At 43.5% G+C, this 72089-nt stretch overlaps 1 long non-coding RNA gene across 1 annotated transcript, besides 5 other annotated features; it reads right to left on the minus strand.

The window, feature by feature from the left end:
- Nucleotides 6603-7022: a silencer, noted in NCBI's record as "silent region_1227". NCBI's record gives its function as "represses an Ori minimal core promoter by ATAC-STARR-seq in GM12878 lymphoblastoid cells {active_cell/tissue: GM12878}" and the evidence as "EXISTENCE:reporter gene assay evidence [ECO:0000049][PMID:35858748]".
- LOC124904384 (uncharacterized) lies at nucleotides 16864-23356 on the minus strand. Its single transcript, XR_007066496.1, has 2 exons — nucleotides 23132-23356; nucleotides 16864-18815 (listed from the first exon to the last, which is right to left on the minus strand). It is a non-coding gene; the product is annotated as an uncharacterized LOC124904384 (long non-coding RNA).
- Nucleotides 22979-23088: a silencer, noted in NCBI's record as "silent region_1228". NCBI's record gives its function as "represses an Ori minimal core promoter by ATAC-STARR-seq in GM12878 lymphoblastoid cells {active_cell/tissue: GM12878}" and the evidence as "EXISTENCE:reporter gene assay evidence [ECO:0000049][PMID:35858748]".
- Nucleotides 23289-23378: an enhancer, noted in NCBI's record as "active region_1558". NCBI's record gives its function as "activates an Ori minimal core promoter by ATAC-STARR-seq in GM12878 lymphoblastoid cells {active_cell/tissue: GM12878}" and the evidence as "EXISTENCE:reporter gene assay evidence [ECO:0000049][PMID:35858748]".
- Nucleotides 24153-24336: a silencer, noted in NCBI's record as "fragment chr1:116712258-116712441 (GRCh37/hg19 assembly coordinates)". NCBI's record gives its function as "represses an EF-1alpha promoter that drives an FKBP-Casp9 reporter gene in an ReSE screen in K562 erythroleukemia cells {active_cell/tissue: K562}" and the evidence as "EXISTENCE:reporter gene assay evidence [ECO:0000049][PMID:32094911]".
- Nucleotides 25724-26018: a silencer, noted in NCBI's record as "tiled region #10090; HepG2 Repressive DNase matched - State 5:Enh, and K562 Repressive non-DNase unmatched - State 21:Repr". NCBI's record gives its function as "represses a minimal TATA promoter and a strong SV40 promoter by Sharpr-MPRA in HepG2 and K562 cells {active_cell/tissue: HepG2 | K562}" and the evidence as "EXISTENCE:reporter gene assay evidence [ECO:0000049][PMID:27701403]".

The following is a 72089-nucleotide window of genomic DNA, read 5'->3' on the forward strand; positions in this document are numbered from 1 at the left end:
ACTTCTTGCTTCTCATTTTATACAATTTCTCAGAAGCATTCAGCAGTCAACCCCTCCTCCTTGCACCCCTGTTTTCTCAGTCCCTGTGTGTCTGGAATTGGTGGGTTCTTGGTCTCACTGACTTCAAGAATGAAGCTGCGGACCCTCACGGTGAGTGTTACAGCTCTTAAGGTGGTGCCTCTGCAGTTTGTTCCTTCTGATGTTCAGATGTGTTTGGAGTTTCTTCCTTCTGGTGGGTTCGTGGTCTCGCTGGCTCAGGAGTGAAGCTGCAGACCTTCACAGTGAGTGTTACAGCTCTTAAGGCGGCGCGTCTGGAGTTGTTTGTTCCTCCCGGTGGGCTTGTGGTCTCGCTGGCTTCAGGAGTGAAGCTGTAGACCTTCGCGGTGAGTGTTACAGCTCATAAAAGCAGTGTGGACCCAAAGAGTGAGCAGTAGCAAGATTTATTGCAAAGAGCGAAAGAACAAAGCTTTCACAGTGTGGAAGGGGACCCTGGGGGGTTGCCACTGCTGGCTCAGGCAGCCTGCTTTTATTCTCTTATCTAGCCCCACCCACATCCTGCTGATTGGTAGAGCCAAGTGGTCTGTTTTGACAAGGTGCTGATTGGTGCGTTTACAATCCCTGAGCTAGATACAAAGGTGCTCCACGTCCCCATCAGATTATTTAGATACAGAGTATGGACACAAAGGTCCTCCAAGGCCCCACCAAAGCAGCTAGATACAGAGTGTTGATTGGTGCACTCACAAACCTTGAGCTAAACACAGGGTGCTGATTGGTGTGTTTACAAACCTTGAGCTAGATACAGAGTGCCAATTGGTGTATTTACAATCCCTGAGCTAGACATAAAGGTTCTCCAAGGCCCCACCAGAGCAGCTAGATACAGAGTGTCGATTGGTGAACTCACAAACCCTGAGCTAGACACAGGGTGCTGATTGGTGTGTTTACAATCCCTGAACTAGACATAAAGACTGTCCACGTCCCCACCAGACTCAGGAGCCCAGCTGGCTTCACCCAGTGGATCCCGCACTGGGGCTGCAGGTGGAGCAGTCTGCCAGTCCTGCGCCATGCGCTTGCACTTCTTAGCCCTTGGGCGGTCGATGGGACTAGGCGCCATGGAGCAGGGGGCGGCACTCGTCGGGGAGGCTCCCGGCCGCACAGGAACCCATGGAGGGGGTGGGAGGCTCAGGCATGGCGGGCTGCAGGTCCTGAGCCCTGCCCCGCGGTAAGGCAGCTAAGGCCCGGTGAGAAATCGAGCACAGCGCCAGTGGGCCGGCACTGCTGGGGGACCCAGTACACCCTCCGCAGCCACTGGCCCGGGTGCTAAGCCTCTCACTGCTGGGGGCCGGCAGGGCCAGCTGGCTGCTCCGAGTGCGGAGCCCGCCAAGCCCACGCCCACCCGGAACTCCAGCTGGCCCGCAAGTGCAGCACGCAGCCCCGGTTCCCGCTCACGCCTCTCCCTCCACACCTCCCTGCAAGCTGAGGGAGCCGGCTCTGGCCTTGGCCAGCCCAGAAAGGGGCTCCCACCGTGCAGCAGTGGGCTGAAGGGCTCCTCAAGTGCCGCCAAAGTGGGAGCCCAGGCAGAGGAGGTGCCGAGAGCAAGTGAGGGCTCTGAGGACTGCCAGCACGCTGTCACCTCTCACCTGTGACACCACTCCCTGCTTCTTCAGCTCCTTCTGAGTCTCTTTGGATTCCTTCTCTGCCCTCCCCTGAATCTTATCATCCTCCCCTTAAGGGCTTGGTCCTGGGCTCTCTTCTTTTCAGACTCTACTCACTCAGCCTAGCAATTTTAGCCACTCCTGTGGTTTCCAGTACTATCCACATTCCAAATATGCTCACATGTAGAGCTCCAGTCCGGCCTTCCTGTGCACTGCAGGCGGTTCCTATGAAATGCCACCACCTGATGCTTCACAAGCAGTTCCAACAAAACAAGGGTCAACCTGACCCCCAAGGGTGAGCACCCCTCACTTTGCTCGGACAGAATCATGTAGTTAAGAAAATTCCTCAAGCTGATACTCTACAGGCTGTCAGTAGCTTTAAAGGCAACATTTCTATCTTTTCTATCCCTAATTGTACAAAGGAAGCTCTTTTATTAGAATACCTAAGTACAACCTTCTCCACTGCCCACCATCTCCAAAGAGTGAAGACAGAAAGGAGGGAAATAGACTGGCTAAATGTGGAGTGGGAATAAAATGAAAGGAAAACTAAAAACCATTTCTTAATGTCTTTTTTACATAAAACATAAAATATGATGGTAAACATAGCCTAAAGAGAATTTTTTTCACCCACTGCAGACCTCCTTAAAGAAATTTTTTTAAAAGGTCAAATGTAACAAGTGGGTCTATGATATTTTTGTAACCTGAAAAAGGCCAGGGACATCACTGAGAGTCTATGTGAGGAGGTGGAGAGAATGTGTAGACTCTGTGATGTGCCACTCAGGTCCCTCCGGATGGAATGAAAGGCTTATTGCCCAGTGTGATCCCAGTGTCATTCTTCTTGGAGGATGACCTCACTGAAGAAAACTCTCTCAGCCAAAATTACTTCCCTTCTAGGGGCAGCCAGACACAAAGACTGATTAACGTGGGTGTGTAAAGGCCCAGGCCCCTCACCCCAACTCAGGACAACTCTGAAGGCCTGTTCTTAGCTGTAGAGCTTCTTCAGGATTGGTTGAGGCCTGTGTTGGGCTTGCATCACAGCTCAGCTATTTCCTCAGCTCAACTCTGCTTCCTTTCCCTGCCTTCACAGGTGTTGCTGTTGAGGGCGCTCCCTACTAAACATTCTGCTACGCATCTTTATCACCAAGCTGCCTTCCAGGGATTTCAATTTATGGCACCGTGGACAGACAGTCTACAGGCATCCCTTTAAAATCCAGCTCTGCCCTTTAGAGTGTGGCGATCTTGGGCAAGTCTCTTCATTTCTCGAAATGCTTTTCCTCATCTGGATATCCTGCAGGATTGCAAATGCTGGTTGCCCCATCTAGAGTCAAACGACCCAGGATTGGAATTCCAGCTCTGCCACTTCCTAGCCAATAACTCACTAAATTTGGCAAGACCTCAACATACTTGTCTGTAGAACAGGTAGAGATTATGTCTTTTATCTCATTGAATTTCCAGTGTGTAGCACATAACAGACAGCCAAAAACCCTTCAGCAGATAAACAGATGAAACTTCCAGCCAGCTGCACACCAAGGGCCAACAATTTTGTTTTAAGCATTTGCTGAAACAAATATCCCCAACTGCTTTAGAGCTTAATGCATCTTGACATGGCGTCTGATATCCCAGGGATTCTTTTGCCCCCACGTATCATTTGGAATTTGGGTCTTCCTTCAGTTTTTCAGGTCATGTTGCTCATCTGCTCGCAATCCTCCAGTCACTTCCTGCCTCACTCATACTACAGTCCCAAGGCCCGGGATGACCTGGAGCCCCAAACTCTCCAAACCCATCTTCTCCTTTCCCGGTTTCTCACACACATCCCTAAAAACACAGGCTTTCTCACTCTTCTCAGAATATCCCAAACATGGCCCTACCTCAAGACTTTTGTGCTTGCTGCTCCCTCCCTCTGGAGACCTTCCCTAAGTTTCCCACGTAAAATAGTATCCCTGGCTCCATCCCCACCCCACCTCAGTCTTGATAAGCTCTACTCATCGCCTGCTTTATTCTTCTCCATAGCACTCAGCACCACCTGGACTTCCAGCTCTCCAGCTACCATCTGTCTCCCACCACAGTGAAGGCTCCACGAGAAGGGGCTTTATCTGCATTTTCAGGGTTGTATCTTTAGAGCTGAGGACACAGCCTGGCACATTAGTAAGTACACAATTAATATGTGTTGAATAAAAATGTTTGCAATACTTCTTCAAAGCTATCATTTTAGATCTCCAAGTTCTTGGACTTTTCATTTATTAGTTATTTAAGGCAATAGAATCACAGAATTTTCTATCTTGAAGATACAGTAAAAGTGTTTAAAATTAAAAAAAAAATGTAGAGTAGATATGATGAGGTCCATACAGACTGAATGACTATCTTGGGCTTTAGAGAGTTAGTGATGACTACCAGGCCAGCTCTCTTTCCACTAAGCCACAAACTGAGGTAGTTTGTAATTGAAAGTCTAAAATAGTTTTCCTTTCAGATGCCCTTGAATCTTCTAAAATGCAAACCTAGGAAGTGTTGGAAATGAAGTTTAACTCAAATTGTTGCCAGTCACACATTTTGGGTCGTCCTTCCCTGCCTGTGTCCTCTGCCCTGACTGGCTCGCCTCGCCCTCCTCCCATGCTCTCTCCCTCATGGTTGTCAGGACATCGGCCTCTGTGGGACCCCTCATGGGACACACAGGCTTGTTTCATCTCTTCTTCTCACCCCCAAAGAGAATTAAAACAGTCCCATCATTTCTATTCTCTGAATTCAGAATATATTGGTAGATTTGAAAGAACACAGGAAATTAGAAAAAAAAATAGCTCTAATCACCACAGAAGAGATGCTGGTTATCAACTGGGCCAACCCCTTCATTTTACAGATGCGAAGGCAGAGGTCCAAAGAGAGGAGGGAAAATGATTTGCTCAAAGCAAATGCATTATGTCCCAGGCTGAACTCCTGATTTTCCCTCTCAAAGCTCCCATCGCCTCAGTAAACAGTGTCACTTCAGCCACATGCTTCAGCCAGAGTCCCAAGAGTTAGCCTTGAGGCCACCACCCACCATATTCAACCCACCAGCACATCCCTTGGCTCTCCTTTCTCCATGTAGTCCAGGTAGGCCTCATACCCTGCAGGTCAGCCCACCCCAGGCCAGGTCATGCCTCTCTCTTCCAGACTGCTGCAGACCTACTCTTGCCCCCCGACCTCACACCAGTCCTCCCCACACAAGAGCAAGGGGGGCAACCTGCAAACTCAATCATGCTTATTTTCCCTGCTCTCATCCTCCCAATAGCTTCTCATCTCTTAGGAAAAAAAAAGGGAAACTCCCCACCAAGGCCCACAAGGATTATGTGATCTGACTTGGGCCATTCTCTCTTTCCTCGCCAACTACCACGCTCCTTCACACTGTTCCAACCATACCACACTGGCTTCCTTGCTTTGCTTCAGACACCCAAGCTCCATCCTGCCCAGGGCCTCAGTACCTGTTTCCCCCTTTGCTCAGAAATCCCATGCTCCATGCTGACATGTCCCAACCCTCCCCGAACAGCCTAACACAGCTAGCCCCCAGCACTCTTGCCCTGCACCATACTTCACTCTCCCCATAGTGGTTTGCTGGTTCTCCTATTAGAATAAATATAAACTCTATGCCGGGAGAGGGCTTGTCTTATTCACTGTTGTATTATATCTCCGGCACTTGGAACAATGCTCAGTGGGTAAGAGCTCAATGAATAGTTGTTAAATAGATAATTGCATGAAGGAATGGATGAATACATGATTTTGCTCCATAATATGTATCTGCTTTGTGGCAGGGCTTGGATTTGAACCCGGGTCTTCTAATTCTCAGGCCAGGCTCTTTCCTCTACAAAGTAACATTTTGAGAGTCTGAAGAATCCCACATCTTTAGTTTTAGAGAAAGAAAAATTGCCTCTGGCTCCAGAAGCCTGTTTTCCCAGAAGGGCCTGGCTGTCCTCACTATGCAGAACACAGCTTGATGCAGCAGAGCTTGAGAATGCACACTCATGCTGCAGAGGGGCCAGCCTGGCAGCTCATCACAGCAGCCACTGACAACTGTGGGCACTGGTGGATACTTTGTAGCAGGTGTTTGCTGGACATGCCTAGCTTAACTGGGTTCCAACGTGCAACATGTAGACTGAACAACACACACACACACACACACACACACACACACACACACACACACACACACACTGCATTTAAACAAAGCACATCAGAAAAGAGTTCAGGCTTTCACCCTCCCTTCCTGCCAAGCACGGAGACAAACAGTACTGGTCTTGGTTCTCTTTGTCTCTGAGTCTAGACCATTCATTTCCTCTCATTCAACCAGCTTTATTTTTGGCGATGTAACTTTCTTTCGTGAGCATATATATTATGTTCTCAGACTTTGTAACCTATGAATCTCCTGTGAGGACCGACCTACGAATGCTCAGAATACAAAGGCCGGAGTGAGCAGTGCTCTCTGTGAGAGAGAATGTTACGGCAAATGAAAAAACCACCTTCACCACCTAAGCAGGATTCTTGCTTCTAATGCAAAATGTAACCTCCCTCTATAGGATGGATAGAGGGATATTAGGTTGAGCACTCAACACACTGGGGTGCTTACCACAGAGTACCCCAAAGTGTGGTTTAGGTCTGAGGGACCGGGTGAGCAAGGAAGGCTGCACCGGTGTAGGGACAGGCACAGTCTGGGTCCTTTGGTGGCCGGGGGTACAAAGGAAGCAGAGCCTGGGCTCCCATCCTCTCCTGCTGTCACAGCCCCTCCATGGAGGCCCTGGCCCTTCTCTCCTCCTCTCTCCTGCCTCTTTCCAGGATGTTCTTTGCCCCACAGTGAGATGTGAGGGGCATCAAGAAGGCTCCCTGCCATTGACTCTCTCTGTCCAGGGACCGCCATATGTGACTTGTGCTGTCTGTGACCAGGACGCGGGCTCTTGAAGGAGCAGCGAGGAGCAAGAGAGAGGGGAGCGGACGCCCCGACTCGCGCAGGGCTGAGGCTGGAGGGGAAGACTCACAGGGACTACGGTCTACGGGGAGGCCGCCTTGCGCGCCGCGGCTCGGAAGCGGCAGGGGGCGCCCGCGGCTCCTCGCGGCCCCGAGCCGTGAAGGGCTGGGGAAATTCCTCCCGCTGAAGGCAGAGAGCAGACTGGGACACTGCGGTTCCCGAGAGCCGCAGCCCCGCCGCCTCCGCCCACGCTGGCCCTCGGGAGGCGGAAGACTAGCTGACGGCGGCCCCCACACGCGCTCTGCAGCCTGGGGGTAACCCTCAGCCCACCCAGTGCCCAGCGAGGGGGCTCTGATCCACAGGCTCCGCCCAGCTCCCTGGGTCCTCTTTTCAGTGGGCCTCTTTTATTGCCTAGCACTGGGGATCGGGGTGGGGGGTGGACAGTTACCCCAGTATAGATACTGGCTCATCCGGACATATCTGTGCTGCTGCAGGGCACTCAGCCTCCTTCCCTGCAAGATTAGAGGGGCTGTGGAAGACAGAAGAAAGATGCTGTGCTCTTATGGACTCCTTTTCCTTAGACTAATGCCCACGGGGAAAGGAAAGGAAAGGGAAGGGAAGGGAGGGGAGGGAGTTAAGCGCTCCATCACCCCCAGGCCAGGCGTCATGGTAGGAAGGTCATAAAGAGGGTGGGTGGGTCAGAATGCTCCAGGAAAGGAAAGGATGGGACACCAAGATTTGCAGATACTGCCTATGTGCCTGGCACATATTTTAGGGGCTTTGTGCTTTATCTCATTTAATCCCCTCGGCACTCCTTTGGAGTAGGTAGGCAGCATAAACCCATTTTGCCAATGAACACTTGGAGGCTCACAGAGAAAAAAGAACTTGCCCAAGGTCATGGGCTGGAGTGGACAGAGCCATATTCTTTATGCGTTTGTCATAATGAGTTCCTTACAGTGCAGGTGACAGGAGAGACATGAAGGCACAGCCTACCAGGACCAGAAGTCCAGGAGGAAGACTCAGTCCTTCTGCTGGGCCCTGCAACCCTATGAGCCTCGCAGGAACCAAGAGAGAGGGAGTTGAGCAGAGAGGGACCCAGAGGCACCCTCTGTGGGTGCTGTTCCCTGACCTTGACATAGAGGACATTCCTCAACATGGATGTGGGTCAAGGTCCTTCCCTGATGGTGGAATGGGTGGAGCTCGTAGTGTGACAGATGGTAGAGAAAGGTGTTCTTACAATTGCCCCTGGGCTAACATTTTCCAGTTGTACCTTTGAACGCTCTAAAAAATCCTAAAAATCACTTTCACAAAAGTTAATCATTCACTCTGCAGGCCAGATGACCTTTGCTATGTAGTTGGGGTTTTGTTTGCTTTTTTTTTTTAAAGTCTTGTAGTTTGTAATTGGACACATATCCTTTAGGTGAAGAAGAAAATAATTTAGGGTCTAGTAAAAGGCTTGGTTTTCTTCTTGCCCTCCATCTCCCAGGAGTTTAGAAACATTTTCTCAGTGAGAGGCTATAAATTGAAGACTGAAAACAAATTAATCTTCCAAAGCTGTGGCCTTCATGGAGTACTATATACAGGAGACCCCAGGAGACAAAAACATACCAAAACCAAAAAATCAATAAAATCCAAGCCATCACCCACCCTGCACCTGATTCCTTAGGCCCCTGCTGTCATCTGGGTGGCAGCTAAGTTTACCAACAGAGAGGATTCTGGAAATTTCATTGGTACAGTACTCTAACCAGCTTTGCCCTTTGAGAAATGGACTTTGGAAATTGCATTGGTACAGTACTCTAACCAGCTTTGCCCTTTGAGAGATGGATTCTGGAAATTTCATTGGTACAGTACTGTAACCAGCTTTGCCCTTTGAGAGATGGATTTTGGAAATTTCATTGGTACAGTACTCTAAACAGCTTTGCTCTTAGAGAGATGCAAGTGTGGAGCTTTTCTATTTTAATATTTCAATCACCTAAAAGTTAATTGACCTCCTATAATAATTTGGGAGGTCAAATTGGCTATGTAAACTGGACAAGCCACCCAACTTCTTTAGGCCTCAGATTCCCCTTCTGTGCAGAGGCTGGGGAGTAAGCTCCAAGTTCTCTTCAAAGGCTAATGCTCTGCAGCCTGTAATCCTGCAGGTTGCCTTAACAGGCTCCCCAGCTCTGTTCCATTAACTATTTTTGGCTCAGTGATTAGAAGGCCTTGTTGGGCCACACCCTTACCTCTGACATTCTGACAACTGGCTGGACATTTTCACTAGGTATCCCACTGGGCACTCAAACTCAAGATGCACAAACCAAACACATCACCTCTCCTTTCTTCTCCTCCTCTCAGCCTAACTCTGACTTCCCTTTCTCTCCTTCAGGCATCTGAGCTGGGAACATCAATATCGTCTTTAATGTCTCGCTATCCAACAGCTTCCACATTCAGTGAGTTCCCGAGACCTGAATATCTGGCTGCGAAGAGCCCTCCTCTTCATAGTCCCACAGCTTCTGTCCAGCTCAGGCCCTTGACCCCCTCACATGGGCTCTTGCCACCACATCCAGCATGCCCAACAACCTCCCCTCCTTTTTCCTTTCTCTCCCCACTCTGACACATACAAAGTGTCACTACCAGATCATCGCACTCACCCACAGCTCCGGCAAGCCTCTCCCCTGCTACAGAAACTTGAATGGTTTTCTTTTGCCAGCTGAGCAAACAATTGCCATTCGGGACCTCCATGATATAGCCTTAACCTAACTTCCCTCCTGCACCCACTCCTTACACTTCAGCCAAACTCAGTGTCCTTCACACACAGGCCAGCTTTTCTCGTCTGTCTCCATACTCTTCACATTCTCTCTGGAACATGCACAGCTCCCATACCTGCCTATGAAAACTCTACTTCTTCATTAAGGCCGAGTTCAAATGATACTTTTACCTTGAAATTTCCCAGGAGATCCCACTTAAGATCAATTTCTCATTTATTTTTTCAGCCAACAAATATTTATTGAGCACCAACTATGTGCCAGGTTCTGTTCCAGGCCCTGAGAATTCAATGGCGAATAGGAAGGATGCATTCCTACTCACAGGGAGCTTGCTGTTGGTGGGTGACAGAACAAAAGGAAGCAAACAAACAAAGGGTAGATCCTAGTAAGGGCGATGGAGGCGCTCTTGGAGTGGTTGACCTTTATTACAGTCTACTTGTAGTATGCCTTTTTGCAATTAAATGCTACCTTGAACACCCTCTGAGGGAAGAATCTGAGTCTCATTTATCATTGTGACTTCCACAGTGCCTGACATCACCTCATCCGTGTAATACCCCCTCAGAGTGCATTTGTGGAAGGAAGGGAAGAAGAAAGGAAAGAAGGAAGGGATGGAGGGAGGGAAGCAAGAAAGAAAGAGAAGGATTTGAAAAACATTTAAACAAATACTCCAGGTCAGGAGTGGAGCACCTATTAATATCTTACTAATTAAAACACAAACGATATTCTCATTTTGCATTTGTCAAAGGTTGTCAACTTTGCAATCCCTAGAGGTGCCTAGAGGTGTTTTTCTGTGTAAGAGCCTCACTCGAGATAGGAGAGGCAACATGGGGCAGGGGAAGGGCACTGCATGGATCTGGGATTTAGTCCCTGCCCTGCCACATAATGGTTGGGAGGTTTTGACAAGTTCCTGAATCTCTCTGAGCCTTAATGTCCTCATCTGTAAAATGGGGATCATAAAACCTGCCTCACAGACTTGGAAAACTAAATGACAAATTCAGCACCCCAAAATCATAAAATTAATTCAGGAGTATCCTAAGTTCTTATACTGGCTTTGTTTGGAGGACACGAAAGTAGGCTATCTGCCTCCAAAAGCAGAAATCTTTGGATATAGGAATATTTAAAAATATTATTTTTAAATCTCTTGTTCTGGATTCTTAAGGAAGAAAGAATCCTGGGCTCTCAACCTCACGCTACCTGAGAAGCAACTGTGCCCTTTCTTACTCTCCCCTAAAAAATGTACTCCCAGAATTGCGCTCCTTCCAACCATTAGAATTTGTTGCTTCAAGCACAGGAGCCATACAATTGCCTTCCCTAAAAAGCATCCTCTATTGCCTCCTGCTCCCAGAAAATATGGCATAAGATGAAGTCATCTCTTGCCCTTGGCTATGATTTGCTAGTGCCAGTGTGTGAAATGTGGCTTACCCATACCTTCTACTCACCAAACACAGATTGCAAAGATCCTGCAAAGGTCTCCCTTAGCCCACTGCCCTATTCCAATACTGTCTCAGACCCAACTTCACATCTTCTGTGCTTTCTAGAATTCACTCATCTCTGTATTCCCTATGTCAGACAGATTCCCATGGGGTTAGAGTGGTAGCAAATGACTTAGCCTCCAGATGTTTCATCCAGAATTAAGCCTCTTGAAACACATTATCACTCCAACATGATGTGCTTTCAATAGGGTAAGGACTATGCTGGTGACCGCTAGGAAATAAATTTGCCCCTTGCTTGTCCAAAGTGTCCGGATGGGCTCTAGAGTTTTGGCAAAAGTTCCTTGCAGCATCTTGAGCTGTTATTCCGTTTTAAAATTAAGTCCCTTGAAAATGGCTCTTGGCCTTTAAAATCTGCTTCTTTGACAAAGACAGCATATACACAGTTTCTTGGACAGATAACCCACTGGATATTTGATGAGTGTTCACTGAACTAAAGAAGGGGGAGTTACTCAAATATAAGCAATCTTTCATCAGCACATTCCTCACTCGAGTATTCCTAGAATATCACCCCTAACCCCTCCTGACCAGCTCAATTAACCAGAACCCCAGTGGGTATGTTTCCCAGTTTCTTGGTTTCTCTTCCTTCCTTAACACATACATGATTTTTGTTTTAGTTGGTGGGATTCAGAGGAGTAGGGGGTCTCTGAGATAAACATTTTTTTAACCTTTCCTATGGTGCTGATATCAGACAAATGTTTTAATGAAGTTGCGGAGAATTGGAGAGAATAGAATGGAATACTCTGGCAACTTTCATTCTTGCCTGAGAGTCCCCTTGCCCCTCCACTCCCACCTTTCACCACTTACTTCAAACATGGTAGAATAGCTCACACTCATGGTAAGAGAGATAATCACAAAAGGAAAAGAAGCATCTGGAGAGCAGTTATCGAAGGAGTGGCGAAGACTTCTCTGCTGTGGGTGAACTGAACTCTTGATTTTGTGAAGGTTAACTGGAGCTGGAGCTGCAGAGCTGTGAGTTCCTGCTCCCACTGGAAACTTTCTCCAGTGAGGCCTGGAGCTGCTGTCCTTGGGTGAAATTGCTCGTGGGCTCACCTTCTATTCGGGGGACACAGAATTCCACTCTGTCACCATCTGGGGGCTTAAGGGCAGAGTCAGGGGAGAGTCAGTGGGAACTTCTGCTGGCAGGGGCCTTCCACTGAGGGCCTGGTCCTGTGGCATGGCTCTGCTCATTAGTACATATGAAGCCATCTCAATTCTCTAAGGCAGTTTTCCCATCTGTAAAAATGGGATCAATAATACACTTCATATGGTTGTGGTTCAGTGAACTATGTGAAATGTATTTGAAAGTACATTGTATTGAAAGTGTAGTACAAATGCTAGTTACTGTCATCACAGAGATGACACATACAAAAACATAATTTTTTTGAACTTTATATTAAAAATTAACATATAGTAAAACTGGTTTGTATGTGAACAGTTTTATGAAACATAATACATGTATAGATTTGCATAACCATCACCACAATAAAAACAGAGAAGAGTTTTGTTGCCCCATTCATTCACTGAATAACATTTATTCATGGTGTATTATTATTTTATATATTATTGTTGTATATGTTTTATATTGCTGGATTCAGTTTGCTGTGTGTGTGTGTGTTAACAACATTCAATATGAAACCTACCCTCTTAACAAATTTTAAGTATATAATACAGTATTATTAACTACAGGCACAATGTTGTATACTAGAGCTCTAGAATTTATTCACCCTGTATAACTAAAACTTTATACGCTTTGAATAGCAACTTTCTATTTCCCTTGAGGGATATTGTTTTAAAGTTTTCTTTTCTTGTACTGTGTTTGTCTGGTGTGAGGGTAATGCTGGTTTCATAAAATAAGCTGAGAAATATTCCTTTCTTTTTTCTGGGAAGATTGCTGTTATTTCTTGTTGAAACATTTGCCAGAATTCATCAGTGAGACCATCTGAACTTAGAGATTTCTTTTTCAAAGGATTTTCAACTATGAATTCAATGTCTTTAATAATTATAAAACTATTTATATTATCTATTTCATGATGGCTAGATTCTGGTAGATTGAAATTTTCAAGAACTTGGTGCATTTTTATCTAACTTGCAGGATTTGTATGTGTATAATTTTTTGTAATACTCTGTTATTATTATTTGTTTTAAATGTCTGTAGGGTCTGTAGTAATACTCCTTTCATTTCTGATACTGGTAATTTGTATCTTCTTTTTAAACTAGATGTTTACCAATTTTATTAATCTTTTCAAAGAACCATTTTTGGTTTTATTGATTTTCTCTATTGTTTTTCTATTTTTAATTTCATTGATATATATACTTATTTTGTTATGTCTTTCCTTTTGTTTACTTTGAATTTGCTCTGAATTGAATTTGATCTAGTCTTGTAAGATGGAAGCTAAAATGATTGATTAAACACCTTTCTTTTTTCCTAATATAAGCATCTATTCCTATAAATTTCCCTCTAAGAACTGCTTTAGATACATACCATAAATTTTAATATGTTATATTTTCATTTACAATCAGTTTAAAATATTTTCTAGTTTCCCTCAAGACTTCCACTATGATCAAAAAATTATTTAATAATAGTGTTTTGTCTCAAAGTGTTTTATGATTTCCCCACATGTGCTTTTAAAACCGTTAAACCTAGGAAAGTTGCAGAAATCTAATGAAGCCATTATTTTACAAACTAAATAATTTATTGAGCACGTTCTGTGTGCAAACCCCTAGGCTAAGTGCTGTTTAGGGTGTAAGGCTGCATGAGTTTTAGTTCCAGCCTTTGAGTAGTTGGAAGTCCAGGAGGGAAATCAAGATATCCATATAAACAAGTGGGGTGTATGGTGGTGGGTGAAACATGCTGTCGTGTGGTTCATGGTGCAGAGCAGCTCTGTAAGAGGGGTCTCTTCCAGCAGAGGTGCTCAAGGTCAAGGGTGTGAGGTAGGACTTTAGAATAGGTAGTATTTCCATAATGAAGGTTTTAGGGGAGGGCCTTTTCTAGTTAGTGAGAGCTTTGTCTGAAAGTGGCAGTAGCTCTTGCCCTTTGGGCACCTTTCCCTCCCAGTGCCCAGGCAAGCCTGCTGCTGCTTGGCACACTTGGCCTGCTCAATTACACACATCTTTGGAGTGAATTAATCAGTCTCACTAGACTGAGCTTTCCCAAAAGCCTTTAGAGAAACAGATATTTTTCACTGCTTTCTGGACCAGCAGAGGTGACGTTGGGAAAGGGGGACAAAAATAAAGCTAATATTGAAAGAGCATTCTACTTCCCACACATCCTGCAATTTCAGAGATAGAGTTTGTCCTTCTGCCTTGTCAGGAACAGAGCTAAGAATCAAGGATGCAAGATAATAAAGCAGCTCATTGGCAAAACCTGGAGCATGCTGCCACTTTGTGAAAGTAAATAAAATTAGCTTTAGAATTTTCCTTTGGCCTCTCTGGCCTCCAGAAACAAGAGGAATATTGGGGTCATTGAGGCCAAAGGAGAGTGGAGTGGCAAGGAGAGGAAGAGGAGGTATTTGCTTAATCTCTGACGGCACTGGCTCATTGCACAAGGGAACAGAGTGGGAAATAAGAGGTAAAATTAGCTCCCATCCCTTTGAGACACATGACAGATCAACCAACAAGAAAGAATTCTAGGGAAAGTAAGAATTGACAAGCCAGAAGTCCTTGTAACCAAGTCTTTTTCATCCTTCCTGATGATTTTGGTCATATTTTACCTTCTTCCCATTTTTCTTCAAAATTCGACTTGCAGGATTTGCTTTCAGCACCTGAGAAGAACTGACTAAAAGCAATGCTTCTGAAATTTTTGAAACTTACATTTTTGTTATTTTTTTGCACTTACATAATTTGATTTTTACTGAAGAATGATTTGTGTATATGTTGGTGACTTAACAAGAAAAAATACTTTTTAGGTCTTCTAGGAAAGATTTAATTTATAGAACACTAGAACTAGATTTAACTTTATAGAAAAGAAGATTTTTTAACGGTTACTTTCTCATGAAATTTTCTTGGACAAATTACTTGAACTCTCAAAGTCTCAGTTGTTTTTTTTTTTTTTTAAATCTGGAAAACAGAAATAATAATATCTACCTCATGGGGTTGGCGTGACACAGGAAAGATAGCAATTTAAGAGTGTTAGCTGCAACTGGGCAAATGTAGATCCCTTGATATAGATATGGCCTGCATGAATAAATCAACAACAGAATAAATTAACCTAATGCTTTATGAAATCTTACCATGGAACTTCCAAACAATGCTATGAAATCAGAACTAATCTTGGTACCTTAGTGTCTGGCCCCAAAATGAAAGGTCGATATATGACCTGTTTTCTCATGCAAGTAACTAATCTGTTCTAAAGAGGAATAATTCTAAAGCAGAAGGAAGTTTTGTGAAGAAACAGATTGTGATTTATGCAAAAACAAGACTTCCTAAGGGATTTTATATTTTTATGGTGCTTTATAGCTCATAAGTGACTTTAACCTTCCTCATCTCTTTTGGACCAAAATCACCCCCAGAAAAAAGCTGGAAAGGGGTCAATCACCTTGGTTTTACAAATGGAGAAATAAAGGCTTCAAAAGAGTAAAGAACTCATCCACAGGCCAGGTGCGGTGGCTTACACCTGTAATCCCAGCACTTTAGAAGCCTGAGGTGGGTGGGTTGCTTGAGTTCTGGAGCTCGGGACCAGCCTGGGCAACATGGTGAAACCCTGTACTTACCAAAAATACAAAAAATTATCCAGGCGTGGTGGTGTGCACCTGTAGTCCCAACTACTCAGGGGCCTGAGGTGGGAGGATTGCTTGAGCCTGGGAGGCAAAGGTTGCAGTGAACTAAGATCATGCTAATGCACTCTAACCTCAAGGCTAATAAAGGCTAGAAGTAGCCTCAAACTCAGTCTTCTATGTCCAGCTCTAACTAAGGTCACTTTGGTTTAGGAACTATAGTTAAAGATATTCCAAAGTACTATTGAACCCTTTTCTACCTATGGGTATATTTTTCTGTTTTCCTACATATAAAGTGGCTACAAGCACTTGAGTAAGGGTTTAGATGAATGTTTGATTAGTTTTTATGATGAAAGTATATAAAGTTTCACCAAAGTTCTTGAAGTACTCATGTGTGAATAAGCTCCCAATGTATAATGGGGTTGAACTAAATGAGAAAAAGATAGTCAAGTGGTCTATTCTGCAGGGTTGCTCTGAGTTATTGCATAGCATGCTGCTGTGATCTGAATGTTGGTGTCTCCCCGCCAATTAACATGTTGGGACTGAACACCCAACATAATAGTATTCAGAGGTGGGAAGTGATGACGTCATGGGGCCCCCCACCCTTATAAATGGGATTGCTTCCTTATAAAAGAAGTGAATCTGTTGTGCCCCTTCCACCATGTGAGGACACAGTAACCAGGCACCATCTGTGAGGGCCTTCACCACACACTGAACCTGCTGGTGTCTTGATCTTGAACTTCCCAGCCTCCAGAACTGTGAGCAATAAATTTCTATTGTTTATAAACTACCCAGTCAATACTATTTTGTTATAGTGGGCCAAATGAATGAAGACAATGCTAACCAAGCCTTTCCATTGCACCATTCCTGCTGTTTTGTCCTGCATTTTCAATGAAGCCTGCAGACATGCAGCTTTGTGCCTTTCAACATTCAGCATGGGACAGGACTTCCAGATGGCTCTGGCCTACCCAAGACTGATTTTGATCCATTTTAAGGGATCTCTATTTCAGTTCCAAGCCCTCAGGCTATCTTCCAGTTCCTCCCCTTCTGGCAACCCTACTGAGGCAACCCTACTGAGACCTCAGAACACACAATAAGCTACAGCAGGTCTTATGGCACTCCACTTTTCTGCCAGTCCTCAGCAGCACTGGTGGGCAAGATTCAGGGACATGGAGGCCTCTGTGTGTTTGGCACTGTGCCAGGGACTCAGGTAAGAACCTAAGAGGGTCCTTGCCTTGAAAGCCCAAGGATGAATCCTCATTTCTTTTTATCCTTGCTGCCTAAACAACTGGATCTGTGAAGGAATTGGTTCTCTAATGTATTTTCTTTCAGTGAGTTCCCAAAGCAGTTTATTGTTACCAGAAAGTAGCACAAGAAAACCAGCAAACAGCCAGCCCATTCTCTTCAGTGAGTTCCTGTGGCAGTTTTGGGGGACTCCGCTGCACACTGCTACTTGTGCTTCCTTGGGGCACAGCATCCTTGGTTCCTGGGCAGTAAGCATTGCTAGCCTCCACCCCATCCATTGTGATGACAAAAAACATACACCCATCTCCATACCCCTCAGTTTGAGAATCACTGAGTTAGTTTGACTAGGAATTGTTTTGTTTAGAAACATCTTACCCAATGACAGCAGAGTCAGCAAACTACTAACTGCAAGCAGAATTTGATCCAGAGCTGGTTTTATATGACTCTCAAGCTAAGACTGGTTTTTGTTGTTGCTGTTGTTGTTGCTTTTTTTTTTTTTAAAAAAAAAAAACATTTTTAAAGGGTTGGAAGAGTAGGAGGAGGAGAAGGAGAAGAAGAGTTTGCATGTGGTCTGCAAAGTCTAAAATATTCTCTGGTTCCTTATAGAAAAAGTTCCCAAGTCAACAAACAATGACCAAGTGCCAAACTAACTACCACATACTGGTGACAGTGTGATGGATAAGACATCATTGTGGTCCTTAGGAAACCATAGTCATGTGTGGGAGAAAATAAATGCCCTGGAATAACACATGCAATGTGTGCAATGATTGGGTTATACAAATGTTGCCATGGAAGCACAAAAGAGGGGCACCTAATTCAGCCTTGGGGACTTAGGGCATGCACATCAGGGAGGTCTTCCAAGAGGAGGTGGCAGGTCAAATGAATCTGGAAAGAGAAGTAGGTATTAGGCAGGAGAAGGGTGCAGTGAAGCTGAGGGAGGATGGTGAGGTGAAAAAGACAGTGGAGGGAGATGGAGAGAGGTGCAGAGCTGTTACTGGAACACACGATAGGGCATGTCAAGAATGGAGGCCAGGGAGGAAGCAGAGGCTGCTGAAAAAGACTTTGCACCTCACAACCAGATGCTTGGACTTCACCCATTTTCAAATGCTGGCACCACCACTTAGTAGCTGTGTGGCCTAACACAAAGTATTTAACCTTTCTGTGCCTCGATTTCCTTATCTGTCACATGTGGCTAGGGGTCTTCCTCACAAAGATGCCGAGAACATTAAATGAATAATACGTACAATGCATACAGAACTGTGCCAGCCCATAACTGTACTCAGCAAATGCTGGTGGCTGTTGCTGTCAGTGCTCTTACTATGCTATAAGCAACAGGAAGGTATTAAAAAGCTGTGAGCACCTACTATGTGCCTGTCTCTCCATTGGCACCAGGAATGTGATGGTCTTACTTGTCTTATGACATCTGTGTCAGACCTAGAGCTTGCAGGAATACAGACAAAAAGTGTTCTGACTATGGAGTTCCCTGGTGCCAGCTGCCACCATGTTCAGGAGGTAGTAATGGCCCATCTGCTCTTCTGCTGAAGCTGCTTAGGAGTCAGCCTTAGAGAAGACATTTGCATCTGAAAGCTCAAGAAGGCAGGAGCTCCAGCATAAGGGCATGAAGGACTCCTTAACTCAGGAGCCACATGCTTCTTTCTTTCTCCTAAAAGGAAAATATCAAACATGGCTTAACAGTGGAGAAAAGTATCACGTTGTCTTGTCACTAGTCTCATACTTCATCCTGGGCAGCATTTTTCTTTTTTTTTCCTCAATGACCCTATCAAGTCATCAACTCTCTGAAATGACTTAGGGCCCATGCAGTCCTTAAGTGGGTCTCTGCTTCTTCACATGAAGGAAAAAATATCTCTCCCTGAACATGAAGTCCAATCCCAGAGCAGAAGTCACCCTGGAAACAGAGTCCATAATGCAGTGAGGGCTTGTGTAGGACAGAAGAGGAATCACTTCCTGCTCTTTCCTGTGGGTTCTCCCTCTGGTTGCTTTGCCTCAGCTCCAGGGACTGCCTCAGACACAGACAGAGCCTGCAAAAGAGGCAGGAGAGTAAGCAGCGGTTTGGAACAGACAGGTCTGTGAAACCCCCCTCCCCATTTCTCCTGTTGACAGTGCAGTGAGCAGAGACAGCTGCCCTCCTTCTGTGAAGCCCCCCCAAGGCTTCTGAGTTGGCGGTGGCCCCCAGGGTGGGGGCTGTGAGGAAAGTGAAAGCAGCATCACTCTCTGGCATGCTGAGAGCCTCTCCTCTAGGTTTCTGGGGATTTCACTCATAGGTTCCACATTACCCTGCAAAGCTGGGAGAACTAGGGACTACGGTGGCCATTAAAACTTGTGAATGTTCGGGGTTTAATGGAGAATATTCTAAGCTGCTGGTGGGCTCTTAGGAGAGGAATGGCACATTCAAAGAGGCAGATCTGTGTGGACTGAGGATGCAGCACTTCACTGAGTGTGGCAGCTCCCGTCACACCCTTGGCTCAGGTTCTGCCTTCTCCACTGCAAAGCAGCCTGGCGCAGATAGCTGGCAGCCTCAGCCACCCAGCCTGGGGCCCCTGTGAGTTGGGCACTGAATATGCAATCTCTAAGTGCTCTGGGCTTCTTTGAGGAGGAGGACATTATCTTTCATATTATTATATAATAATGAGAAAATGTTCCTGCCTGCTGTGGCTTTCTGGCCAAGTACACTGTGCTCTGTGAGGAAATATGGTTACAGGAATTATGCTCTTATTTATCGTCCCTCCAGAATATCAAAGTTGACAGCACAGAGACACAGGCCTGTGGTCATTTCCAGATCATTTTCCTGTTCCCCACTTCCCCTGTCCCAGCCATCATCACTTACTCTGCCTCCAGCCCCTGGGCCTCAGGCCCCTCACTTTTTCACCCACTTCCTCTGAGGACAATTTCCTCATTTAATTCTTACTTAGTCCTAGGAGTTAGGTATATTATTGTTTTCATTTTACAATTGAGGAACCTGAGGCCCAGTTAAGTAATTTGCCCAGGGTCACACAGCTAGTAAGTGGCAGGGTACAGATTTAAACCCAGGCAGTCTGGTTCCATAATTTGTGCTTCTAATCCTGGCTATTCAGCCTTCAGGTCTGGTGCTTTTTCTATGTGGTTCTAGGAACAGAACAAACTGTGGGCACCATGGGACTTGGCATCCAGAGGTGGGGACACTGTGGAGACAAGGAGCACTGTGGATCTGCCCAGCCACCCAGCTGTGTGAGATGAGCCCTTGTGGAAGCTCCAGGCCATGCAAAGGGGACAAAGAATCCTTTCCCCTTGGGACGTTTCCAGAGCTTCTTGGATAATCCCATGGTTTGGGTGTCTGAAATCCCTATGGGAAGCCCAGCACTTCCAGAGTGACTGCTGGGATTCTCAGAGCTTCCCAGAACCAGCTTTGATTTGTGCGGCTAAGCTATGGGTGACCAGCTGCAGAACACCCCTGGTTCCGGGCCAGCTCTCTGGGCATGGCCAGCAATGGTCCATGGGGACCTCTCCAGGAACACTCAGTCCAAACGTGCTGGAGTCTGTTACTGTGCATCTCTGGGCATGAGCCTGTGTGTGGGTGTAAACGGACAAATGAGCGTCTCCCCACGGCGAACCTCACTGTGTTGTCATGTTGTGTCTTCACTTTTGTCCACTAGCATGTGTGTGTGGGAGGGGACTCACGTCTAGATATGGGTATATAATAATATGAGCATACGACATGTCAAAGCTCATGTGAAAGAGGGTAGGTTGGGGTATGTAGCTGTGTAGCCATGTGTGTGCATATGGATACACCCTCCTAGTGGTTCTCCACCCCGTTGTGGCTTACAGCTGCCTTAGAAATTTCCCCTTTTGCTGCCTCAGGATCCCTGGCATGTTCCAATGTAACCTGGGCCCTGCCTTGCAGAGACCGGCAGTTTGGTGCTCTGTTGGCCTGCCTTTGTTCCTGCAGGGTGCAGCTCCTGTCTGCTTTCCCTCGCCTCCCATTGGTTTCTGTTCACCTCTCTTGCACCACCCCAAGCCTTGCTGACGTGCCCCTGGCCACATTTGTAGGGAGCTAGCAACTATTCGGTTTGGAGGCAGTTTTTGAGCCAATGAAAGGTCAGTGCCCAGAAGTCCCTGGAGCTATGGCAGGCTTGGATCCACGAGTTTCTGCAACCCACATCACCATCTCCTTCTGACCCAAGCCTCTCCCTCCAGCCTAGGCAGGCACAGCTGGTGGTTGAGGGCCCTCCCTGTCTAGTCATTCTGCCTTAGATTGGTTCCCAGTTGAAAGCAGCAACACTCTCTGGCATGCTGAGAGCCTCTCCTCTAGGTTTCTGGGGATTTCACTCATAGGTTCCACATTACCCTGCAAAGCTGGGAGAACTAGGGACTACGGTGGCCATTAAAACTTGTGAATGTTTGGGGTTTAATGGAGAATATTCTAAGCTGCTGGTGGGCTCTTAGGAGAGGAATGGCACATTCAAAGAGGCAGATCTGGGAGATGTTTCTGCAGCCTGGCAGGGAGAAGCAGCTCTTGGCACCAGCTCTAAGAGGCCTGGTGCAATGCCACTCCCTCTGCAGCAGCACTCCTCCTGAGGCCTCGGGCTCCCCATCCTCAGCAACCCCTGCTCAGGTCTCCCCAGTGTGTGACTGGCCCTTAATGCTGCTCTTTGGCCAGAAGGGCTGAGGCAGAGTGCCTCCAGGTGGGGACTTTCTTATGATGAGGAAAATGATCAGAAAGTTCTATGACCTTGGACAAATTACTTAAGCTTTCCGTGCCTCGGTTTTTCAAACTGCAAAATGGGAATAGTAACCGTATGTACCTCACAGGGTTGTGGTGAGAACTGAGTTACTCTGTGTAAAGCACTTGGAACAATATCTGGCTTGTAAGCACTCAATAACTGTTTGCTACGATTAGACTATCCCACTGGTCAAGCTAGCCTTTTACCTGGGTCTGCTGGATGGGGGAAGAAGGGAGGGACAATGCCCTTCCATCCCAGGAAAGGATTCCCACTGACCTAGCATTACAGAGTACATGCAGGCTGCCTGGTGGACGCAGCCCTGAGCTGCCTTCCTGTCAAGGCAGGTGAGCACATCCTGCCTCTCCCTGCTTTAATATCTCTGAAGTCTTTTCTTAAAGGTCAGCAGAGCAGAGAGACCCCTCTAGAATTGGTCTCTTGTGATAAGGCCAGAAGACCTAGACTCTAAAAATAAACCTTAATAAGATTTTAAGTAAACACTTTCTCTACAACAATTCAGATCACGATTCCTTTCCTCTCCTAGAGCAATGTGACCTATAGCGAAGCCCATTCCCGTCGAGTTGAAAATGTCAAAGGCTTCCAGAGTGCGACGTGAACTCAGATAAGACTCGTTCTGCCTCTGGCCTGCCTTGCAGCCTTCGTGTATGAGCCCCGGTCTCACCCCAGGGTGCACCGGGCGCTCCTGTCCACCCCACCCCCGCAGCCCACTGGGCCGGGTGAACCCCTGAGCCCCGCTGCAGTGTGTCCGCACTAGAGCCAAGCAGGAGAGGGAAAGGCGTCTGCAGTCCGGGTTTGCCCCAACGTGCTGCTCTCAGAGGTGGTGTCTGGGGACCACCGAGTTTATCTGCGGGTGGGGGCCAGCCTGGATAGCCCAGTGCGGCGCAGGGCGGTGCTCAGGGCTGTGGAATGCCCCGAAGGGCGTAGGCTCGGGGTCTCCCAGCCAGGACACACAAGGCAGGCTGGGGAGCCAGGGTCAGCCAGGGCACGCCGCTGAGATGTCTTTCCTGCTCCTTCTCCCCGGGAAGCAAGGGAAGCAAAAGGCCAGAGGGGTGCTGGGATCGCTGTCCGCAGCACCAGCCTTCTCCTGGGACGTGTTCAGAAAGAGGGAGGCTACAGTGGGCGGGGAGAGAAGAAGGAAGAGAAGGTGGGCAGAAAGGGGGCAAGATGAAGCGGCAAGGAGGAGGGAAAGGAGAAGCTAAGGAGGGAGGATGGGGAGGCGGCGACAATGGCCGCGCTACCGGTCGCCCACTGTGCTGCGGTGGGTCGGGGCCCACTGCCCCTCGCTGGGGCACCTGGGGAGGGGGCGCTGGGGCACCTGGAGAGGGCGCGCAGGAGCAGCGGGCCGAGCCTTCTGCGGGGATGGGGTGGGAAGAGAAGAAATGAAGACACAGAGGAGTAGAACAAAGAGGCGGGAGCACCCCGCCAGGGGACCGGGAAGGGTCGAGGAAAACTGCTGCCGCGCCCCACTGGGTTTTAACAACGCCCGGGATGGGGGAAGGGCTCCCACTTGCGCCCCAAGCGCATGCGGAGAAGGTTCGGCAGCGCCTCCTGCCGGCCGCCCGGAGGGTCCGCGGTGGCGCCAGCCCCGATCGCAGCCGCGCAGGCCCGAGGGCCCCTACCCGCACGGTGAATTGTCTTCCACGCACTAGTATTTTCTCCTCGCTTTCAACTGAATGGCGGCATTGGTTTCACTATTTCCTTCCTGGAGCTGTGGTTGAGGCCGACTGTCCCAGCTAGAATGAAATATTATTGTACTCTAGCCTCTGTCTCTGGTTTGGGATTTGAAGATTTCAGAAAAGATGCATTCTCTCATAATTAATGCAGGTGGCTGTCACTGCGGCCACAGTTGGCCCCAGGCAAAAGAGCACAGACTGAGAAATTGAGGTGAGGGAAAGGAAGTAATAAACACAGCCTAGATAGACGGCAAATGAAACCTTGCTTAACCTACTGCTGAGTACAGGAGCCAGCGGGGCACTGCACCGTCCCCCCTCCACTACTCCACCAACCCTCTACCAAACGCTTTGTATATGTCTCCTCACTTAATCCCCAGAGTCACCCCGTATATTAGCTAGTATTAGCCCCGTTTTACGGATCAGAAGACTACAATTTCAAGAGGTTAAGTCACTTGCTCACAGTCACACTGCCAGCAATAAGAAAGGCTCACATTTGAACCTGGATCTGACTTTGCAGTGTTTTCCTGTCTCCCAGGGAACGCTTCCTTACACACCGCCCCTCTTGATTCCTTCCCTTGGGGACCCAGCATTCCCAGTTTTCTCCTCACCCTCGTTTCCCTACCTCATCCCTAGCCCAGCCTCAGGCACCCATCTGCCCTCTCTAGCTCCACGTCTGCATTGCAATATGTTCTATGAGGAGGATCTGGAACTAGTTCATACCGAGGTTTCAGTGACTGATAGGCACTTAAAGGACCTCCCACCCCCCAAAGAGTTATCTTTAAAGTAGAATCTAAGCCTCCAGTTAGACGAAGTTCTTAAGGACATTGATTCAAGCAAGAGCCAGGAAAGTGGAGCAGTGCTGTGGGTGCAGCAAACCCTACAGGTGCTCCCCAACCCCATAAGCAAGGTCCACTCCTTCTGTGAGCGTTAGCAGATGAGTCTGGAGGGGCGGTGTGATGGGCCCTTAGTTGAGAACCTACTGTGTGCCTGGTACATACTGCCACACACTTCACAAATGTTACCCCCTTTATTCCCCGGAACTATCCATGAGCTGGTTGCAACTTTTCTCTGTTTCACAGAGGAGGGAACCAGGGCCTGCTTAGAGATTCAATAACTTGCCCAAGGAAATGCTGCTAGTAAGTACCTAAATTGATATTTAAACCCATTCTTTCAATCAGTTATTCAGTAAGCATATTTTCTAAATTTTTCTTCTCAAAATTTTTTTTAGAGACGGCTTTTTCCTTTGCTTCCCAGCCTGGAATGCAGTGGCACAATGATAGCTCATGGTATCCTTGACTCCCTGCGCTCAAACGATCCTCCTGACTCAGCTTCCTGATTAGCTGAGGCTACGGGCATGTGCCACAAGGCCCACCTAATTTTTTTTTCTAGCATTGGGGTCTTGCTATGCTGCCCAGGCTGGTCTGGAACTCCCAGTCTCAAGCACTCCTCCAAGCACTCCTCCAACCTCGGCATCCCAAAGTGCTGGGATTACAGGTGTGAGCCACCGTGCCCGACCAAGCACATTTTTCAATCTTTAAGTACTATTTGGCTGTCTGAAGCCATGGAAATGAGATATAATTCTTCTCTCCCTCACTGCTTTTGCTCCCAAGGGACCAAATGGACATATCAACAAATCACTATAGTGAGGTGTTTCAGGCTAGATGTTGTTTGGAGTACCGTGGGTGGGCCATAAACACTAAATACACAGTTCTTCCTAAGGGCAGGAGGTAAGAGAACTATGGAACCAGGCCTGTCCCATCCCCTCCAGAAGTACTGTGGTGTGGGGGAGGGGGCCACAGTGGCTTCAGATGGGACCTCTTAAGAAGTCCCTTGACTCCCCTCCTGTGGGTCTTCTGGCTTCACTGTGGCATCCGGAGATTATTAGATCATTATAAAGTGCTTGCATTTCTTGGTATATTTGGGCAGCTTAATGTATAGGAATCATAATTTTTCTTTGCTTTTCCAGTTCAACAGAGGATGGTTTTAAAATATACTTGACTTGAAGAATAAGGATGAAAAATAAAATGTGGGAGCCTGAGGTAAAAATGGAAAATAGATGAAACTCAAAGTATTTTCAAGGTGTCTTTTTCTCTGTGTTTCTATTTTGCAGGTTTTAAAAGCAGAATTAAAGTGTAAAGTAGAGGGAAATTTCTCTGATGCAGCATTTACATAAGAAACACATTCAGAAAAAGAGGCTGTGATTCTGAACGCGTCCTTATTATACTGCACTAAAAATCTCCCTTGGGATGAGGGAGGTTTAAATTAGTTGGAGAGAGAAGGAAATAAAATCCTCTTTTTCAAAATGCAAATCTCTCCCAAACTAAAAATTCTACCTTAGGAAATGGCCACACAGGGTTCATGAGCAGACAAAGCCCTCATTGTATAAGGACCCCACCTTCTCAAGCCTTCAGCACAATTCACCGGCTTTTCCTACATCTCCTCCACAAGTCCCAACATAGAACTTGGTGCCACATCACAGACCTCAGTAAAATTCACAAGGAGGTTCTTGTTTTTAGTTGTTGTACATTTTGCTGTGGAAATGTATCCACAGGCCATTTTAGTTGACTTGAGAAATCAAAGTTAATGGGAATAGCACAGAATGTCATGCACCTCCACAAGCCCATATTATGTATGTGTGTATTTGCGTATATTTTCTCCAACATCTGTCAATATTTGCATGCTAAACTGCATAGAATTTCACAGACAAGTATAATGCCATTAACATCATGTGCTAGTTAGCTATTGCTACATAGCAAACAACCTCAAACTTAGTGGCTTAAACAGCAACTTTTTTTTTTTTTTGGGATGGAGTCTCACTCTGTTGTCAGGCTGGAGTGCAGTGGTGCGATCTCAGCTCACTGCAACCTCCGTCTCCTGGGTTCAAGTAATTCTCCTGTCTCAGCCTCCCAAGTATCTGGGACTACAGGCACATGCCACCATGCCCAGCTAATTTTTGTATTCTTAGTAGAGACGGGATTTCACCATGTTGGCCAGGATGGTCTCGATCTCTTGACCTTATGATCTGCCCTCCTCGACCTCCCAAAGTGCTGGGATTATAGGCATGAGCCACTGCACCTGTCCAAACAGCAACCATTTTATTATGTATCATGATTTTCTAGATCAGGAATTAGGGCAGGGCTGGGCTGGATGATTCTCCTGCTCCAGAGTGACACAGGTTGGGGTCACTTGGTGGTATTCAACTAGTGGTGAGGCGGGTCTGGAGGGCCCAAAACTGTTTGACTCACATATCTGGCACATTGGCTGGGATGGCTGCAAGGCTGGAGTCCATGGGTCCCTCTCTCCATGTAGACTCAAGGCCTCTCCTCGGAGTCTCTCACACACCAATTTACTGTGCCCGTAGCTGGCACATTGTCACTTCTTCTGCAGTTATTATTGGTCAAAGCAAGTCCCAGTGTAGCCCAGAATCATGGGGAGGGGAAATAAACCCCATATCTCTAAGGGACACCGATCAAATAATTTGTGACCATCTCTAATCCACAGTACCCAGTATCAATAAATTTTATGTTTAGACTTATTTTTCCATGGATATGAATAGGCTGGAGAGAATAGAAGAATCTGAGATCTGGAAGAGGCCTTGAAGATCATCCAGTTCACATTTACAGAGAAGGTAATTGGAGGCTTAGAGAGATCTAATAACCTGGGTCACAAAGCCACCAATTGCAAAGACAGATCTCAAACTCAAGTTTTCTGACCCCAGAGTCAATAAATACTTACTTACTAAGTGCCTACTAGGTTCACAGCCCAGCACTTACACCAAAACAAGAAAGGCAAAGTTAAGTATAATGTGGTTCTTGGTGTCCAAGAGTTTATAATCAAATAGAAGGGAAGAGTCAAGAAAAAACCTAAATGTATCGCATATAACATGCCATGGAATTCTATGGACAGATAAGTTTAATAGCTAGGGAGTTTAGCAAGAGATTTCTGGAAGACCTGGAGTTTGATATTGGCCTTTAAGGATGGGTGAAACTTTTGACTGATGACACTATAGCAGGGAGACATTTCAGCCACAGCACATCATGAGGATAGGCAGAGTGACTGGCTAGCCAGGGAAATGTGTGGTGGCAACCTGGGATATGTGTAGGGTGGCAGAGAGCAAGAAACCTGGGCCCCAATGTCAGGGAGAGGAGCCAGGACTTTGTTCTGTATTGTTTATCCTCTCAGACTTGCAGCCCCAGAGCCCCAGGGTGCACATTGTTCAGATACCTGTCCACATTCTACCACTAGCCTGTGGTGATTTACTGAGATGCTTTAGAGTTAAATCAACTTCATGAGTGGGATTGACTTTCTGCTCTAGCCCAGCTGTTCTCAAGGCTGACAACACATAAAAATCTCCATGGATGCCTTTAGATTCTCTGAGGTGGGACCCGTGTCCTGTTTTTGTTTGTTTCTAACTTCCAGGTGATTTTAATGTGATGGAATAGTTGGTCTCAAAACTCTAGTGCACCTCAGAATCATTCATAGAGCTTATCAAAATACAGATTACTGGGTCCCACTCCCACAGTTTCTGGTTTAGAAATTCTATGGAAGGTCCCAAGAATTCACATTTCCAACAAGTTCTCTGGTGATGCCTGTGCTGCTAGTCCTTGGACCACACTTTGAGAAGCAATGCTCACACTACTGACCTAATCAGTTATGTATCTAAATCTACCTCTTTGGCAATTCCATCATTGCAAAGAGAAATGAGGTTGCAGACTGTATAGTACTAACCCCTGCTACTCAAAGTGAGGTCCCTGGACCAGCATCATTGGCATCAACTTGTTAGACACATAGAATCCCAGGCTGCCCCTTAGACCTACTTCATGAGCATCTGCTTTTAAGAAAGATTGCCCAGGCAATTTGAGGGCATAGTTCAGTGTGAGAAGCACTGCTCTTGAGTGTGTTTAGTTCTCTCTGGACACATCCTGAGTCTTGATAGTATCCCCACATTCTCCAGATGAGCAGAGGTCCCCAGGCACAGCAGCAGCTCTAATGATTTAGCTGAGACAGGGCGCTCACTGAGAGGTCTGTAACACATACACTCCTTCACACTGCCCTGTTCATAACTAAATGCCCCCAATTTGTTCTTAGTGTCTTGATTAAGGGAATTTTTCCTCCTCTTTTCAATATGGAGAATTAATGACTCACTCAGTTAAGCTTTATCTACTGACTTGGAATTTGCCTGCTTTTCATATGGCTTGTTCCAAGCTAGCTACACCTTGCATCAGTTATATCATTGATGGTTCACCATAGTAAGATCATAAAAGTCTTTCTAACCCTTTCCAAAGCGCAAGACCCTTGCCTTAGCTTCTTAGCCAATTAGTTAAATTTAATCCCTTTGGTGGATGGGGTGCAGGAGAGGTCAGGCTGCTGCTACTATCTCATTTCCAGTTGGCTCCCCCATCTCCTTTTGCCAATCTCATGATCTATTGGATTGTCCCAAAACCTGAAGTGCAATCTTTCACAGAAGAGAAAAAAATCACCTGAAGAGGTCACTTCAGTTCTCTTAGCAGCACAGGCATATATTAGGTACCATGCAGGCAAGGTTCCAAGCAAGACAATTCCTCATGGAAATTCTTGCCATTTTCACAGGATGCTGTATTTTTCTATTTTTAACAAAAGAACACCATTGTCTGGGGATGGGAAAAGGTTTGACTTACATGAAAAAAGAAAGTTGCATCAATGCCAATAAGAGTGAAGTCTCCTGATATAATAATCAATTTTCTTGTCAAGGTACAGGTGGTTATACTGTGACTAGAAACAACCATCAAAATTATCCTACTCTGGCTGACCAAGTCGTTGTTTAATTGAGGGTGCTATCTTGTGGCAGGAAGCAGAGAGTGAACTATGCCAGTTAAGTGGTGTGTGTGTGTGTGTGTGTGTGTGTGTGTGTGTGTGTGTGTTTTGTGGGTGAATACCTGTGTGACCAGCTTTGAGAAAAACAGTGTTCAAAAGTTAATAGTTGGGAACTTAATCAGGGAGGGATTATGTGTATTTCAAAAAGAATTTGCCACAGTTTTCTTTAAATACCAAGGACCCAGGACTTAGAGAATCTGAGAGGAGATGGAGATGCTTTGAGGGAAGCTTGCTAGCCAGGGGTCTCAGAAAGACAGCACCTACAGGGAGATAACGTAGTCCAGAGTCTGTTTCTTGGCTTTGTAGATCCAGAAGCTCAGTCTGGAAATAACAGAGTTGATGGGGCTCTGTGGGGACTGACTATCACTAATCCAACTTGTAAGGGCCCAAGGTGCAATAACCTAGTTGCCTATCTGTTGGTTTACTGTGGAAACTCTCTTTCCATTAATTATTTAGCAAATTTTATTAAATGCCTGCTATGGGCTCAGATTCCCTGCTTCATACATTCCCTGTATGTACATGCTACATACATTCTAGAGGGGAAGAGATAAGATAAGTAAATAAGTATTTGATATATCAGATAATAATATGGGCTGCCAGAAAATCAAGGTAGAATGAGGGGAAGAGAAAGGGTTGAGGTGGAAGTGAGGGTAGGGGGTTGTTCCTACTTCATCTAGGAATGTCAGGTAAGATCTTTCTGATAAGGAGACATCTGAGCAGAAACCTGAAGGAGCTAGATGCAAAGATATGTGCAGGAGGGGTACTCCCAGCAGAGTGCCAGTAAGTGGAGAGGCAAGTATTTGCTTGATATGTTCAGGGAACTGCAAGGAGGTCAGCGTGGCTACAGAGAAGTGAGAGAGAGGCAGAGGGGATAAAGTCAGAATGGTAGTCCCGCAAATCCCTTTCAGGCCTTTGTAAGGATTTTGGCTTTGCTCTGAGTGAGATTTTGAGCTGCCAAGTCCATTTTAATGGACTCGCTCTGGCTGGCTGTGTTGAAAATCGGTAATGGGGGTCAAGGGAAGAAGCAGGGAGACCAGGTAAGATGCTTTTGTAACAATGGAGGCAGGAAATGAAGTTGGTTTGGACCAGAGGCAGCGGTGGAAGAAGCTGTGAGAAGGGGTCAGATTCTGGATACATTTTGAAAGTAGACCTAACAGGTTTTGCTGATGTTTTTGGTGTGGTATGTGAGAAAGAAGAGTACAGTCAATGATGACTCTAAGCTTTTTGGCCTGAGGAAGTAGAATGGAGTCTCTACTTGCTGAGAGTAGGAAGAGGAACTTGGCATGTGTGTGTGCTGTGTGGCTAGGAAAGAATCAAGAGATCAGTTTCGAAGATGTCAAGGCTGGCATGCCCATTATATACCTGAAGATGGCAGTTAGTACTATAGGATACATATGTCTGAAATTCAGTGGAGAGGTCTAGGCTGGAGATATCAATTTTGGAGTCACAGCATGCAGGCGGCATTTAAAGTCTGACACTGGATGAAACTACCTCAAGAGAGAATATTTAAATAGGTGTCAATGACATGAAGAAAACTCATTGAAGAAGATTGAGATGGAGCAGCCATGGAGGAGGGAGGAGAACCTAGAGGCCAACAGAGAAGTGACAAGCTGGGTCAGATGCTGCTAACGGTAGAGTAAGATGAGAACTGAGACTTAACTACTGGATTTAGAAACCAGGAGGTTATCACTAAAGAAAAGGGAATAAAAGTGTGACTGGACTAGACTCCAGAGACAATGAAAGGAAAGGAGATGAAGAGAGTGCGTATATACAGATCTCAAGTATTTTGCTCTAAAACAGAATTGAGGTCAGGGTTAACAAGGGTTTGGGGTCAAGGGAGGTTTTGGGGTTTTCATTTGTTTTGTTTCAGGATGGAAAATATCAGAGCATGTTTGCTGATGGAAATGGCTTGTGGAGCGGAAGAGTTTTTGGAGTCATGTCCTTGGATAGGTGAGAGGAGATAAGGTCCAAAGACAGATGGAAGAACTGGCCTTGAACAGGAGCATGGCAGTTCATTCATAGTAGCAGAAAGGACAGCGTGGTGGCTCACATCTGTAATCCCAGCTCTCTGGGAGACCTAGGCAGGCAGATAACTTCAGCTCAGGAGCTCAAGACCAGCCTGGGCAACATGGTGCAACCTTGTCTCCACACAAACAAAAAAATTAGCTGGACATGGTGGTGAGCCTGTAGTCTCAGCTACTCGAGAGGTAGAGGTGGGAGGAGTGCTTGAGCCTGGGAGGTCAAGGCTGCGGTGAGCTGTGATCATGCCACTGCACTCCAGCCTGGGCGACAGGGTGAGACTGTCTCAAAAAAAAAAAAAAAAAAAAAAAGTAGCAGAAAGGAAGTCAGTGTACAAGTACTTGGTAGATCTGATGGTGGGATCATGTTTTCTTCTGATTGTTTTTCTTTGTTCTCAATGAAATTAGCAACAAAATTATCAGTTGAGATTGAGAAATGTGTGAAGGGAGGTGTCAGAAGTTTGAGGAAAAAGCTTATGCAAATGGCTGTTGTCTTGGACAGTAGGGATAGTCAATGATCTGGAGCAGTGGCTCCCAAAGTGTGATCCCAGAACCTATAGCATCAGCATGAGCATCACCTGAGAACTTGTCAGAAATGCAGATTCTCAGGCCCCACTCTGGACCTACTGAATCAGAAGGTCTGTGGCCAAGCCCAGCAATCTGGGCTTTTACAAGTTCTCCAGGTGACTCTGATGCACACTTAAGTTTAAGACTCACTAGTCTAGGAAAATATGGTATGATTGCAAGGCAGCATTAAGAGAGTTCTTGAGGTTGGTAGTCATGAATTTATAGTGTAACCAGTCAACGTACTTTATCCAAGCCAATGCTGATCATTCATCCCTGCTTCCAGCAATTAGATTAAGACTGGACATATGACCCTATTCCAGCTAACATGGCAGGAGAAAAAGTCTGCAGGCAAGGGCTTCCAGTGAGGATTTCTTTAATCTTAAAAATGAACCCAAAGAAGACATGGTCCCTTTTTGCTACTGAGTTTTGTGGTATGAGGATGTGGTACCTGGAACCGTGGCCACCGAGGAAGTAAGCCTGCGGACAGAACTGAGTGGTGAGGAAGGCAGAGTGGGAAGATGAAAAGAACAGGGATCTCTGGGGACATTGTGGAGCCACTGGACTTACTAACTCAGAGCTTACTAGCCTCTGGAAGTTGTGCAAAGTAGCATGTTCACACAGTCTCACCACCTTTAGCTGTAAAATAGTGGTGATAATAGCCACCTCTCACGACTGTTACAAAGACTAGGGGAAAATCATGTATTTGAAAATAGCTTATAACATTGTGAAGCATGATACAAATGTAAATTGCAAATGTAATTTCCAATAGGGCATTGGTATTTTCATTCAAATTATACACATTTTGTTTATATACAACATTCCAGAAAGTGAGGTATCTTGGTGGTGGAGGTGATAATGCATGTGGAGCTTCCTTAGGGCTTAGGGCTCTCTAGGACCATGTGGCCTGTCCTGTGTTAATCCAACAGGACACCAGCCCAGCCTGGGACTTCACAGACCGAGGCGCTGATGTAGTAAACACAGACAAGTGTCACTCACTGGCTCAGCATGCTGGGGGCCATCTTCAGCCCAGCTGGGCAAAAATAGAACCTGAAAACAGGTGAGAAGAGTAAATTACACAACCTGTAGCACTGCCACCCCTCTACGCATTGACATCTTTTACTTATTTCTAAGTTTCACAGTCCCTTTCAACTCTCTCCCTAAGATCACAAAGTTCATTCTGCCGGCATGCCCCTTCCATAGCAGGCAATGCTACCTTTGCCGCAGCAATCCTCCCTCCTCAGCCAGGTGTGGATGCACCCCTCACCCTCCATATTGAGGCCCCAGATGCCCTGCTCAGAGTTTGTTTCCCCAGCAGGTCCCTCCATGTGACCTACCTCTCTCCTTGCCAATTAGTGCTTTTGGAGACTTTTCCTGGACCATCTCATGTTCCTGCCCATTCAGCAGCAAAAGGAGTTCATCTTATTCCCTTAGTTATGGATAAGGCTCACATTCAAAACCCCAGTTAGCCCCATCCATTATCTTTGAACCCAGCTCATAGATTCCATTATGCAAGTATTGTATATGCATTCGGCTTTGAGGAAAGTGGTGCCCTTTGATCTGTATAACCTTTAGGTTTAGCCTGGTCGAGTCACCCTTGGTAGAAGGATCCTTGGTAGAAGGTAGGTCTGCAACAAACAGGTCCACATTTAGGTATTGGCATGTTGAATGGTATTTTGTCATTTCACTGCTTTACTGATAACGCTTCATGCTTGGTGCTGAACGTCTTTGGCTCTGCCTTGACTCCTGTGAGAAGTCTCCCCAAAGGAGGCATCAGAAGACTTGGTGAGTCTACTCAGGGCAGGAGACATTATAAATCCATGTGAGGCCAGGAGAGACCAGATTGCATGCTGAACAGGCAATAAAAAGGTAACAGTGAAGCAATAAAACAATCCTCCAAGGGAACAGGGCACATGGCCATACACAGCAGACAGGTGACCCACGGACTGTTGGAGAGCTGCCTGAGGGACTTCAGCCTACCATGAGTGTGCCTCCCTACACCTGTTTGCAAAGCACCAGTCAGAACAGGTTGGCACAGGATGTCACCTGGATATGAGAGCCACCCTATATTCTGGGCACCTGCAGGGACCACTGGCTATGCTTCAAGGGACCAGCTTGCTCTTTTACAGAATTGAATTGTGCCCTCAGTGGAATCATGATTGCCTAGGATCCCTTGCAGGTTACCTCAAACTGGGATCTCTACACAAACTTGGTGAAGGGTATCCAAGAGTGGGCCTGGCATCTCTAGAAACATCCTGGATTAGGTGTTTGCACTCTGTGCTCTCTTTTTGTTTGAGATAAGATCTCACTCTCTTGCTCAGGTTGGAGTGCAGTGGTGCAATCATAGCTCACTGCAGTCTTGAATTCCTGGACTCAAGTGAGCCTCCTGTCTTGGCCTCCCAAAGTTCTGGGATTACCTGCATGAGTCACTGCACCCGGCCTCTGTGCTCCCCTACTAGACCCTGAGCCAGATGAGGACAAAGTCCACACTTTATTCATCAGTATTCCCAGTCACCAGGGGTGACCCAGAGCCTGACACGAGCCTATTCTCAGTGAAAGTTTGTTGAATGGAAGGCCTAGACCAGGAGTGGACAGGCTTTTTCTGTAAACAGCTCAAGAGTAAATACTTCAGACTTTCTGGGCCAGATGGTTTCTGTCACAGTCCTATTTTAACTGTAAAAGCAGCCACTGATAACATGTAAACAGAGGAGTGGGGCTATGTTCTGATAAAACTTTTAAAATAGACATTGACATTTGAATTTCATATAATTATACATGTCATGAAAGAGGCTTCTTTTGATTTTTTAACCATTTAAAAAAGTGAAAACCATTCTTTGCTTGAGAGCTATGCAAAAACAAGCAGATTTTGCCCATGGGGTGTAGCTTATTAACCCCGGGTCCAAAGCATCAAAAAGGTGCACTTTCTGTTTCCCATGGGTGATCAACATAAGTCTTCCATGCGCACTTTTTGATTACTTAATAGCCACTGGGGTGTGCAGTGGCCCTGAGTGCGTACACACACAAACACACACTTATCCAACACATGGCCATTGTTCTGGACACCAGGGTGTGAGATGTGCAGACTCCAGGTTGCCATGGTAATTGGGAATATGACTGCTTCTAGGTAAGAGAGCAGAAACTGTAGATTGTCAGCAATTTGAGGCTGATGTATCTTTCTACCTCCTCCCCCAACCATCACTCCAGTGCATATTAGACAAGGGTGGGAAACCATAAATTAGTAAAGCTGGCAGAGAGATGTGTAGCAAGGAGAGATAAGTGACAAGAAAAGGATTTCTAATGTTGGCAATGCTCCCTCTGAACTTTTACATTTTTTAGTGTATTTTAATTTGTCCGGCTCTTTCATACACTTTACCTCATATATTCTTCACAATCCTATAAGGTATAATTCACCTCTGAGGAAACTATAGTTGAGAGAGTTTGGGCATTGGCTTACTTAAGGCATGGTCTTTAAGTAGCAGAGCCAAGACTGAGATCCAGGTATTTTTAACCAAAGTGTCTGTCCATGTATTCAGTAAACAAGTTTTGAATGTACTGAATATCATGCACTGTGAAATAATATGAATAAAATGTGGTTTATGTCCTCTGGGTATCACCATCTAGTGCCATGGTTCCCATGCCTGTCTTATTGTTGGTTCCCTGCCAGAGATCTCTTTAATGCAGATTCTCAGGCCCAGGTGTGATGGATTGCATCGGATCTCTGGTGGGGGCAAACACTTTACGGGGCAAGGGCCATAGGCCAAGCTCCCTTCCTCACCTCTACCTGCTCTAACCCGGTTGGTCAACTGGGGAAAGGCCGACTCCAGACCCCAGAAGAAGCTCCTGAAGTCTTGTCCTGCAGGGGGGCAATTCTAGAATAGGATTTACAGTTTGGGCCTGTTAGGGAACCCCAGGTAGTCTCTAGATCCACTTTTGAACATCTGAATCTCTTGTTCCAGAAGCAGAATTCCTGCTGCAAATTTCTCACTCTGAGTTTGAATTTGGTATGGTGGAATAGGAAAATGAGAAAAGTTCGAGATTCCAAGGAAGAAGCTTCAGGTTTATGTAATAGTGAGCACATTACCTAACCTCTTTGAACTTTCATGTCGTCGTCTGAGGCAGACAATAATAGCCATGTTTCCCCCACCCCGCATTCCAAAAGAAGATTCATAGGAACCTGTGCAGCTGCCATCACACCAGGGAGTCCTGCCGCCCTCCCCATGCAGGTCTGCTTTGGTGTTGGGCAGTCATGGAGTGGCCTGCAGTGTGCTAGGTCAGGTAGACCAAGTTGTTGCCTGTGGATACTGGATTACCTTCTCAGAAAAACCAGCCTGTCCCAAAGCAAGTGCCCCGACATCTTGTAAGATGAAGACGAGCTTGCATTCTCTTCTGCAGTCAGTGTTGAAAGTGAACTCACTCTGCAGAGGAACACAACACGAAATTCACATTCAATCATTTAAACTCTCCTAGAGCTCAGTTTCCCAATGTATTTTGTTGACAAGTGATATTTGGGGGACAGTTTTAAGCTTGCAATCTGTCCTTATTTATGATTTCTTTGCTGTCCTCCCTTCAGAGTTTTGGTTTGGGTGACCCTCAGGTAAGTTCCCTGGAGTGTAATCTAAAGTCATCACCTCTTCTCCTCACCCAGGAGGGCAGAACCCCGCCCATCTCCTGTGGGCTCCCTCCATCCTCCTGAGCTCCGCGCACTCCCCTGCCAGACCACACCAATCTCAGGAGGTCACTTGGCTTTTTCTTTCTGGATAGGGGCTCGTCTCATTTCCATGGTTTCTTAACAGTTAGAAGTGCTTTCTATTTAATACTTAGATTTTAATTCCTTCAAATAGGCTTTGGAATTATTTATTTTGCTACTGATGAATCTTTCTTCTGGTCTAAAAGTATGAAACCCCTCCCTGTTTTGGGATTTACAGTCTGCCTGCTTTAGGTTCACAAACCTTTTCCATTAAAGGTTTTTCTCCTCTGCCAATATTTATTGCTGGAGTCACTGTTTGTCCAGAAGCTACTGTCTGCTGCATCTTCTGGGAAATGAAATTTATGTCTCCTGGCACTGATGGGGGTGACATCACCAAGTGGCATAAGCCCTGGGCCAAGCCTCCCAGTGGATGGCAAGCATGGGAGTGGGAGGGAATGGAGTGGGTTACATAAACAGACACCATCTACCTCTTCCTTTCCTGCCCCTCCCTGCACCATCCCACCCACCACTCATACTGATAGTATCATTATATGTTAATAGGATCTGTTAAAATTGACACCTGTCCTTAAAATTAGTACTAAGGGGCTGGGGTCAGTAGTGGAGAGGAGGGCAGGACCAAAGTGTCTGTTCAAAGGGCAATAGCTGTGCCTTCCTTTGTAGCAAGTCACCCTCATATGGGCCATGTGACACGTTTCCATAGCCTGTTGACAGCTGAGCTAACTAAGGCACAGTGATTCAGAATTTTGCTAGTTCATAGCAGAACCAAGTTGGAACCTAGCTCTTCAAACGCAGGTCTCTGCAGTGGCATGTGTCCTGAGAAGGTGTGATTGCAGCTCTCAGCCTCAGCCCCTCTCCCACCTGCCTTACATGAAAGTCGCCCCCAGGCTCCAACACAAGCTGGCCCACAATAGAGAGACAGAAAATGCCTGTGCAGCAGTTTGCTGGGTACATTTGGCCTCCGCCCACTCTCCTCTTTTCCCCTATTTTGCCAGCTTTCTCCTGGTTCTATTTTTTCCAAGGAGTCTTACTTAGTGCCATCTCTATATCCTCACCTCCCATTTGCTTCTCAACCTACTGCACTCTCCTCTGCTTTTGTCCTCCACACCCCACCTGAATTAACCAAGAATCTCCAACTGCCCAGCTCAATAGATAGCCTTGGGTCTAGGGCCAACGTGAGGAGTGTGGTATCCATGTAGTCGCACAGGACCCTGGACTCAGAAGAGCCCCATGTTTGGTTTAATGTTCCACCGTTGCTGCCTGAAATTCTTAGTAATTTTTGAACAAGAGATTTTGCATTCTCATATTGCACGGGACCTCACAAATTATGCAGTTGATCTTATTTGAGTCTTTAAAACATGAAACTTCTGTAACAGAAACCCAAGTTTTTTCAGTCACCCTTAGGGACCCCTTGATCTCAGGGAGAAGCCCTTCCTTAGCCTCAGAAGATGAATCTAAGTGACTAAAACAGTGATGGAATCTCAAGATTTCTGATCAGAAATTGATCTAGAGGTGATGATATGGTCTAGATCTCATAGAAGAAAGGAAAGCAAAACTTATTCTGGGTAAACCTTTGCATTTCTGTAGAAAATGGACTGACTCAGTTGGACTGCTCCTTACTCTTTTGCCTCTCCCCACTTTTCTTACTGTGGATGTGGGCACAATACCTGGAGGTGCAGCAGCCATTTCATGACACGAGGAAGAATCCAACATGTTACAAATGGAAAAGATAAAGCTAGGAGAAGCTGTTTCTCTCACGGCATTGTTGAGCACTGCCCCAGTCTTAGATTACCTCTCTCTGAACTTCTGTCATGCACAAAACACACATCAACAACCATCAAAAGCCCTTAAAGTCATTGCTGTGGATTTTTCTTTTTCACTACAGTTAAACGTTGTGTAAGTTCAATGACTTTTTGGGCAGAATTTACTACAATGTTGTGCATTCCCTCCACTTAAAACAGTCTTTCCTTGACACTCATGACGCTGTCTCAGCTGGGTTTTCTCATCATTTCTTCTCCTATTCCTCCTCCTCAGCTCAGTCCTTGATGGTGCTACCCTGAAGGATTTAGTGATTTTTTCTTTTATTCCTCCCTGGGCATCTATTGGGTACTCCTGTATGTTGGGCTTCACACTAAGTGCAGCAGTTGGAGCCATGAAGACAGGCTGTCCCATGGAGCTTGCGTTGTGTCCCCAGTTCACTGTCTCAACCATGGCCCACACACCTCCTGAGCAATCTCCTTTACTTCCCCAGCTTTAACTACATGTAGGGGTTTCATTCTGGGGTAGCGCTTCACATTGATGTACCTTATTCATCAACGGTCAACAAATCCTCCTGGAAAGAAAAGAAAGAAGAGACCGAACTGTCCTTGATGAGTCAGTCATGAAGTCATCTTTATTCCATATTTCCAGCCAAGATATGAACAGAAGACATAAAAGACCTGGTCATCTTTTATCACTCCTAAGCTCCAATTTTATTTTTCTACACTACTCAGCCATATTAGGGGGTTAAAGAGTAGTAAAGTCCCCTCACGGAATCCTGCCATATGTGGGAATTTTCTTTTATTTTCCATAAAATGTACTGAAAGATCCCATCGGATTTAAAAGTTATGGTACTGTCAGTGCTGCTAGCCCCTTACTCACATGCAAACCATGACAGAAAACAGTAAGACAGGCACCAGAAAGGGAATATGTGTCAAATTCCCCCAGAGCTCTAGCGAAAGAAGACTGCTACTATCGTTAATAGCATTTGTTTTTTAAAAATGTGCTTCATTTGGGGCTAGTTTAAAATGAAAGAGTTTAAAATAAAATGGCAACCCACTGATTTATGAGAATTTCACATAAGGATATAACCCAATTGACAGGAAGCAATTTATCCACAAAAATGATTATTATTTACTTATGATAACAAAACACTGAGAAGCAACTTTACTTATTGTTATCCGTGTAATTCACTACATTCTTACATTAGAGGAGAAAGACTGTATGATCATCTTGATTAATGCTTAAAAACCATGTGTTAAATGTCAAAGACTATTCCTAACAAAAGCTTTTAGTAAGCCAGGGATAAAAGGAAAGTTCTTAATTTGTTGATGATATGAACAAATGTTAACAAAAAACCCACAACAAACATTATACTAAACAAAGAAATGTAAGAAGCCTTTTCCTCAGAGTTTGGAAAAACACTCTACAGTACTTCAGAGTTGGGACTATGGTTACATGAGTGAGGAACTTACCTGAGGTGCAAAATTTGAGAAAGTGCCCATAAACTCAATAATCAGTAAAATAAATAACATTTTAATGCAATATTTTAAAAAATCCAATTTAAGGCAAAAAATCCCCGAAGAACAAAATATACACATATTAAAGACAGGATCAGTAAAACTGATTTCTCCTTTTGCTTCCAGCTCTGATGTGGCTCTAATACTCATTAAAATCTTTTTTGTCTTGACTGCAGAGCCTTTGGTGCCTCCCTAAGTTTTGTGCCTAAGGCCAGTGCCTCTCTCGCCTCATCTCAATTCTAGTCCTGTGGTATTTTTCAAGTTTTGGCTGATGTAACATGACAAAAATATGTGACAGCAGGCAAAAATACTGTAGAAGAGGCAAATCTATTATTACTTGTAAGTAAGCGCGTGCAGTGAGTCAAATCCTGACTTCAGCCATCACTGTGTAACCTTTGGCGTGTCACTTAAACTCTCAGCTGCAAACGGGGATAATAATAGTGACTACCTCATAAAGTGATTGCTGGAATTAAATGAGTTCATGTATGTACAGTGCTTAGAAGCCTGTCAGAGAGTAAGCACAATGTAGTTTTATCTATAACATTTGTCTACCTAGAATATCCAAGAAAAACAATTGAAAAACTATTAGAACCATTTCAGAAAACATAAAAACTAACAGCCTTTCTACACATGCACAGTGTCAAATTAATAAATACAGTGTAGAAAAAGATATCTACACACAGCAACTAGGATTATTAACAATGGGGGAATACCTTTATCAAGATATGTGCAAGATCTATCAAGCTATAGTCTTCTAGGGAAGATCATGAAGAAGACAGGAGTAAAAAGAGTGACATGGCAAATTTTTGCATAGAAGCTCTCAATATTGTAAAGAGACAGTGGTTTCCCCTAAGTTAGTCTATATTTAGTATAATCTAGATCAAAATTACAATAGAAGTTTCCAACCAATTTTGGAATCAATCAATTTTGGTTGATTCTAAAATTCATCTATTGTGTGCAGATAATCTCGTGCAAAGATTGTGTCAAGAAAATCTTGTGCTATGAGATCTTAAATATACTACAAATTTATGGTAATTAAAACAGTGTGGTGCTGGCACAGTAACAGGATAACTAAAAAGAAGGCACAGGAACATTTATGTATAGAAACTATCATTTAGCCATGGGAATTGGTATATGCTAGAAGTATCATTTCAAGCCACTGGGAAAGGATGAACAAGTCAGTGTGTGGCACTGGGACAGTTTGCTCTCCTTTCACAAAAAGAGTAAGTGAGATCCGCAGCTCACACCATACCCTGAAATAAATCACCAACCGATCAAAGGCCTAAGTGTAAAGTAAAAATAAGACATGAAAGTACTAGAACATACAAGAGAATTTAGTTTTCATTAATGTATGGAACAGTGGCACATGGAAAACATTAACTAAATACATGTTGAGCAAATACATTAAAAAATCTAGATGTGAGAAGGGCCTTTCTCCACAAAACACCAAATCCTAAAGCCATAAAGTAAAAAACTGACTATGTAATCTTAATGACTTATAATGAAAGAAATCCATAAATAAAGCTAGTTTTCAACCAACAGCCTGGGAGAGAAAACACTTTTACATTACCTAATATTCAAGAAAACTTATATGCAGTCTTAGTGAAAGCACTCCTATAAATTACTAGGAAAAAAAACAATCTAGAGAAAAATAGGCTACTCAGAAAAGAAGAAATGTAAATGTTCAATAAATGTATGAAAATATCTTCAACCTCAGTAATCAGAGAAGTGCAAATGAAAAGAAAATATTATTATCAACCTAAGATTGTTAATATTCATTGTAATTGTGGGCAAAGGAAAATGGTATTCTACTGAAGTGTTTCGTGTTTTGTTTTGTTTGTATTTATTTATTTATTTATTTATTTTAAGCTGGATTCTCACTCTGTTGCCCATGCTGGAGTGCAGAGTCACAATCTCAGCTCACTGCAACCTCTGCCCCCAGGTTCAAGCAATTCTCCCACCTCAGCCTCCCGAGCAGCTGGTATTACAGTCGTGCACCACCATGCCAAGGTAATTTTTGTATTTTTAGTAGAGCCAGGGTTTCATCATGTTGGCCAGGCTGGTCTCAAACTCCTGACCTCAGGTGATCTGCCCCCTTCAGCCTCCCAAAGTGCTGGATTACAGGCATGAGCCACCATGCCTGGCCTATTGTTCTATTTTTTGAAATGTTTTATTTTTAATTTTTGTGGGTACATAGTAGGCATATATATCCATGGGGTACATGAGATAATTTAATACAGGCATGCAATGTGTAATAATCACATCAGGGTAAATGAGGTATCTATCACCTCAAGCATTTATCCTTTGTGATATAAACATTCCAGTTATACTCTTTTAGTTATTTTAAAACATGCAATTAAATTATTACAGACAAAAGTCACCACGTTGTGCTAGCAAACACCTGATCTTATTCATTCTTTCTATTTTTTGCACCAATTAATCATCCCCACCTCCCCCTCCACTTTGTTCCACTACCCTTCCCAGCCTCTGGTAACCATCCTTCTATGCTCTATCTCCATGAGTTCAGTCATTTTAATTTTTAGCTCCCACAGATAAGTGAGAACGTGCAAAATTTGTCTTTCTGTGCCTGGCCTATTTCACTTAATTTAATGGTATTCCTTGGTTGTCTTTGCTTTCACCTGCCATTTCCCTCACCCTCTCAACCCTCAGCCCAGCATCTGAGAAAGGCCTAGAGTAGGAATTTATGTTTAACACGCATTTAATAGGCACCTAACTTGTATCGGCACTAAAAGCACAGTGATGCACACACTCCCAGCCTTTGTGAAGCTTACAGCTGGCTGATGGAGAACAACAATTAAACAAGCAATAACAATCAAGTGTGGTAAGTTCCATCCAGTTCCATTAATGTTGTTGTAAATGACAGGATCTCATTCTTTTTATGGCTGAATAGTACTCCATTGTGTATTTGAACCACATTTTCTCTATCCACTCATCTACTGATGAACACTTAGGTTGTTTCCCATCTTGGCTGTTGTGAACAGTGCTGCAGCAAGCATGGAAGTGCAGGTATCTCTTTGGTATATGGATTTCCTTTCTTTGGGGGATATACCTAGTAGTGGGATTGCTGGATTGTATGGTAGCTCTATTTTTAGTTTTTTGAGGAACCTCCAAACTGTTCTCTATAGTGGTTGTACTAATCTACATTCCCTTTTCCCCACATCCTTGCCAGCATTCATTATTGCCTGTTTTTTTGATACAAGCCATTTTAGCTGAGGTGACCTGATATCTCATTGTAGTTTTGATTTGCATTTCTCTGATGATCAGTGATGTGGAGCACCTTTTTCTATACCTATTTGCCATTTGTATGTCTTCTTTTGAGAAATGTCTATTCAGATATTTTGCCCATTTTTAATCAGATTATTAGATTCTTTCCTATAGAGTTGTTTGAGCTCCTTATATATTCTGATTATTAATCCCTTGTCAAACGGATAGTTTGCAAATATTTTCTCCCATTCTGTAGATTGTCTTTTCACTTTGTTGATTGTTTCTTTTGCTGTGCAGAAGCTTTTTAACTTGATGTGATCTCATTTGTCAATTTTTGGTTTGGTTTTCTGTACTTGTGAGGTATTACTCAAGAAATTTTTGCCTACTCCAAAGTGCTAGAGAGTTTCCCCCAATGTTTTCTTTTAGTAGTTTCATAGTTTGAGATCTTAGATTTAAGTCTTTAATACATTTTGATTTGATTTTTATATATGATGAGAGATAGAGGTCTAGTTTCATTCTTCTGCATATGTATATCCAGTTTTCTCAGCAGCATTTATTGAAGAGACTCCTTTCCCCAATGTATGTTTTTGGCACCTTTGTCAAAAATGAGTTCACTATAAATGTATGGATTTGTTTCTGAGTTCTGTGTTCTGTTCCAGTGGTTTATGAGTCTGTTTTTATGCCAGTACCATGCTTTTCGGTTATATAGTATAATTTGAAGTCAGGTAATGTGATTCTGCCAGTTTTATTCTTTTTGCTCAGGATAGCTTTGGCTACTCTGAGTCTTTTGGGGTTACATATGCATTTTAGGATAGTTTTTCTCTATTTCTGTGAAGAACGTTATTGGTATTTTGATAGGGATTGCATTGAATCTGTAAATTGCTTTGGGTAGTAAGGATATTTTAACAATATTTATTCTTCCAATCCATGAACATGGAATATCTTTCCATTGTTTTGTGTCCTCTTCAATTTCTTTCATAAATGCTTTACAGTTTTCATTACAGAGATCTTTCATTTATTTAGTTAAGTTTCCTAGGCATTTATTCTATTTGTAGCTATTGTAAATGGTGTTTTTTTAATTTCTTTTTCAGATTGTTTGTTATTGGCATATAGAAAGTTACTTTTTTGTATGTTGATTTTGTATCCTGCAACTTTACTGAATTTATCAGTTCTAATAGTTTTTTAGTTTAGTCTTTAGGTTTTTCCAAATATAAGATCATATCATCTGCAAACAAGGGTGATTTGACTTCTTCCTTTCTAATTTGAATGCCCTTTATTTCTTTCTCTTATCTTATTGTTCTATCTAGGACATTCTCTACTACAGTGTTGATTGGTGTTTAAATTGTTATAGCATTGAGGAAAAGGTATGGGGTGAGTCATTTGGCAGTACTGTACCTATCTAAATTCAAAAGTGCGTAACCTTTGACCCTTGCAATTCCACCTACAGGAATTTATACTTTAGAAATTTGACCTAATTGAAATGTGTGCATGCACACACACACGTGCATGCAAGGACGTTTACTTAAGTATTGCTTAATTTATTAAAAAATAGAAATAACCTAAATGATCTTCAATAAGAGAAAAATTTAATAAATGATGTTTCTCCTGATCTATTAACTATGATTCAGTGGTCAAAAAGAATGAAAAAGATATTATGGTACTGACATGGATAACTCTAAACAATACATTGAAAGTGAATAAAGGAAATTTCAGAACATTTAGTCTATTTTATTCCCTGTTGTATTCTCAGTGCCCAGAGCAGTCCTGGGCACATGGGATGGCTCAAAAGTATTTGTTGCGTGGATATGTGTAGTATGACCCCATTTATATGAATGGAATCATAGCAACTATAAAATCTTTCTCTCACATAAATACACTCGTTTTAAACCCAGGTTTTGGGGTAGTGTATGAAAAATAACAGCTCTGGGTTCAAATCCTAGTTGTCACTTACCAATTGATGGCTCTGAGAAAGTTATTTACCTTCTTTAAGACTCATGTTCCTCATTGGTAACTAAGGCTAATAATAATACTTCATACCTTATAAAGATACTGGGAAGATTCAAAGACAACTGTGTGTTCGTCACTCAAGAACACCTTCATCACCCAAAGCATACCTGATACTTTGCCGTTGCTCACTGAGTGGTTGTTATTTGTATTCTCAATCTCCCTATATTTTCTCTGTATCACATTGGCTACCTAGGAATCTTTTGGTGTGAAGTTAGAGATAACACATTCAGAGTTTTCTGAGATGTAAATGAACTTCACTGTGGCCTTCTGTGGGAGATTTTGCAGGACAATAACCCATCAATAGAGCCTTGGTTATCTTTGCCTTCACCTGCCATTTCCCTCATCCTCTTATCCCTCAGCCCAACATCTGAGAAGGGCCTATAGTAGGAGTTTATGTTTAGTACACATTTAATAGGCATCTGTCATGTATCAGCACTAAAAGTACAGTGATGCACACACTCTCAGCCTTTGTGGTGCTTACAACTGGCTGATGGAGAACAACAATTAAACAAGCAATAACAATAAAGTGTGGTAAGTGCTATGACTGGGTTGGCCATGAGGAGTTAGGAGAGCATTGGCATGGCTTCTGATCTAGCTTAGGAGATCAGAGGAAGTGAGGGCCAATCCCAAGCTTGAAAGCTGATTAGGAGCTAAAGGGGCAGGGAGGAGCTAAGGAGAAGAAAAGGGTTTCAGATGGGGATAACTAGTTATGAAAAGTCTTATTTGAGAATGTGAGAGAATTACAATATGGCTGGAGCTCTCAGACGAGAAGTGTGGTTTAGCAAGAAATAAAGCTAGCCCAGGCACAGTGGTACACACTTGTAATCTCAGCACTTTGGGAAGCCATGGCAGGTGAATTGCTTGACTCCAGGAGTTCAAGACCAGCCTGGGCAACATGGCGAAATCTTTCTCTGCAAAAGCTACAAAATTAGCTGGGTATGATGGTACAGGTCTGTAGTCCCAGCTACTCGGGAGGCTAAGGTGGGAGGATTCCTTGAGTCCAGGAGGTTGAGGTTGCAGTGAGCCGTGATAGCACCACTGCACTCCAGCATATGTGACAGAGTGAGACCCTGTATCCAAAAAAAAAAAGAAAGAAAGAAAAAGAGAAAGAAAGAAAGAAGGAGGAAAGGAAAGGAATAAAGAAAGAAAGAAGAAAGAAAAGAAAGAAGCAAGAAAGAAAAAAGAAAGAAACAGAGAGAGAGAAAGATAAAGAAAAAAAGAGAAAGAAAGAAGAAAGAAAGAAAGAGAAGGAAGAGAAAGAAAGCAAGCTAAAAAGTAGGCAAGGGACAGATTGTGAAGGGCTTTGTAAACCATGTTTAGGAGTTTGGAATTATTCCTGAGAGCAACAAGGAGCCTTCGAAGCAGGACAATGCCTGGATTAGGTTACTGTTTCAGAAAGACCGTTCTGGCTTTGCTGTAGGGAATGCAAGAAGCTAGAACTGCATTGGGGAAGACCAGTGAGGGGGCTGTTATGGTAGTACAGGGAGAAATGATGGCGATCTGGATTAGGGTGGTGGCAGGGGGATGTTGATGCATTTTAGAAATATTGAATAGGAATAATCAACAGGACTTGATGATTGATTAGATGTGGGAGATGAGAGAGAGGAAAGAACCAAGGATGACATCCAGACCTGTGACTTGTACAACTGGATTTTTGTAAGTTAGTCTTGTATCCAGCCACCTCGATGAATTTTCTTGTAGTTCTAAAGCTTATTGTACATTTGCTTAGATTTTCTAGGTAGACAATTATGTTGACTGCAAATAAGGATGGTTTAGGTTCCTCTCTTCATTTTTATTGATGTAGTATCAGTGAACGTCCAGTCAGGAAAAAAGAAACTGCTCTTGGTATTTCAAGCAAAGAGATGTAATAGATGAGATTAGGTGCTTACAAACTGGCTGGGAGTGTGGAGTGGTGAAAGTCAGGGGAGGCTGCTGCTAGATTTTAGGTTCACCATTGCAGTTGTTGCCTTTCACATCAAGAAGTTGCTGTTGCCATCCAGGTCAGGAAACTGACACTGATAGTCACAGCTGTCCTACAGCAGTGAACAGGGTAGGTGAGAGGGCTGGCTGCCTTGAGGATTTTATAAATCATTTCTGAGAGTGCCCAAGTATCTACAAGCCACTACCAGAGAGAAAAAGAGAGTCGTATAGCTTGCTTCTGACTCCCTCCCATCTCCAAATTGTAAGCAAGTGCATCTCATTGGCTGGATGATCATAGTAATGTGAAGGTAAAGGAGTGTGGGGCGAGTAGCTCCCAGGCTTCTAGCCCCAGTGATAAAGGGCAGGGATGGTAGAAATAACGGCGGCAAAAACAAGACAACAAAAACCAATATCCAGTGCAGTTTTGCCTTCATTTTCTGGGCCTACCTTTTGTGTGCAAGACACTCAAAACACTTTCAAATGAGTTAAACTCTCTAGGTTCTTCTCTCACCACTTCTCCCAGGTGCACTATGTTCTGGAAGACGCACAGAATGTCATGCAACTTTCTAAATGTATGTCCATGCCTTTGCCCTTGTGGTACCACCTAAAAGTTACCTTTCCTCTGCCTGTGAAGACTCTTCCTGTTCCTTCAGCGCCCATTCACTCCTTGCCCCCTTACCTGCATCAGGCAGGACTGATGCCTATCTTCACTATTTCCACTACACTGGGTTCACAGTTCTATAGCAGTAACTTGTCCCACTGAATTTTAATTTTGGTCAAAGTGCCCATCTTTCTCAGTAGACATAAGCATCCCAAGGTAAGTGACCAAGGCTTATTTTGTGTTTATGTCCCAAGCACCTGCTGCAGTGCTTGGAATATAACAGGTGCTCACTGAAGATTTCTTGAATGTGTGAAGGACTGTGGTATTACATGGTCACTCAGGGTGAGCACCTGAGATTATACGATGAGCAACTACCTTCAGAAATAGGCATGCCACTTGTTCCTGAAAGGGGGTTTGACAAGTGGTAGAATCATAGGACAAAAATTCATGGCAATGAGTTGCCTATTAATGCTAGCTTCAAGTTCTCAATTCTTACTTTTATTTATGTTGACTTTGTCCTTCCTTTTCTAAGCTTCTACTGTCTGTCCTTGCTTCTTCAGCTTGTAATGCTGCTTCCCTTTAAAATATAATTTCCATGCAACATTCTAGTTGCCCCCATCATATCAAATTAATGCAAAGGCTGCTTAAGCTGCTAGGAAAATATGGGTTATTACATGCTGCTGACAACAACACTGACAGTGATGTTGAAGCGGGGACAGAGAATACCTTTAAAAATTATTATTTATACAGAGCCAGGGAGCTCCAGAATTTGAAGTGTACTTAGCAATCCAGTTCTATTCTTTTAGTACCAATTTAAAATAAATGCTTACCATCAGCCAGTTGCTATCACTGGGAAGAAGGTAACTTGAAGTATTTACTGATAAATAGCCTTTATTCCCAATTGTGACTTTTCTTCAGTGTCTACATATTGTGTCACATGTTCTATTGACACTGCTGCAATATAGATCAAAGATCTTGTGGCATAGGGGTAAGGGAGTGTTAGAATCTCCCTTGTCCCATTTGTTCTGTTACTGCTTTATTGGACTGATCTACCCTCATGAACTTGCAATCACCTAAATGGAAGTTTTGAATGTGTCACTTTTTGTTTGGTTATTTCAACCATGCTGCTATATATAATCAGGTGTGGCACAGTTTGTCAGTTTGATTCTAGGTGTGAGTGAATACAAATCATTACACTATGCTGTTAACGATACTTGTCTGCTTGCCGTTACCTACTTTTTACAGACATCATAATAAAAGCTAGACTGTTTCTTGGGGGTGGGGGAAGAGATTCATTTAATGTAATTTAAGAACTTTTCCAATAGAAACTGAAATATTATTGAAAATAATATCTATTTTTTAGCTTGCAGCAATTGATGGCGCTTTGTTGTGGCGTCTGCTGAAAGTCTACTGCCATTATAGGGAACCTTGTTTGTTAGCTTCTCTAGATTTCTATTCTAAACAATCTGTAAGTGATGATAAATTCTGTAGGAGGGTCTATTCTGAGCTATTAACTTCCTGGAAGGGGAAAATGGGTGGGTTACCAGAAATACCATTGAAGCAGGGTGGGCTGTGGGTGGAGAGTTGGGTATTTGTCTTGAGAGTTAAAAACTACGAAACATTTTTGTACACAACTGATTTTTTAAAAAATAAACACATTTTTAAAGAAAAAAATAAATCCAATTCTTTTGTTTTATATAAAAATGGAGATTGAGAATTTCCCATGATTCCTTAGCACTATGAAAAATTGGTTAGCAAGCTCATCTAGTAAGCTCGTCTTCAGGTCAGGAGAGCTTCTGCAATGAATCCTCCAAGACTTCCTAGCCTCTACTATGGTGTTGGGGGAATAAAAAGTAATTCATCAAATGTTGTTAAATGGGTGTATGGGTAGCATTTCCCCAGGGTAATCAAGAAACTCTTTGTTTTTCTTCCTGGCAGATACTGCATACTGGCTGACTCAGCATCCATTCCTAACCTCATTTTCTCTCACCCACCTTGCTTATAAAGCTCAGGGAAGCTAAATATTTTCTCAGCCTCCCCTGCACTTGAAGTGACTATGTGACAGTTTTTGCCACTGAGAGGTAGGCAGCAGCCTGCATGAGCTTCCTGTGAAAGTTTTGCTTTTCTGATAGAGAGGACAAAAAAGGCAGGTGTTTTCTTTGCTCCTTTTCCTGCCCGGAGGGTGAATGTGTTGGCCGCACCTACATAAGCCTTCTTGTGCCCATAAGGGAAAGTCTGAGAGAATCACAGAGATGCTGGCCCTGACATTGTAAAGCTGTCAAGCCATCAACATCATCTACCTCCTGATTTCTTATTATGTCAGAAAAACAAGCCCCTATTTGTTGAAGCCACTGAACTTCTATTACTTGCTCCTAAGTGCTTTTCTAATATGTGCTTTATTCTAGCTGCAGAACCTTTCTAAGGTCATTGCCCAAAACAGGAAGGACAGGTTTATGTTTATCACATATAACAAATGTGGACATCATTACCATAATATTTATTTTGTAAGTTTAGTTTTGTAACGTTTTCTTGTCACCAAGTCAATCTATAAGAAAAATAAAAAGATTGCTTCAATGAATACATAAAATTTGAAAACAAGAGAGACCAATGACTGTTGAAGTCTTATATCAGCCTTATCATTCAGCATGTTTCTTGATTTTGCTTTGGTTGCACAGTTATTGAGAAAGCCTAATTCATGCATATGAGTAGTTGCAAATAGAAGAGTTAGTATGCCCTGCAATTACAGGTCAGAAAGTTTGAGAGAGGAGTGTTTGGATGGCTTTCTTTCAAAGTGGACTCAATAATAGCATGTAAGACCTGTTCTCATTCCTTAGCTGGCCAATGACCAGCATGGATCCAGAGTCAATAAACAGGTTATTCAATGAAGCAAATCTTCATTGTTCAAAGGAAAATACACTGTAGTCAATAAGAGTTCAGATCCTGGAGGCAAGTTTGGGTTTAAATCCTGGGACTACCACTTGCTGGCTGAGTACCTCAGTCCTGGTGTTCTCATCTATTAAATGGGCACATTAATAGTACCTACCTTATAGGATTATTGGGTGGTTTAAATCATTCAATACAGGTAAGGCCTTAGAACAGCTTTGGGCACACAGTAACAACCAATTGTTAGCAATTATGAGATGTTCAGTGATATCCCCAATCCCCCATGGCCAGTCTCTGTCAGATGTTTGCTCAAATATTGTTCTCAAACTCATGGACTGAGACCTCCCTCCTTTTAATAATAAACTAATTTATTTTGCTTGGAAAACTGAATACATATTTTAGAAATAAAGTCTTTGCTCACCAATTATATAGAATTAACCCAGAAGGTTCACTTTGCCAAAGTGAGCTTATTTAGCTTTTTTAAAAAAGAAATATTTAAATCATGCAATAGATTCTAAAAGTGTGACTAATATGACATTATCTCTCCATCACAAAACTTGTTCAATTGTTATTTTAATACCGATTATTGTACCATGATTACACAAGGTGCTAAGCAAAAGTATATTTTACTTGACGTTGAATTTCATAGGGCCTCTGTATGCTATGTTTGATACTCATGTGTATAATTTTATGTAAATAGAGATAGGGAGGGCTACATTAAAAAATAACAATAAGAGGCTGAAGAAACGCTCGAAGCCAGGGGTTCAAGACCAGCCTAGGCAACATAGGGAGACCCTATCTTTACAATTTTTTTTTTAGAAAATTAGCCAGGCATGGTGGTATGTGCCTGTGGTCCTAGTTACTCAGGAGGCTGAGATGGGAGAATGGCATGAGCCTAGGAGTTTAAGGCTACAGTGAGTTATGACTGGGCCACTGCAGTACAAAGGACAGCCTGGTGCCAAAGTGAGACCCTGTCTCTCAAAGACAAAAGACACCCAAAACAATAACAAAAATAATAATAGGGAAAGGACCCGTACAGAGCTACTATGTTCTGAATCAATGAACATTTACAAAACAATTATGGCAAGAGCTATATACAAAGAAGCATGTAAAACTGGAAGTACAATTTAATATAATAGTTGTCTCCAATATGTAAACATTTGATGTGTAAAACATCTAACTGTGAATCGTTTTTTAAATTGAAGAATGTTTAATTGTAAAACAATATTCTAAATAAACTTGAATCAAATATTCATAGGTTCGTAGAGCATCCCTACATAGTTATAGAGGTCCATTGATCAGAGCTTAAAAATCCCCTAAATAATTATCCAAAAATCCCTTCTGAAATTTACCATTTGGGGTTAGATAGGTTAACATGTGAGACCTAACTGAAATCTTCCTATCTTGATCATTTACCTGGCTACACTGGCTCTTCATTCTCTATAAGGTGGGTTTATCTAAAAAGTAGTAAAATAAGCCTGGTATGGTGGTATAAGCCTGCTACTTGGAAGGCTGAGGTGGGAAGATCACTTGAGCCCAGGAGTTCAAAGCTGCAATGAGCTATGATCACACCACTGCACTCCAGCCTGGGTGACAGATTGAGACCCCCATATCTAAAAAAAAAAAAAAAAGAAAGAAAGAAAGAAAGAAAAAGAAAAAGGAAACAATAGCAAAATTATTTTACTTGAAGTCATTCCACAGAAGGTGATTCCATGGCATGGGCTTATACTCATTAGAATGTTTCTGCCAACAACTATCAACTCCTTTTGAAGTGGCTGAAACAATGAGGGAATTAACTATTTCACATAATATGGTGTTTCAAAGGAGGCGAGTTCCAGGGATGCTTAATTCACCAAGGAGCCAGGGTCTTTCTATGCTTTTGCTTGGCCATCTTCACCACATCAGCTGTTTTCCCTCATGACTGCAAGATGGCTGCCAGAGCTCTGGTGATTATATCTGTGTGCAAATACATTCAGAGGCAGAAAAGAAAACTCTATATTTCTTATAGTTCTTTTGAGAGCTAATAACATTTCCCAGAAGTATCCGCAGAAGAGTTATCCTCCAATTTCATTGACCAGAATTGAGTTGCATGTTCCTTCTTAAACCAATTGCTAGCAAGGGGAATAAAATTACTGTCATTGGTCAGATTACCAAGATTGATATGCTAAGACTGAGAATAAGGCCAAATTCTGGAAAGTCCATGGCCCCACTGAGGAATGTTCATGTTGGGAAAAACTGAGGTTCTGGGTGGGAAACCAAGAGTACCTGTTAAAGAGGCTAGAGAATCATATTCTAAAGAGGCCCCTAAGAAAATTTATCTCCTGCCCCTGCCTGCCTACCATCTCGCCTCCTCAGGCTGTGTGAGAAGGGGAGGAAGAGACACAGGGAACAGTGAGGACAAGAGAGAGTGAGGTTGTGTCTATGCAGAGCCAAAACGTTCCAATACAAATGAAGAATCAATTGAGCTGAATGTTTATGCAACCAAATGCCAAATACATTGGTGTAGTTATAAAGGGATTAGTTTGGAAGTTATTAAACTTTGTCTCACAGTTTAATTTTGGTTTGTCATGGCACTGGTGTATATATAGGGCAGGAGACACCATTTCCTTTTATCCTTTTATAGGTGCTGTTTAATTTCCTGCATGCCATGAAATCTTTTTTTTTTTTTTTTTTTTTTTTTTTGAGACGCAGTTTCACTCTTGTTGCCCAGGCTGGAGTGCAATGGCGCAATCTCGGCTCACTGCAACCTCTGCCTCGCTTGAGGCAGGTTCAAGCGATTCTCCTGCCTCAGCCTCTCTAGTAGCTGGGATTACAGGCATGCGCCACCATGCCCGGCTTATTTTTTATTTTTAGTAGAGATGAGGTTTCTCCATGTTGGTCAGGCTGGTCTTGAACTCCAATCTCAGGAGATCTGCCCACCTCGGCCTCCCAAAGTTCTGGGATTATAGGCGTGAGCCACCGCGCCTGGCCGCCATGAAAACTTTAATGAATCTGCACAAACTATGGACTTAATTACCAGAAAAGATCACACATGCACTTGTGCAAATTCTGCATGTGATTTTGGGAGGTTCACAGATTGTTCACAGATACATTGACACCCCCTCATGAGCTTCAAGTAATAGCCCTCTGATACCCTTGATTGGTATAGTGAAAAAAATAATGCATGAGGAGATAAAACAGTAAGATTAGGAAATCTCTGATGGCCACTTGTTAGCTCTGTGGCCTCATTTGAATTTTTTAAGGCTTTAGTTTTACCTCTATAAAATGGATTTTACGAGTTATTTTAAGAACTGAGTGAGTTATGTGTAAAATTCTTTTAAATTATGTAGCACTTTACAAATGTTGATTTAAAAATTTAATTGCCAATTTATCCAAACTGCATGATACTTCTTACTTCCCAGTTGAATTTACTTAGTTTTTGAATTTAAAATTGTGCACCCCATGAAGATATGCCTCAGAGTATATTTTGAGGATTCAAACAGAAGAAGGTTCCTTTCTCCATAAGCGAATATTGTCCTTAAATTCATAGACTGAGCACTGCCTCTTTTTGGAGCAGCTTGTTTGAAAAGAGGCACCAATGGAGGAAGAGAGAATGAAACAGTCTTCTAGACACTCTTGCCCTCTGTCTGACCCACCTGTGTGACCCCCTCCACACCCTCCCATTGGCCCTATTCCAGTCCTTTGACCATGGTCCCCTGTGTGGCTCCACTTTAAGTCCTTCACATCCTTTGAGGCAGGTACACCTGCTCCAGCTCTTCTCTTGCTCTTCACCTCATTCACCTCATACCCTTCCCCATCTTTACCTGCTCTCAGGGTAAGAGGTTGCTCTTCCTCTCTTGTTTCTCAGATTTTCATAACATTCTTGCCTTTTCATGCCCAACAACCTTGGTAGCCACCCCTCCACCACTGAATGGCAAATGCCCATTAGACTTCCCCAAGGATCAATCAACAAAGAGTGATCAGGGCGATGGTCATCCTGGGCACTGAGGTCTGGAGTAAGCCGACCTCACTCCTGTCTTACAGAGGATGCAGTCAGTGCATGGAGATCTTCCTGCTTCTCTCAGTACAAGCAGACAGCTGACTTGGGGGATTGGGAGATTTCACTGGGAGAAAATCAGATTTTGTTGATTGATGGGGGACATCAGGACTGTATTCACACACCATTAGTGAAACAACTAAAACTTACTAACAGTGAGGCAGAAAAGAAAGTCTCCTCAGATCTGGCAAAGCTATAATGGTGCTACTGACAGCACAGCTGTTCCCTGGGGTTTGGGGCTCTTATTTCTCTGAGATGTGCTGGACCCATGCTGCCTATGGGACAACAGTCTACATGTGGGCGCTCAGCCCTGCTGGAAATGGCAGCTTCTCTGCATTCTGTATTTCCACGAGCACAGCACACTCCTCCATGATTGAAGTCTGCAGGTTGCAGGGATGTGGGGGAAGTATCCAGTTCCCAGCTTCTTTCATAGCCATCAATGCCCAGCCCTGCACATATAAAAATAAGATCCTCCCAATTCAAGCGTTTTTCTCACCCCTTCAATACTCAGGCCGCTGCTACATGCCCCTGCAAAAGGTAGAGAAACTCATGCCAAGTGATCCTAAGGGTTTCCCAGCCATCTGGAGGTAGCTGATATGAGGAAGAGGTTTTAGGTTAGAGGCAGACCAACCAGACCATGCAAGGCCCAGGGGCGAGGGCAGTTGGTAGGTCGGCTCACTCTTGGCTTCAGTATCAGCTCAGACCTTCCTACCTTCCTTCCTTCCTTCCTTCCTTCCTTCCTTCCTTCCTTCCTTCCTTCCTCCTTTCATTCCTTCTTTCCTTCCTTTCCTCCCCATTTCTCTCTCTTTCTTTTTCTTTCTCTTTCTTTCTTTCTCTCTCTTTCTCTTTCTTTCTTTCTTTTTTCTCTCTTTCTTTCTTTTTTCTCTCTTTCTCTTTCTTTTTTTGAGACAAGGTCTCACTCTGTCTCCCAGGCTGGAATGCAGTGGCACAATCTCTGCTCACTGCAACCTCCACCTCCTGGGTTCAAGTGATTCTCCCACCTCAGCCTCCTAAGTAGCTGGGACTACAGACCCGTGCCACCACGCCTGGGTAGTTTTTGTATTTTTTGGTAGATACGGAGTCTCACCATGCTGGCCAGGCTGGTCTCAAGCTCTGACCTCAAGTGATCCACCCGCCTTTGCCTCCAAAGTGCTGGGATTACAAGCATGAGCCACTGCACCTGGCCTCAGACTGCTGTTTCTGATGAAAATGGCTTGCCTTCTCAGTGAGTCTGCTCAGGGTCCCCTTTAGATTCATAGTGTCTAGGGAAGGGAAGAAGAAAGATCTGCTGCAAATGGGGCATCCCTTCCTACCTCATCCCATTGCCTCCTGACTTAATGGATGGTTTTCTGGGAACGTGTTGCTTCCCTGGCTTATGGCTACATAAATGCACAGATTATTATTTTATCAGCCACATTCATCTTCAGAGTCATTTTCATGAGCAGCACACAGAGCCCTTGCAGACTCTGCTCTGGGCCATCACTGAATGTCCCTCTGCTCATCTCTTTCTCCAAGTCTTTGTTTTTGTCCTAGATTTGAGATGAACTGAAAGTGTTCAGTTACCTTCAGCAGTCTTCTGGACTTAACTTTCGAGGGAACTTCTCATTATTGCTTTGCTTGTTCTTTTCTATATTCATTTGGGGGTTTGGGTTTGGGAGTGGGTTGGCCTTTTGTGGCTGTAGTGAGTTTCCTTTCTTCCATTTCTGCTTCATTTTTGTGTGTTTTGATTTAATGTGCCCAACACAAAAGCATCACTAAAACTTCTACTTTATGATGATCTTACTTAGTTTTCCAGTTATCCTTCTTTGCTTGCCCCCCTCAACTATGAGGACATTTTCGGGTTTGTTTAGTTCTTGAGGTATGAATATGGTTTAGGAGTCACAAAGCCTGTCTGTGTTCAGGACCCTCTGCTGCCTGCCGCTAGCTGTGTGACTCTCAGTTAACTTTTTGGAATATCTGTTCCTTCTGCAAGGTAGTGAGAATAAAAGCATCTCTCTTTTCTCTCATGGAGGCATATTTTGAAGATGAAATGAGGTAATGGATAAATAAAAGCACTACAAACTAGAATAAACATCACATTATATTTCCATGTAACAAGTGTTACTCTGTGCCAGACATCAGGCAAAATTCTTTATATATTACTTTGTTTCATCCTCATCTGACAATGCAGTAGGAGATGATGTGATTACTATCCACGTAATATCACATGAGTAACTTGAGCCTTAGAGAGGTTAAGTAATTGGCCTGAAACCATACAGTATGGAAAAGGTGAAAAAACAGGATTTGAACCAAGTCTTTCTGGCTCCAGACTGTGAACTCTTAACCACAGCACCATCCTGACGCCACGCAAACCCAAAGTACCATCATTCAACTAGATGCTGGTGGTTTCTGCATTATTACACTACAAGAAACCCAGTGACTGGAAACAATAAAATTCATAGAATGCTCTGTAAGGGATTATTCATTGCATGGTGGTCTGGAGAGAAATCACTTGTCAAACTTTTGCTTCAGTTTCCAGAATCAAAACTCATGCCAGTAACCAATGGGGCAGTATGGTGCAGAGATAATTAACATCCTTGTCTACAATAAGAGAAAGCAAACAGTGACTTTAGGCAAGTTGGCCTCTCTGGTCTTCTATCATCCTCGTTGTGAAGAGAAGGAGTTTGGACAAGCAAATCATTAAGATCTCTGTAGGTCACAACAATAATAATAGTTAACATTAATCAAGTCATTACTAAGGGCCAGGACTTTTTCTAAGTGCCTTATGTTCAGTCTTATATAATTCCCACAACAGGAGGTAGGTGCTAGTGTTATCATTCTCTTTTTGGAGGTGAGAAAACTGAGGAACAAGGTAATTTGCCCAACGTCACATAAAGAGCAGGAACAGAGTTGAGAAACCATACATTTAACCACACAATGATCTTTCTTCTGTAACTGATAGGATTTATATTATTGGTTGCCTTGAATGAATGGCAACTAAAAGTAACCGCATTTGATTACTTCTTTGTTAGCCTGCCTAGTTTTTTCCTTCTGTAGATAGAAAATAGAGTATGTCTTTTAAGACTCTATCATAATGGCTAAGGCATAGTAAGATCTCAATAAGTATTTGCTTATCTGATTTTTTATTGTTTTTAAATGGTATGAAAAAGACATGAAAACAAACAAAAATAAACCAAGAAGAAGGAGAAAAGAATGAGGCTGCGTAACTAGAGAAACAATCTGACTCCTGCCTCCTAATATGAACTTAACCAGAGAATAATTCAAAGATGAAATGCAATATGAGCCCATACACCTCTCATCCACACTGAAACAACAACAACAAAAATTAGCCTGGTTGCAGAAACTCCATTATTGACTTTGGCAGTGCTCTCCCCATCTCTTTGTGCCAATAAAGTTATTAGAATTGAATTGAGAGAGGCAGATACACAAGGAGGGCTGAGATAAAGATGCTGAGCAGTTGAAATCAGTGGCTCATGGAGCTGATCCCCTGCCAAAGACTACAACTCCTGGGAGGAATCCACCACTCTGGCAGTGACCAGGCACTGCGGAAGCTGCTGGTCAGGTTTCTGGAGGGAACTCCCAGGTAGCTGGGGACTGACAGCTGTGGGAAGACAGAAAAGAGCACCATTCCCATTACCAAGAACCAGACAGGCCAGCACTCCCCAGGCTTCAGAACAGTGTGGCTTTGCTAGTCTCACCATCCTCCCCAGGCTGTCAAAGCGGGGAGAGGAGGCAGAGAGGAACGGTGGGAGAGAACATAGTGTGATTCACAATCTGTTTGTGACAGGAAGAAAAAGTGGCTTAATAACCCACAGCCAGATTAATGGAATATTCCTTCTCTTCCCTGGCAGGGTTGGTCCTTTGGTGCCATCACCCATAAAACAGACGGCCGCCAGAGGAGCCATGGAGCTAATTAACAAATCTGCCCCCAAGTGTGCCAAAACCCATTCCACTGGAACTGCAAATATTTAAAGTGTTTAGACACTGGTTTAATGAGAAAAACACTAGTATGTTCTAGAAGCCATTGTGACTACTTGGCATCTTCTAGCCACTTACACCTTCTCAATCAGCTGCCTCTCCACCCTCTCCTACATAGGTCCTGAGTGTCTTCCTTTCATTCTTGTTCTCAATCATCTGCCCACCAACCTTGAAGCATCAAAGCCACCATTTAAAGTTTGCGTCCGAACCTTTGAGAATGCTTACTCCTTTGTGAATCTGTATGAAGAAGATCCCGGCAAGGATATGGACTTTAGTTGTGTGTATATTTGTTTCTCTGTGTGCATATTTTATACAACAATATTAATAGTAACCAACATCTGTTGAGCATATGGTATGTGTTATGCACTATTTTAAGCACGTGGAGTGCTTAGGCAATCTGTATAGCCCAAGAGGGACAAACCTAAGAATACTGACATAAGAGGTTCTCCAATAACCCTAGCCAAAGCTCCACCCACTTGCCCAGAGATTTTAATCAGCATAAGAGCATCCAATCAGATTAAAAAATCCATACTCTTAATCATGATAAGGTATCCCAATATTACCAAACACCTGAAGAAAGCTAATATTGTGGATGACAAACAGCAAAACAAGCAACAAACAGCATTGTGTGGGGGAATAAGAATATGCAGGGAGAGGAGAATGAAAGTGCATGTATATATTATTTCTTTACAGAGATAAGAGAAGATAATATATCCCAGAAAAGAGAACAGGACAAAACAAAAAAGGAACATTCAGAGGCCAAAATTGGATTCTTGGAAATTAAAACCATGATAGTAGAAATGGAAAAACTCAGTAGTAAATCTTCCAAAAAGTAGAGCAAAAAGTCAAAGAGATAGAAAATTGGAGAGAAAATAAAACAAAATGAGAAGACTGGTCCAAGAAGTTCAATATTTAAATAATAGGAGTTCAGAGACAGAGAAGAAAGAAAACAGAAAGGGGGAAACCATAAACTGGTTCAACAAAATTTCCCAGAGATAAAAGACAAAATTTTTAAGTTTCCAGGAATACATGAAATGCCCAACACAACAAATAAAAACAAATCCACATTTAGCCACCTAGTTGGAAAATTAAAAAAAAAAAAAGAAAACTTGCTGGGGGGAAGCAAGTCTATAAGAGTTCAGAGCATCACAAGTCACATACAAAGGAGCAGAAGTTAAAGTGAATTTGGGCTTCTCAATAGCATCAGTGGAAATTGAGGCAATATAGTCAAAGTTCTGAAAGGAAATGCTCTCCAACTTGGAATTTTGTACCTAGCCAAATTATCAAATAAGTGTGATGATAAAATAACACACTTTTAAATATGCAAAGTCTCAAAAATTTATTTTCCATGCAACCTTTCTCAATAAAGGGGAAGATATAACAAAAGCAGAAATTTAAACACAGAAGAGAAGTAAAAGGTATTTTCCAAAAGATAGTGAAAAAAGATCCCAGAATGATAGTGTACACCAACCATAGAGGCTAACAACCCAGACTGGCACAACACCAGTCAAGAAACAGATATGTTGGAGGCTTTCATCTCTGAAATGCTAGGAGTCACTGTATTGTCTTTTCCCTGATCTTTCATTTTTGTTTTGAGAGACAGGGTCTTGCTCTGTGTTTTGAGAGACAGGGTCTTGCTCTGTTACCCAGGCTGGAGTGTAGTGGTGCTAGTGTAGCTCACTATAACCTTGAACTCCTGGGCTCAAGCAATCCTCCTGCCTCAGCATCCTGAGTAACTGGGGCTACAGGTGCACACCACCGTGCCTGGCTAATTTTTCAATTTTTTTCTAGAGGTGGGATCTCACTATGTTGCCTAAACCGGTCTCGAACTCCTGGCCTCAAGCAATTCTCCCACCTTGACCTCCCAAAGGGATGGAATTACAAGTGTGAGCCACAGCACCCAGCCTGTATTGTCTTTTAAACCTGTGCACAGAGCACCCAGGTAAGCTTGGCCCTCCTTATTCTTCACCATGTGCCACTCTCTACCCATTGCTTTCTATCTGGGTCAGCTCCTTTCACCCTCACAGAAGAACTCTGCTGTGAGTGGATGTGGGCCAAAATGAACTTAGAAGAAGAATATATAAGGAAGGTCATTTTCTTTGATATTTTTTCCTATAGGAAGGCCATAGAAGCTGGCACACACAAAAATAGTAAAGAGATCTGGAAGGAAAATGAGATGACAACTCTGCTACAATAACCAATAATATCTGCTGTAGCCTACAATTGGTATGAAACTCTTCAGCATCTGGAAGTAAAGGAACTCACTTTTAAGTGTTCATATTTTACTCCTACTCCCTTCCAAGTCATGTTAGCTAAGGATGCTCTATTCTCGGATTCCAAGGTCACATTCACACACTCAGCCTCTGCCCCAGAGGCTGCTGCCATTGGTCCAGAGAGGCTCCTGCCCTCAAGTGCTCACTGTGCCAGAACCAGCACTCTAGGGAACCATCTAGGCCTAGCATTGAGCTCAATGAGGTTGGGCCCTTTCCTGCCAGCCAGCATCATTCTGGAAAACTTATTGAGATTTTACAATCAGAAAGACTGTAAACATGTCAGGGTCTAGGACTTCAAGGTTCCAAGAGATTCTCTAACTGTAAGCAATTTGACCCAATTTCTCTGTAAGGGTGTTTGGAAGGGTAGGCTTTGTGAAGTCCAAAAAAGTTCCTGACACTTGTTTTTCCCTCTAGATAATGGGTACTTCCGATGTTTACATTGAGAGATCACCCACATGATTTGAGAACAAAGATCTGCCCTCACGTGACCTGCTGCCTCCACTCAGACAGAAAACTTGTTTTCTGCTTGTTTTAAATGGCAGCTTCTTCTGTTAAAGTTCCACATAACTTGGTAGCCCCCTTCCCTGGTACAAACACTTTCAATTACATGTGAGACTTTTCTATTCCACATCACTGTTCTTTGTGTCCAGGTCTTTTTCTAGACTAACTTCTTTCAGGGCAGAATCCATGTCTGATGATCTTCATAACCCACTACTTTCCCAGAGCCTAGCACAATGCCTGACACAGGGTAGCTGCTCAATATATATATTTTTAGAGTGAAGCCATGAGAGAATAATTCAGTTAATGCTGACTCTTAAGACACCCAAGATGCACACATCATATGGTTGGGATAAGGCAGATCTGCTAGATCTTAGGAAAAATCAGATCTATAATCCTCTGAATCTGAATGAAAGGTGAGAGAGCCTTTTAAAACCGTTGACAATCATAAATTATGAAACCATTTTAAAATAAATTTGCTTATTTTATATTCAAAAATTTACCTTAACTCAAACTAGACCAACACAGGGTTATATAACAGAAGTCAGGTACAGGAATGATGTGTTATTTACATAGCAATTGTTAGCATATCAATAGATACTTCTGCAGTGTTGAGGGTTCTTGAAGGTAGTTGTTCTTTTCAGGGTTTTAAGCATTCATCATAGAAATGTATTTTACTGAAAAATATTGTATAGGTGGAGCACTTACACTGCAAGCATATAAATTGGCACAAATGCTTTGGCAGTGTCTAGTAAATCTGAACAAAGGTCTACCTTATGGCCCTGTGATATTCTTGGGCATCTACCCAACAGAGTGAGTGCTATGACTCCAGTGTACACATACAAGAACGTTCATGGAAGCATTATTTATAATAGCCCCGAACTGGGAGAAACCCTAGTATCTGTCAATGGATAGAAAAACGAATATATTTACACAATAGAATACTTCATGGCAATAAAAAAGAGAACTTACTAACCACTGCACACAACAGGAGACATTGTTGAGAGAAACAAACTAGCTACAAAAGAACACATACCATGTGATCTCATTTATAAGAAGGCCAAGAGCAGGGAAAACTAGACAGTGATAGAGATCAGAATGGTGGTTACTTTGCGGTGGAACACTGACCTGGTGGAGCCATGAGAGAGCCTTCTAGTGTGCTGGAAATAGTCTCTATGTATGTTGGACTAGTGGTTTCATGGGTGTATACATGTGTAAAATTTCATCAAGCTGTATACTTTTTGTGTCTTTTATCTCAAAGATTGTACCTCAACTGAAAAAAAATGGAAACCTGATATGTGTATAATATTTTATATATAATAGTATATATAATTGGTTTTATAAATAATATTTTAATATATGCCTTATATATATTACATATATAATTTTTTAAGAGCACCATGGATTGCAACAAAAATGTTTAAGATGGAGTCCCTGCCCTAGAAGAGATTCAAAATTAGTTATAAGAGATAAAATGTATGCTTCAACAACTGTGATGAAAAGCGGTGTGTGAAGATGTTAGGCGAGTGGTCCACATGAATGTCCTAGGGTTGCAGGGAGTGGATAAAACAGGGAGGGAAAACAGAGCACTCTACACTGAAGCTAAGCTCTGACTGTCTCCTGCATTTGTGCCCCATCCATTTTCTCTCTCTTTTCTAAATCTCCTCTACAATTCGTCCGGTGCAAATAACTGTGTTCCAGTCTCCCCTCCTGAATCTTCCTCCTCAGTGCACTCTCCAAGCTCTCTCCTTCCCTTCCCAGCTGAGCTTCTGGATGAAATCATCTACCTTCTGTTACCACTTCCTTGACCCGCTGTCTTCCGGCTTCTCTCCGCCTCTCCCCAGTGAGTCTTCCTTCACTGACTTCTGCATCATCTGATACTGTGGAATACATCCCCTTTCTTCCAAAGTCATCCTTTCCTTGTTTCCTGATGAGACGCTTTGCTTCCTCCTCTTTGCCTGCCTTTCTTGCTGAGCTCATTTTCCTCTGCCTTTGGTGTTTTTGGAGCAGCATGTTCAGTCTGTGACTCTGCTCATGTTTTGGCCTCTCCCTTGACAAGTGTCTTAGACCATTTGGGCTGCTAAAATAATACTATAGGTGAGGTAATTTATATAAAACAAATTTATTACCCACAGTTCTATAGGCTGGGATGCCCAAGATGAAGGTGCCAGCAGATCTGGTATCTGGTAAGGGCCTGTTCCTCATAGATGGTGGCTTCTATGTGTCCTCATATGGAAGAAGAAGGAAGGGTATACAAGCTCCCTTGGGTCTCTTGAATAAGGACACTAACTCTACTCAAGAGGGCAGAGCCCTCATGACCTAACTGCTCCCCAAAGGCCCCACCTCTTAATACTGTCACATTGGGGGTCAGGTCTCAACATATGAATTTGGGAGGACACAAATATTCAGACCATAACAGCAAGTTTTTACCTCCATCTGCTGATGTCCCTGGGATCTGGGATCTCCACACCACTCTCCTGATCTTGGGACTGCATGTACACAGTTTGATGGACATCTGTGTGTGGCTGCCTCATACAGAAATCAAGGGCAACATGTTAAAAGCCCTAATCAGTATTTTCTGTCACATCTTTCCCTTACCGCTCAGTTACTATTCAGTGAATGGTACCTTCATCTACTCAGAGGAACCAGGGAGTCATTTCTGATCTCTCCCTCTTCTTTCCCTCCCCATTACGCCCCTGGCAACCCAGGCCTATTGGTCCTCCGTTTCAATAACTCTCAGATCTGCCTCTACATCTTTAACCTCGGTGTTCTGCTTTTCTCCCCAGTCATTCCTCATCTAGGTATTGCAAGTCACTGAACTTATTTCCTTATTTCCAGTCTCATCCTCAGCTAGGCCTTCAAATGATGATCTACCAAAAATTAGGATCCGATCATACTTCTTCCCAGCTTCCTTCTAAGATCAAAGCCCAGTTCCTTAGCTCAGACCACCACCCTCAATGTCTTCTTTGTCTTCTTTTCTTTTCAGACTTACCTCCTTCCCCCTTTCTCTGGGGCAGCCTGAACTCTACCCATAGTACATGCTAGTTTCCCCAATGTTCCTCACTCTTATATCTGCCTGAAACCCTCTCCTCCCCTTTCACCTCCATCACAGAACTACCAGTTGTCCTTCATGTCCTAACTCCTGCAAGTGAAGATGGACCCTCTGTCCTCCCTGCGCTCATAACACCTACAGTACTGCAGCTATTTGCCTCTTGCCCCCACTGGATAAGCTCTCAGAAGGCAGCTATGTGTCTTCTTCATCCTTATATCCCAAGCACATGGCTCAGAGTTGGTGTCCAAACATTTTATTGCATAAATGAGAAAATGTTCAGTCCTTAGGTACATAGACTTTTTTTTGCCTCAAAGATACATAGCTCAGCAACTGCATTTCTAGCACTGTCACTGTTTCTATTTCTGAATCTAATTGCCATTGCACAAAACTGTTCAGGGTAGAAGCTGCAGTAAGTGGAATGGCCCAACAACTCTTTTCCAACACAAATGCTTCGTGCTTTTGTGAGATTGTTGCAGTCTTAAAACTGTGTAGATCTTTGGAGTTTTAAGCAGAAAAAAAAAATCACTGTTCAGCATGCTGCCTGGGAAATTACCCCCTGCTGAAAAGCCCTTTTCTCCAGGATCCCTTCCTCCTCCTCCTGCAAATTCAGATGAACAACATTGGAAAATCACAAATCTAAGAAATCCACAAGGACAATCCCATGGGCACATGAATTGCTGCATGGGCCAGAACCACAAGGCCCAAGAGTACAGTGTTCTCTTTCTATAGGCCCCACAAGATGCTGGGCTGTCTTCCTAATAGCAAGTTCAGAGGGCCAAGGGCACCCCACACAGAGGTCGGCACCAGGAATTTACCTGAAACTTCTTTTGACATGCTTTCTGTGCTCACACTCAACTCCTCTTGGATAGTGAGTTTTGTGAGTTTAATACTTGTTGGCAACAAAAAAAGCATTTCTTTTCATTTTACCTAAAAGTCCTTTTGCTCAAATGTCACTGACCCATTCCTAAACCTACAACACTGGGGTTGGGTCAACTAGGACTTGCTTTTCCATCTCTGTGTGCTATTGGGGATTTTATGGGCATCTTAAGCAGCCCATCTCAGCCTTCAGCTTTCCAGACTGAAGTAAATATATTGCATCTGAAAGAAGGTCCTGAACATAATAAATATTGAATAATGATAATGGAGTTGAATCATGATAAGAGCTGCTTTTAAAAGGGAATTTAAATTCCTGCCACAAGTCCAAGATGTGAGAATTAACTAATAAATCATTGCAAGTACAGTGTTGAGGTGAAACAAATGAGTGTGCTCAGGTCCCCCTCAGTAGAGGCACATGTGTTCGTGTGTCCCCGTATTTTCTCCCATCTGTTTCTGTTTCCAAGTGAGAAATATGCCCTCCGTGTGCACGGCAGCCTGCCTTTGCGGGATGGCTGGATGCTTTTCTGAACCTTTCTATGGACAGTACACGTGTATAGGGATGATTTCTCTCCTATTAGGAGGAGGACGGGGAGGAGGAAGATAGGAGAGGGAAAGAGGGAACCTAATGTGTTCCCAGCTCCTATTTCATGCCAGGCATTGCTCTAGGTGTTTTAAGTGGATCACATCCTTTAGCCTCCACAGCAACCCTGCGAAGGAGATGGGGACCCCTTGTATACACATGAGGAAACTGAGGCTCAGCAAACCTGGGTGACTTGCCCAGGATGCTTGGATCAGAATTTTGGACTTCCAAGCCAGGTCTGTTGGAGCCCAAAGTCATGCTTTGTTAATGACACCATCCTAGGTCCCTTACCCCATGTGACCTCCCACCACCAGAGAGGCATGACTTCCTGCCCCTGTCCAGAGTGATAGGATTGTTCCCCTTACTGCCTTTGCCATTCCGCTCAGACACTTAAGCCAGGAACCCACCCAGACTCATAAAGTGCTACATGAGTTGGCCCAGCACCAACTTTCCTTTTTCTTCCTTTATCTACTTGCGGAAGCACATGGGCAAGACGGCAGCAGTGACTTACCCCTAGAAGAATAAAATCTTGAGTGGGTGCAGCCTGAGTGGTGTGGCTGGACACTCTAACAATGGAAGGATGTCCCTGAGCTTTTGAAGGGCGTTGACATTCACTGCTATAAAGCAAAGGTGGAGAGAGGATAGCAGCCACAGTGGCGGGGTGGGGTGCAGGCTGAGGGAAAGCAGGGGTGGAAGCTACAGCGTTTTCCAGGGTGAAAAGGAGGAATGAAGGGGACTGGAGACAGTTCTGTGGCTATCATTTGAGCTGTTTGTAATCTGAGGTAAATCCCATGTTTTTATTCACACCTGTTTTTATTTAGCCTTCAAACCTGGCCTTTGCGTATGATGAATTTTCTCCACATCCTAGGCCAGACATGCAAAGGCCCCCAAGATCCTAAATGGTGAAAACTATGAAATGTATGAGGAAGCCCGCCCAAGAGCAGACTTTATAAGTCATCTTCCTTCTGTCCCAGGTGTGTTCTTGCTTCTGTTAAGTAAGAGATGAGATTTGTCACTCTCTGCTTCCTCTTCTTCCTTCCTAAGTTTCTCCCCATTCCAGGGCCTGGCCATTGGCCATGAGGGCAGACAGGGACAAGTGGGTAATGCCTAGGTGCTGCAGACTCATCAAGACAGACTGCTATTCTGACAGCTCTGCAGCTTGTGTTCCTGTACCACATTTTAGGAGCTACAATCCCACCTCTCCGGGTGGTGTGGCAGAAACACAGCCAGGTTCTAAGATGGGGCAAGGACTATTCATAATAGCAAAGACATGGAACCAACCAAAATGCCCATCAATGACAGACTAGATAAAGAAAATGTGGTACATATACACCATGGAATACTATGCAGCCACAAAAAAGAATGAGATCATGTCCTTTGCAGGGACATGGATGAAGCTGGAAGCCAGCATCCTCAGCAAAGTAACACAGGAACAGAAAACCAAACACCACATGTTCTCACTCATAAGTGGGAGCTTAACAATGAGAACACATGGACACAGGGAGTGGAACAACACACAGTGAGGCCTGTTGAGTGAGGGACATCAGGACAAATAGCTAATGCATGTGGGGCTTAAAACCTAGGTGATGGGCTCATAGGTGCAGCAAACCACCATGGCACATGTATACCTATGTAACAAACCCTCATGTTCTGCACATGTATCCCAGAACTAAAAATTTAAAAAAAAAAAAAAGATGGGGCAAGGGAGCCTGGGGGTGGGCAGGCCAGAGGCTGAGGCCTGGGACTTTGACTGGGAGGGCAGCAAACACCTCAAAAAGCACCACCTTCCCTGAGTGTCTTGCTGTTTGACCACTATTATCAACTGAATTGGGTTACCCCCAATCCATATGTTGAAGTCTTAACTCCTCCAGTGTACTTGGAAATGGGGCTTAGGAGGAGGTAATTAAGGTTAAATGAGGTTATGAGGATGGAGCCCTGATCCAATAGGATTAGTGTCCTCATAAGAAGAGAAACCTAGAGCTTGCTTCCTCTCTTTCTGCCATGAGAGGACACAGAGAGAAGGTGGCCCTCTGCAAGCCAGGAAGAGAGCCCTCACCAGGAACCAAATTGGCCTGCACCTTGATCTTGGACTTTGCAGGCTGTAGAACTGTGAGAAATACATTTCTGTTGTCTAAGCCACACAGTCCATGGTATTTCATATTGGCAGCCTGAACAGATTCATACAAATGGATGAATTTGTATAGGAGTCAATTGCAAACTGATCAAACTCTTCGGTTTCCTTATGCTTCTCAATGAATTTTCACCTAGGCTAAGCAACCATCATGCCACAATTTCATCTTATAAAAATGGTTATAAATGTGACATTCATGAAGAATCTGTGCAGGGAAGGGATTCCTCTTTCTTGCCACTCCCTGGCCATGCCTGTGGGGAAGCCTGGAAGCCCAGCTCAGTTCAGTTCTATAGCAATTTTACAGAATCCAGTTCCAAGCCTCACTGCTTTGAGGGGAAAGGAAGTGCTTTGGGAAACCGACATTCCAACCATGGCAGCAACATTCCTGGGAACTGGCACTGGCCCCACCCTACCCCAGCCAGTCATTCAGGCCAGTATTAGTGTCAAGATTAGGGTCCTGACAGTGCCCTCCAGACAGCCCGACACTCATGCCACATTTTGTGTCTTTTTCCACAAAAATCTTACAAGGAATTCAGTTTTGACATTAAGTCTTAAGGAAAATGCAGTTTTAGTCAGGCTTCAAGGAACAATAATCAATAGCTTACCAACCAAAAAGAGTCCAGGACCAGATGGATTCACAGCCGAATTCTACCAGAGGTACAAGGAGGAACTGGTACCATTCCGTCCGAAACTATTCGAATCAATAGAAAAAGAGGGAATCCTCCCTAACTCATTTTATGAGGCCAGCATCATCCTGATACCAAAGCCGGGCAGAGACACAACTAAAAAAGAGAATTTTAGACCAATATCCTTGATGAACATTGAAGCAAAAATCCTCAATAAAATACTGGCACACTGAATCCAGCAGCACATCAAAAAGCTTATCCACCATGATCAAGTGGGCTTCATCCCTGGGATGCAAGGCTGGTTCAATATACGCAAATCAATAAATGTAATCCAGCATATAAACAGAACCAAAGACAAAAACCACATGATTATCTCAATAGATGCAGAAAAGGCCTTTGACAAAATTCAACAACACTTCATGATAAAAACTCTCAATAAATTAGGTATTGATGGGGCGTATCTCAAAATAATAAGAGCTATCTATGACAAACCCACAGGCAATATCATACTGAATGGGCAAAAACTGGAAGCATTCCCTTTGAAAACTGGCACAAGACAGGGATGCCCTCTCTCACCACTCCTATTCAACATAGTATTGGAAGTTCTGGCCAGGGCAATTAGGCAGGAGAAGGAAATAAAGGGTATTCAATTAGGAAAAGAGGAAGTCAAATTATCCCTGTTTGCAGACGACATGATTGTATATCTAGAAAACCCCATTGTCTCAGCCCAAAATCTCCTTAAGCTGATAAGCAACTTCAGCAAAGTCTCAGGATACAAAATCAAAGTACAAAAATCACAAGCATTCTTATACACCAATAACAGACAAACAGAGAGCCAAATCATGAGTGAACTCCCATTCACAATTGCTTCAAAGAGAATAAAATACTTAGGAATCCAACTTACAAGGGACGTGAAGGACCTCTTCAAGGAGAACTACAAACCACTGCTCAAGGAAATAAAAGAGGATACAAACAAATGGAAGAACATTCCATGCTCATGGGTAGGAAGAATCAATATTGTGAAAATGGCCATACTGCCCAAGGTAATTTATAGATTCAATGCCATCCCCATCAAGCTACCAATGACTTTCTTCACAGAATTGGAAAAAACTACTTTAAAGTTCATATGGAACCAAAAAAGAGCCTACATCGCCAAGTCAATCCTAAGCCAAAAGAACAAAGCTGGAGTCATCACGCTACCTGACTTCAAACTATACTACAAGGCTACAGTAACCAAAACAGCATGGTACTGGTACCAAAACAGAGATACAGATCAATGGAACAGAATAAAGCCCTCAGAAATAACGCCGCATATCTACAACTATCTGATCTTTGACAAACCTGAGAAAAACAAGACATGGGGAAAGGATTCCCTATTTAATAAATGGTGCTGGGAAAACTGGCTAGCCATAGGTACAAAGCTGAAACTGGATCCCTTCCTTACACCTTATACAAAAATTAATTCAAGATGGATTAAAGACTTAAACGTTAGACCTAAAACCATAAAAACCCTAGAAGAAAACCTAGGCATTACCATTCAGGACATAGGCATGGGCAAGGACTTCATGTCTAAAACACCAAAAGCAATGGCAACAAAAGCCAAAATTGACAAATGGGATCTAATTAAACTAAAGAGCTTCTGCACAGCAAAGGAAACTACCATCAGAGTGAAGAGGCAACCTACAAAATGGGAGAAAATTTTCGCAACCTACTCATCTGACAAAGGGCTAATATCCAGAATCTGCAATGAACTCAAACAAATTTACAAGAAAAAAACAAACAACCCCATCAAAAAGTGGGCAAAGGATATGAACAGACACTTCTCAAAAGAAGACATTTATGCAGCCAACAGACACGTGAAAAAATGCTCATCATCACTGGCCATCAGAGAAATGCAAATCAAAACCACAATGAGATACCACCAGTTAGAATGGCAATCGTTAAAAAGTCAGGAAACAACAGGTGCTGGAGAGGATGTGGAGAAATAGGAACACTTTTACACTGTTGGTAGGACTGTAAAATAGTTCAACCATTGTGGAAGTCAGTGTGGCGATTCCTCAGGGATCTAGAACTAGAAATACCATTTGACCCAGCCATCCCGTTACTGGGTATATACCCAAAGGACTATAAATCATGCTGCTATAAAGACACATGCACACGTATGTTTATTGCGGCACTATTCACAATAGCAAAGACTTGGAACCAATCCAAATGTTCAACAGTGATAGACTGGATTAAGAAAATGTGGCACATATACACCATGGAATACTATGCAGCCATAAAAAATGATGAGTTCATGTCCTTTGTAGGGACATGGATGAAATTGGAAATCATCATTCTCAGTAAACTATCGCAAGAACAAAAAACCAAACACCACATGTCCTCACTCATAGATGGGAATTGAACAATGAGAACACATGGACACAGGAGGGGGAACATTACACTCTGGGGACTGTTGTGGGGTAGGGGGAGGGGGGAGGGATAGCATTAGGAGATATACCTAATGCTAAATGACGAGTTAATGGGTGCAGCACACCAGCATGGCACATGTATACATATGTAACTAACCGGCACATTGTGCCCATGTACCCTAAAACTTAAAGTATAATAATAATTAAAATATATATATATATTGTTTCAGGGTTGGGCACAGTGGCTCATGCCTGTAATCCCAGCACACTGGGAGGCCAAGGCGGGAGGATCGTTTAAGCCCAGGAGTTGGAGACCAGCTTGGGCAACATAGCCAAGGCCTTGTCTTCTGAAAGAAAAAAAAAAAAAAGAATATTATTTCAGACCAGAATGAAGAATTAGCAAAATTCAAAAAAATTTTAAAAAGAATATTGTTGTTTCAAATACTTTCCCAGCTTGTGATTTAGTTTTATTAATGACATTATTTTGAAGTATAGTAATTAAAAAATTGAGTGGAAACAAAAAAAAAAAAAAAGAAAAATCTGGCTTTACAAACTGAGTGTGATTCTTTAACTAGACCTTTCTTGTTTCCTACCAAAAATATGAGGTCTTAAAAAATTATGTTTACTTGAATTCTTCATATTTTTATTCTGTGAAATAAAGGTGCATATGGATATGAAACAAATATTGGAATTGACTTCATGAGAATAAGCGTGCCTTAGGCTTCAGGAATGGCTAGATAGGGCCCTTCACAGCTACCCAGAGAGAATGGGGTGGGGGGAGGGGGTGGGAATGGGGTATGTGCAAGGAAGCTTAATGTATGCTATTTTGTGGTTCTAGCAAGGTAACCCCTTGACATCATTTAAACCTATTATGTTTCTAATTTTCAGCAGCAAACATGAGCATTTCTGACCCAGTCTTTTATGTACAAGGAGGCTCCATTCCATCTGTCCAGGCCTTGCCTCTGCCTCTGCTCTAGGCCACCGATTTATTAAAATGTGATCCTGATGCTGCACTCACATAGTTCCCATAGCCCAGAATGCACCAGAGGACCCACAAAGATGTATTTTATTCACCTTCTCATCACATAAATGCAGTTGTAGAGCTGCTTCTCTCTGCCTCCATGAGAGTGCGGTGTGAACCAGCATTCAAACTCCTCATTTTTTTTCTTGGATCCCAGACACAAATAAGAATAAAGCATGCTTACATGCCCAGGACGTTTCTAAGCTCCAGTGCCACAAAATTTCCTAGTACTGAGAATGCAAGTCTGTCATTATGGTATTTGCAGAACTAAAGACTGTGTTTAAGGCTTCAAAATGATGCTTATTTTACCCCTTTCCTGGACTGTCATGCCCAAAGCACTACATGCATAGTCTTTCTCAAGGAAATTT

Source organism: Homo sapiens, chromosome 1 (assembly GCF_000001405.40).
Source record: "Homo sapiens chromosome 1, GRCh38.p14 Primary Assembly".
NCBI lineage: Eukaryota > Metazoa > Chordata > Mammalia > Primates > Hominidae > Homo > Homo sapiens.